Source organism: Malus sylvestris, chromosome 8 (assembly GCF_916048215.2).
Source record: "Malus sylvestris chromosome 8, drMalSylv7.2, whole genome shotgun sequence".
NCBI lineage: Eukaryota > Viridiplantae > Streptophyta > Magnoliopsida > Rosales > Rosaceae > Malus > Malus sylvestris.
The window spans coordinates 20277563-20349651 of record NC_062267.1 but is presented as its reverse complement, the minus strand read 5'-3'; the positions used below and the strand labels follow the sequence as shown (position 1 = coordinate 20349651).

At 37.1% G+C, this 72089-nt stretch overlaps 4 protein-coding genes, 1 long non-coding RNA gene and 3 pseudogenes across 7 annotated transcripts in view; 5 read left to right on the top strand and 3 right to left on the bottom strand.

Moving 5' to 3' along the window:
* The window catches only part of LOC126632478 (mitogen-activated protein kinase kinase kinase 1-like), a 6073-nt gene extending 4030 nt beyond the window's left edge, over positions 1–2043 (top strand). Inside the window, exons 5-9 of the mRNA XM_050302902.1 lie at positions 91–163; positions 277–339; positions 935–1045; positions 1173–1421; positions 1571–2043. Of these exons, the coding sequence (XP_050158859.1) occupies positions 91–163; positions 277–339; positions 935–1045; positions 1173–1385 (460 nt within the window). The 3' untranslated portion in view covers positions 1386–1421; positions 1571–2043. The remainder of the gene's footprint in view (positions 1–90; positions 164–276; positions 340–934; positions 1046–1172; positions 1422–1570) is intronic.
* A 10210-nt stretch (positions 2044–12253) lies between these two features.
* LOC126633394 (uncharacterized) lies at positions 12254–15620 on the top strand. Of its 2 annotated transcripts, none has more exons than XM_050303979.1 (2): positions 12254–12547; positions 14253–15620. In XM_050303979.1, exon 2 carries the CDS (start codon positions 14266–14268, stop codon positions 15223–15225), a length of 960 nt encoding a protein of 319 aa, XP_050159936.1. In that variant the 5' UTR covers positions 12254–12547; positions 14253–14265; the 3' UTR covers positions 15226–15620. The 2 variants fall into 2 exon arrangements, with proteins under 2 accessions (XP_050159936.1, XP_050159937.1); XM_050303980.1 differs by lacking the exon at positions 12254–12547 and adding an exon at positions 12569–14090.
* A 426-nt stretch (positions 15621–16046) lies between these two features.
* LOC126632954 (uncharacterized) lies at positions 16047–17362 on the bottom strand. Of its 2 annotated transcripts, none has more exons than XM_050303488.1 (3): positions 17021–17362; positions 16515–16679; positions 16047–16362 (listed from the first exon to the last, which is right to left on the bottom strand). In XM_050303488.1, exons 1-3 carry the CDS (start codon positions 17360–17362, stop codon positions 16273–16275), a joined length of 597 nt encoding a protein of 198 aa, XP_050159445.1. In that variant the 3' UTR covers positions 16047–16272. The 2 variants fall into 2 exon arrangements, with proteins under 2 accessions (XP_050159445.1, XP_050159446.1); XM_050303489.1 differs by having other exon boundaries at positions 16515–16676; positions 17021–17352.
* Positions 17363–18383: 1021 nt separating this feature from the next.
* On the top strand, positions 18384–34464 carry LOC126631427 (uncharacterized; annotated as a pseudogene).
* A 778-nt stretch (positions 34465–35242) lies between these two features.
* LOC126631426 (uncharacterized) lies at positions 35243–36023 on the top strand (annotated as a pseudogene).
* Positions 36024–38643: 2620 nt separating this feature from the next.
* Positions 38644–39563, bottom strand: LOC126631425 (uncharacterized; annotated as a pseudogene).
* A 15718-nt stretch (positions 39564–55281) lies between these two features.
* Positions 55282–60342, top strand: LOC126632297 (nitrate reductase [NADH]-like). The gene is made up of 4 exons (XM_050302653.1): positions 55282–56371; positions 56625–56765; positions 57304–57536; positions 58847–60342. Exons 1-4 carry the CDS (start codon positions 55396–55398, stop codon positions 60203–60205), a joined length of 2709 nt encoding a protein of 902 aa, XP_050158610.1. The 5' UTR covers positions 55282–55395; the 3' UTR covers positions 60206–60342.
* Positions 60343–62281: 1939 nt separating this feature from the next.
* On the bottom strand, positions 62282–63126 carry LOC126630995 (uncharacterized). The gene is made up of 3 exons (XR_007626197.1): positions 63070–63126; positions 62893–62953; positions 62282–62771 (listed from the first exon to the last, which is right to left on the bottom strand). It is a non-coding gene; the product is annotated as an uncharacterized LOC126630995 (long non-coding RNA).
* Between the last annotated feature and the right edge of the window lie 8963 nt (positions 63127–72089).

The window sequence follows — 72089 nt, the reverse complement described above, 5'->3', positions numbered from 1 at the left end:
TCATCTATATGTTTCTTGTATTAAGGGACATCAAATGTGCAAACATTCTTTGTCTGCATCCATTCTCATCTATATGTTTCTTGTATTAAGGGACATCAAATGTGCAAACATTCTGGTGCATGCAAATGGATCTGTGAAGCTTGCAGATTTTGGATTGGCAAAGGTTTGTCTTTCATTCCTTGAAATCTTTTCTGTTTTAGTGTTTACAATATTTACAACTTACAAGTGATTGTGAACTACTTTTCTCCTAATATTTTTTTTGCGTCCTTTTTCCAGACTATCCAAAATATGAATGACATTAAATCTTGCCAGGGGACTGCATTCTGGATGGCCCCAGAGGTTTGCCTTTACACTTCCATTTTAATTTCAGTTATCAAAAATAAAATTAGACTATTTTGAATGCTTATGAGCTCTCTTTTTCTTTCAATCGAGGACATAAAGTACTTCAGTTTGATACTGATGAAGACTTGTTTTACAATCATGGATTGCTAAATTTAGTGGTTATTGCAGGATGATTTTCCCAAATTGTACTTGCTTCCTGAACTCTGATCAAATGTTAATGTGTTTTAGACAGGTTGCAGCATTAACTAGTATAACATTTATGTGAAACATTGCTAAATAAATAAAGCAACAGGAACCATTTAAGTGAATATTTTGAAACAAGAAGATGGAATTTTCACATGTGCAACTTGAACGTTTGCCAGCTTCTGTTTTTTCTATATATCACATCACTTGGAGTATCTTTCTCGAGTATGTAGGCGGAATGGATGTAGTTCTGTTTTTACAATGTCTAGCCTCTGAAAATATTATAAAGTCGCTGCATGTCCTATATTTTGCCAATTTTGCTTGGGAGGCAAATATGTTGATACATGCATGTTATAGGCTGTGTCCAAATTTTATTTGAGTATTTCTTAGTCAACTTATTCTTGTGCAGGTTGTTAACCGAAAGAGCCAAGGTTATGGGCTTCCAGCTGATATATGGAGCCTTGGATGCACTGTGTTGGAGATGTTAACTGGGCGGGTTCCATACTCTAATCTTGAATGGGTTTGTGCCAATTTCATTATGAGTTTTACTCTTTATGGTCTATACTCTAGTGATGACGACAATGTGTTGGATGATGCATCTCTTTTGACCTTTGTTTGTGACATAATCTCTTCTTGTGTCTCAACAGATGCAGGCATTATTTAAGATTGGAAAGGGAGAGCCCCCTCAGGTTCCCGATTCTCTTTCAAAAGATGCACAAGATTTCATTGATCGGTGCCTACAAGTTGATCCAAACAAACGCCCCTCTGCTGCTCAGCTCTTAACTCATCCATTTCTTAAGAGACCCCTTCCCACGTCTTCTGGATCAGCATCTCCATATCATCACCGGGGGCCCAGCTGAAAACATTTGTTCACCTATAAGCTGTTGAGATATAAGGTAAAAAATTGGCTTTGTTTTCCACTGTTTCATATTCGTTGCTTGCTCTTCCCATGAATTTAAACTCAAAAGACTTAACCCTGGGTAAAGCGGGAGCCTTGTGCACTGGGTACGACCTTTTTTAGTAACATCTCTGTCCAACACTACAGATGCAAGACTTTTTATCCACGTTCTGTAACTTGCTCCGGTATCCAGTGTTCAGCCAACAATTATTGGCTTACACTAGTAGAGTGCGTGTGAGTTCATCCATTTTCAAGGTCTTGGAAGGATCTGCTAACGGGGTCCATGACTTTAGAAGAACAATCAACCCCCCTCGGTCCACACCTCCTTACTCAGAAAATCTTGCACCGTGGAGCATTCTGGTATGAAGTTATTCGAGTGTATTCATCTGTTGTAGAATATGATTAGCTTGAAGTCTCACTTGTTTTCCCCTTCTAGTTCCACAGTAAGTTATTTAGTGGGTGAAGATTTGTAAGCATTGGAAAGGAATCACGATTTGTATATAATTTGTTATCGTCGTCGTCGTCGTGGTGGCAGTCCGCAGGCATACGTAAAACAACCTGTAATCTCTTTGTATGATATTTTACTTGGCAAATAATTTAGTAGGGCAATTTCCGAGCAACCGAGCTTGTGCAAAGCCTTTATATTCGTGGAAAAGGAATAGCCAACCATTTGGGAATTAGCCATGAATTTTGACTTTTTATTTTAATTTTGTGTAACTTGGAAAACCATTTATAAAAGAGTAAATTTACAAAGCTTTCCCTGGTTTTATTCTTTTTAAAGCATTTTCAACCTAAACCATCAGTCAAATGTCGACATCAACAAGAAACGTCTGTAGCTGTCAATTTGGTGGCGGATTTTTAATTTTTTTAATTTTTTGTTTTGTCAATAGAACTTTCATTACATTAAAAAACTTGTACAAAGCTAAAAAAACACCCGATAAACAAACAACATATAAGGTAAAAGGTCCAAGTAAAATGAGAGTTGCAACCCAAGATACAACGGGAGACCCTCACAAACTTATGCTTGAAGGTTGCAATAACATTCAACAAAAAAACCCTAATCTCAAGCTACATAAATCAAACCACTGCTGTCGTCACATCCTCGAAGGAAGTCAAACTCTGAACTGAGAAAGTAGACACCAGATCCAAGTCTCCTTCACGAACCCGTGCAAATATATACAAACAAAAGTATCATATGGGTAAAGAGTGAGGCTAAGGAGTACGTAAAATACCTAACACTTGGCTTGATGGGGATTCGACATGCTGGTTGGGGGGAAGTAAAGGAGGGTAGTAGATTTGGTAATCCAATTTCTGATTGGAGCCTGCCTATTCAAGTACATGATGGGGATGGAGTATCATAGCTAAGGAGGAGGGAGAAAGGAAAATTAAAAGATAGAAATCAATAAAAGTAGGCAAAAGACGCTGAATAATGGGCATGAAGCCCATATATGAGACAAACTCAAGGAAAACTAAGATAAACTCATGGAGAACCAAGAATAAAACGAAAAGAGGAGACTGGAAAGGGGAGATGAAGAAGCGGTGGATGCAGGGAAGGGGGTGAGGTAGAGGAAGTGAGACAGGAGGAAAAAGATGGAAAAAAGGCAAAAAAGGGAAGGAAGGAAGGATGAGGGAAGAAGAAGGGAAGAAAGAGTAGCGGGTTGCCACCTACCTCGAGCAAGAGCAAGGGGTGGCGAATGTTTGAATTGTGGATTGTGAAAAGCCAGTGCAAAGCATAGCAGAGGTGTATGCGCAATCCAACTAGCCTTTCACAATCTACATATGGACAATGTCTGCACTTGATCGTCTTGCACTTTCTTCACAAGATTGTTTTTTTTTTTTACTCAAGTGACCAAAAAACAAGAAGGGAATTGTGCTAATGACAATTTCTTTTCATCTGTGTAATTTGATTTGATAAATATATATATATATATATATATATATATATTTTTTTTTTTTTTTTAACAAACGATGGTTTTACACTAAAAGCATTTCCACCCTTAAAAAGCCCCATGTGCAAAAGACAATTCAATCCCCCATGTGAACGGTAACTCCTTTTAGTGAATAGTAACTGCTTAAATGCATTTCTACCCCTAGACTGAATGGCCTTGACAATTCATATTAAATTATTATTATTATTTTTTATTTTGAATGATAATAAAATATTGATTGAAAGTATTGAAATGTGGAATGTGGTGTAAGGTGGAAGAACATTTTCACATCTCGACCTGGGCCCTACCATATCCCGGGCTCGACTCCGCCGTAGCAGGATATTGTACGCTTAGGGCCCTGACCACGCCTTCACGGTTTTGTTTATGGGAACTCACACGAGAACTTCCCAGTGGGTCACCCATCATAGGATTGCTTTCGCGCGGACTCGCTTAACTTCGGAGTTCCAATGGAACCCAAAGCCAGTAAGCTCTCAAAATGCCTCGTGCTAGGTAAAGATGAGAATATACATATAAGGCTTACATAATCCACTCCTTTGGGCGATGTGGGATGTAACAATCCACCCCCCTTAGGGGCCCGACGTTCTTATCGACACACATTTGGCCAGGGATAGGCTATGATACCAAATTGTCATATCCCGGCCTGGGCCCCCACCACATCCCGAACTCGACTCCGCCGTAGCACGATATTGTCCGCTTTGGGCCCGACCACGCCTTCACAGTTTTGTTTCTGGGAACTCACACGAGAACTTCCCAGTAGGTCACCCATCATAGGATTGCTCTTGCACGAACTCGCTTAACTTCGAAGTTCCGATGGAACTCGAAGCCAGTGAGCTTCCAAAAGGCCTCGTGCTAGGTAGAGATGGAATATACATATAAGGCTTACAGGATTTACTCCCCTGGGCTATGTAGGATGTAACAATCCACCCCTCTTAGGGGCCTGACGTCCTCATCGGCACACATCCGGCCAGGGATAGGCTCTGATACCAAATTGTCACATCCCGACCCAGGCTCCCACCACATCCCCGACTCGACTCCGCTGTAGCACGATATGGGCCCCGACCATGCCCTCACGGTTTTATTTCTGAGAACTCACAAGAGAACTTCCCAATGGGTCACCCATCATAGGATTGCTCTCGCGTGAACTCGCTTAACTTTGGAGTTCCAATGGAACCCGAAGCTAATGAGCTCCCAAAAGGCCTCGTGCTAGGTAGAGATGAGAATATACATATAAGGCTTACATGATCCACTCCCTTGGGCGATGTGGGATGTAACAAACATAGTTAGGTATTTATAAAAAAAAAATTATTATTTTTATATTTTTTGTATTTTAATTAATTTTTTGATTTTTTGAAATTCTTAATTAAATTTTTAGGGTAAATTATATTTTACCTCTTCAAGTTTGAATGCAATTGCAACTTCATACACCATTTATAAAAGATTTTAATCTTATACATTTACTATTATTGATGCACAAAACCGAAGGGGTCTTGGAACAACGTAAATCTGACCTTGAATCTGGAAGAAAGTAATGAACATAAGATGTATCGTGGTTCACCCCAATGTTTGGGCTACGTCCACACTGATATTGTATTTCACTGTTTGTGAGAGGGTTGTGAGGGAGAGAGAGCTTGTGACCCTTATATGTGAGGATGAGGGCCTTTTCCTTTGTGAGGGTTAGGAGGCCCTTTTATAGATTAAGGGCTCCTCACTTATTACATATTTGCCCCTCCATTTATTACATAATTACATTTGAGTCCCCTGAATATTTATACGAGGTCTAAATACGGAGGCCCTAAGTATGGTACAAATAGTAGTCCCCTAAGTCTTCAGTTAAGAAAGTCTTTTGGTTGGAGACTTGATATTCAGTCCATGTGTGGGCCGAAGTAACTAGATGTCGTCTAGAACTGAATACTCGATATGAGGCGATGCTCAATGTGAAATGAGGCTCAACTAGATGTAGCACATGTTGCGAGGCTACTCAGTTTGTGACTTATGTTGCCTTGGTTGGCTCGGATTGTGGCGTTGAAGGTGAGGGAGTCCTTTTTATAGAATAAGGGCTCGCTCCTCAATACATAAGTGATGGGTTAGGAGTGATGCTCGCGGCGATGTGGTTGCTCAGCTGGCGGCGATACTCTCTAATGAAGGTGAAAGAGTCTATTTTAGAAGATAAAGGCTCGCTCCTCAGTACATGAATAATGGGTGCTCTCTAATGAAAGTGAGGGAGTCCCTTTTATAAGATAAGGGCTCGCTCCTCAGTACATGAATAATGGGTGCTTGATGCGAAAATTATCTTAACACACAAATTTAACCTTTTTTTGACAATTGTAGTACAAGTATAAGTAGGGATCGTTCTGAACCGGGGATTATGAGGGTTTGCTAATAACCTTTAAACTAACTCAAAAACATAAAACTAAACTTAAAAACACTTAACAAGACTCACAAGACTCAAAGCAAACTTAAAATACTCAAAACAGCTTAAAACAACTAAATAAACTTAAACTAGACACTAGGAATGACTTTGGATGAAAATTGACTTTTACTTGAATCAAAACATTTAAAAACACAAATTAAAACAGATTCTAACTAATTAGACACACTAAAGTAAAAGGGGATTGAGTTTTGGATGAAGTTGAAACAAACAAACAAGTATGAAAAACTAGACAGATTGTAAAACAAATTTGAGAAATAAGATGATGGACGGGATAGCTAGAGGCTTTTTCTCCACACATGATATGTATCCAAACAACTTGATTTCCAGTTACTACTTCATTGAATTATGAACGACAATGCTCCAAATTGACCATGACATCACTACTTAACTCTCATATTTTCCTTGTTTTATTGGATTGGATGACATCATTCGACAACCCAAAACATTCTTCTAAAGTTCCCTACATGACATCATAATAGAGATATAATCAAAGATCATTACGTTTAATGAAAATCATAAGCATTGACAAAGCACTTGCAACTATGACATCATGTCACTCATGCTAGGAATTGAACTTAACGCGATCGTTTATAAGCGACCTTCACTACATGTGAATATAAGTTTGTAACGATTATGTGAAAGTTCCTTATATTCTAGCAACGGATTTATGCATGCCAATTAAGTGTCGACCCTTAATTAACAAATACAAATAAGTTATCAATCAAATAGTTAAGCCAATTGCATTCACAATTCAAGAGTTCATAATTGGAATTTATCAAATTATATTGCACACATAATCATGGCTTTGAAATCACCCCTAGCCAAGAGGGGTTTAGCCACTCATATTTACAACAAAACGAAAGGAAATGAATTTAAACATTAGAAACAAAAGAAAGAAAACACCTAATCGCTCAAACACCTAATATACTTTGTTAGCTCTTGCTGCCTGCCGGAGCAACCCCGCCAGCTTTTCAGTCTTGGATTTGAGCTCCAAGCATTTCTGCTTCGACGAACTGGCCTCGTCGGCGGCCTTCGTGACCTGGTCAGCGAGCTGGATCGGTTTCACCAAGATTTGCTTCACTATGTCCGCCATGGTTCTTCCTTTCAGAATTATGGTTAGACCCAAAAGTGATCTGACGGCTATGGTGTGTATGGTTTGCATGGTTTTTGCGGTCCACTCTCCCACACCAAATCACCACTGTATGTGTGGATGGCTCTGAAGAGAGAGAGCTGGGAGTTTTCTGGAAAAGCCCAATGAGGGATGTTCTGGGTTCTTCAGATTCACGGTGGAGGTGAAAAAATGAAAAAGAACCGACACACCTTTTCGTATCTTTTTCCACAGACGGCACCAACTGTTGATGCACAAAACCGGAGGGGTCTTGGAACAACGTAAATCCGACCATGAACCTGCAAGAAAGTAAAGAACACAAGATGTATCATGGTTCACCCCAATGTTTAGGCTACGTCCACACTGATATTGTATTTCTCTATTTGTGAGAGGGTTATGAGGGAGAGAGAGCTTGTGACCCTTGTATGTGAGGATGAAGGCCTTTTCCTTTGTGAGGGTGAGAAGGCCCTTTTATAGAATAATGGCTCCTTACTTATTACATATTTGCCCCTCCATTTATTACATAATTACATTTGAGTCCCCTGAGTATTTATACGAGGTCTAAATACGGAGGCCCTAAGTATTGTACAAACAACTATCATTTTATTTCATTACAATACATCCGTTAAAAAGTGTTGAAATCTAAAGATCTTCACCTAAGTTGATCAAAGACAGAATATATGGAGTGCAAGTTTAGTGTAAATGAAGGCCAAATGAGTTAGGGGTGAGGATCGGAGATCAGGAAGTACCAAAGAACAACCGCTTTCGCTACCTAGGATCTATCTTGCAAAAGAACGGAGAATTATAGGGCGTAGTCAATTTGGATTTCAAAGGATTTTAATGTACTTTTTTAGGTGATAGATTTCAAAGGATTTTAATAGGCTCTACAATTGCATACGGATTTTGATAGATTTCTATGGATTTGTATTATAGATTTATATGGATTTGTATGGATTCTTTATTTGATTTCCTAGGATTTTTTAGATGTTTGTTTTTAACTTTTATTAAACTTTTTACATGTTTATAGTAAGTATGGATCCATAGCTTTCCATCCATCAGACCTAGGGTCCCAAATCCTCTGCCAGGTTGTGCGCACTCCATCTTCAGGTTAAATACAAGAATCCGTGATCTGCATTTGGCTTGGGAAGTATTGTCCACTTCCTTGTAATAGGATTACAAATATAGTAAAAGCCTTATAGCCATCACGACCCTGGCAGCAAAAGAATCTATTCGAAGAAGCTCGTATGTCAACTGGCTCGGGCAAGAACTTCAGATATGGGTTTGGAACACCATATGCATTCAGATTGAGAGAGATGAATGAATGAGGGCTGCATTGGATTGAGAAAAGAAGCCCAAGATGCCATGAAAAATATTTCACTGCTTGTGGGCAAAGAAATGAGAGTTTTGATATCGAGCTTTCAATTCCTACAAACTCCAGTGAACTTGAGAAGCATGGTTCTTAATGATGGCTTTGAGGTTCATGTACAAATACTGTTTTTGTCACAACAGCTCCATGGAGGTTTTGAATGCCTCTTCAATTCGACTCTAGCCTTCGCGATTAGATTTTGAAATCATAGGGTGGAGGGTTCGATTCTTGATGGCATGTGGTATTTATACCATCCGCCCTTAAATCCATTAAAATCCCTCACTTACTAAAATACTAGCAAATCCTTAGTATTCTCACTACACGTAACATGTGTGAACATTTTTAAAATCCTTTAAAATCCTATTTTGACTACCCAAGGATTTGGAAGTATTTTTAAAATCCTATTTTGACTACACCATGATTTCAAAGTCTTATAAAATCCTCCTTTAAAATCGTAATTGACTACATCTTGATTTTAAAGTCTATTAAAATCCTATAGAATCATAGTTTGACTACACCCCCCTTAGATGGAGACCTCAACCATAGAATACAAGCTGGATGGATGAAGTGGAAGAGTGCATCCAGCGTATTGTGTGACCGTCATATGCCACTGAAGCTCAAGGGAAAATTTTATAGGACGACAATAAGGCCGGTGATATTGTATGGCCCGGAATGTTGGGCGGTGAAACATCAACACGTATATATAATGGGTGTAGCGGAGATGAGGATGATTCGTTGGATGTGTGGGCGCACAAGAAAGGATAAGATTAGGAATGAGGATATTCGAGGTAAAGTAGGAGTAGCCGAAATTGAAGAAAAGATGAGAGAAAATCGATTATGGTGGTTTGGACATGTGCAAAGAAGACCTACTGACGCTCCGGTTAGAAGATACGACTACGGGACAGAGGTCCAAGGCCGAAGGGGTAGAGGAAGACCTAAGAAAACTTTGGAAAAGACTCAAGAAAATACTTAGAGTACTTGGATCTAACGGAGGACATGACACATAATCGAGCACAATGACATTCTAGGATTCATATAGCCGATCCCACTTAGTGGGAAAAGGCTTCGTTGTTGTTGTACCATACATCCGTTAAAAAATCTGTTAACTTAACGTTAAGTGATGACGTGACATATCTAATCAACATTTATGCTGATGTAGTTGCCAACTTTGCACCAGGTGGATAAAAACAAATAAAAAAGGATTAATAATAACAAAACATAGTGGGCCCCACCAATCTACCATCCTTACCCTGCTTCGCCCTTATGTCCATCCCCCCTCCCTTCACCACAAAACATAACCCACTCCCCCATCGCCACCCCAATGAAGTGGACACTCACCGATTTTGCGATCTCGCTTGGTCTCTCCTTTGAGTTATAGTCACAGGACGGTAAAATTAGGAGCATAACCGAGTTGAGCCAACTTGAAATTTGATCGAGCGAGGCCACTGTGGTCCACTGGATTGTACGACGTCATTAGCAGCAATGGCGGCGCTGGGATGCTCGGCTCGTTAAGACCGAAGCTGATCACGATCGCCGAGCAGAAACCCCCAAATTTATTCATTTGTTAATTGAAATCCCAAAAAAAAAGATGCAAAATTAAAGCAATGCACAGAAAACCCAGATCCCATAACATAAAAAAAAACACGAATGACATTTAAATAAGGCAAAATTTGAGATTTTAACAATTTGGGTTTTAAGAAAAATGAAGGACACATAAAGGGAAGGGAGGGAAACACCTGCAGTTGCAGAGGGTTGGTGATTATAGGCTCCTAGGTTTGCTCTTTTGCCAATCATTTTGGGGGTGTTGGGCTTTTTTTTAGAAAATGAAAAAATGGGGAAGGGTAACATTCTTTGTCTGTCCTTGAAGTCAGTTGGAGAGACAGAAAAGCCAGATGGGTTCTTGTAGGTTGTTGTAGAAGCTGGGTTCTTGCGGAGGAAGACTGGAGGAGATGTGCGAATTTCAGAGCAAGAGAGTCGATATTAGATTGCTTGTGGTGGCTGAAGAAAGGGATGAATGTGGTGATGGTGGTACGGGGGAGAGGAAGAACTACAGGCATCGGACGGGGAGAGGAAAGAGATGAACTCCAACTTTTGTTTATTTTATTTTAAGTTTTTAATTATAGAAAAAAATTATTTTTTTATTAATTCATTTTTATTATTATCATTTTTTAAAGTTGGCAAACACGCTAACACAAATCTAGACTTAATTTTGCCACGTCATCACTTAACGATTAATTTAACAGATTTTCTAATGGAATGTATGATATTGAAAAGAAATGATAAGTAATGTATATGATTGAAATGTTTTAAAGATGTTGTATGAGATTGAAATTGGAAGTAAACCTGAGGGGGTAAACTGTAATTTACCTAATTTTTTAAGGGTAAATCTCCAAAATGGTCCCTAAGATTTGCAAAACTCATCACTTTGGTCCCTGAGATTCCAAATCGATAAAAGTGGTCCCTGAGATTGTTCACCATCCATCATTTTGGTCATTCCGTTAAAAACTCCATTAAGTGTCCCGGAGCTCTTGGTCGGAAGTTTAAGCAATTTTCAAATCTTCGTAACTCAATCGTTTCTTAACCAAATTCGACCTATAATATATCAAAATGAAGATAGGAAAGTGTAGAATAAGATTATACCTATTTCGAATCCCAATGGTTGCCGGAGATTTCCGAAAAATAGCCTCAAAGTTGACTGGTCCGAGTGAAAACTTGAAAACTCGCCGGAAACTGAGTAAACTTTAAACGTTCATAACTTCTTCAATACTCAACGAAATCAAGTGATTCAAAAATAAAAATCATACTTCTCGATGAGACAAAGAGAATGGTACCTTTTTTTAGGCTAACTCGTCGTGGTTTGGTCGGAAAACTGCTCGAAAATGGCTATCTTGGTCTCGAGTTAGCCACTTTCGAGCCATTTTCCGACCAAACTATGGCGAGTTAGTCATAAAAAAAGGTAGCATTCTCTTTTTCTCGTCGAGAAGTATGATTTTTGTTTTTGAATCACTTGATTTTGTTGTGTATTGAAGAAGTTATGAGAGTTTAAAATTTACCCAGTTTTCGGCGAGTTTTCAAGTTTTCACTCGGACCAGTCAACTTTGAAGCTATTTTCCAGCCATCTTTGGTAACCATTGGGCTTTGCAATAGGTAAAATCTTATTCTACACTTTCCTATCTTCATTTTGAGAAATGATTGAGTTACGAAGCTTTGAAAATTGCCTAAACTTCCGGCCAAGAGCTCTGAGACACTTAATGGAGTTTTTAACGGAATGACCAAGATGATGGATGGTGGACAACCTCCGGGACCACTTTTATCAATTTGTAATCTCAGGGACCAAAGTGATGAGTTATGCAAATCTCAGGGACCATTTTGGCGATTTATCCATTTTTTTAATAATTTTTAGTTGTAGCTGATGTCAACCAATTTTTTATAATTTTTTAGTTGTAGTTGATGTCAGCCTTGAGTCACAAGGCCTAGGGGCTAGGCTAGTCGGTTTTAGCCTAGGTGAGCAACTAGGCTCCCCCATAGCCTAGTGGATTCAAATGGAGGAGTTTTGGGGGGAGGGAAGAGATTTAATCCACTATCTCCTAGGGGATTTGAGACGGGTGGAAGTGTTTTAAAGGGGTGGGTGGAGGAGTAGGCTAAGCCTAACAATTGGTTAGACCATTATAAGTCGCAGATGTGTGATATCCACACACCATTTTTACTTCTCACACACGCTTTTAATTTTTGACTATCGGATCTGATGTATTGAAGAAAATAAAATGACAAAAATTAACAAAAAGTGTGAGAAGTAAAAAAAGTTGTGTGAATATCACACCCTTGATAAGTATCACCCATAAAACAAACACGTGTTTGGGTCTAAACTGGGCCCAGTACAGACTGAAAATGTACTCACTCAAAACTGCAAGCGTTGTAAGCCCAAATTATTTTCATTTGAGCCCAACAAAAAGCCTCCATCTTCATCGTCGTCGGCAACATCATCTGTGATGCAGATGACAACATTATGGTGCACCACCAACGCCATCGATCGGATAATATTAAAAGCCGCGAGCCATAAAAGCTGCACTTTTTACAGTTTCCGCACGCCACCCAACTCTCTCTCTCCTCCCGCGTGACCCTCCAAGATCGGACCTTTCTCTCACACCACCTCATTCTCTCCGCTTCCCCATTCCCACCAATCCAAAACTCTCCCCCCTCTCTACCCCCCACCTCCCCCCCTCTCTCGCCGTAATCTCCGCCGCGTGTTTTCCTCTCCGCCGCTTCCCAGGTACTGACTGAACTGAACCCCATTTCTCCGCCGATCTCAAATTTGGCGCCTATCTTCGATTTCATTTTCTAGGGGTTTACTCTTCCCGTTTGCTTTGTCTCGATCGTTGCGACGAACCCATTTTCTTATATGTGAACGCGTACGTAGTGTTACATGTAGATTTGCATTTTCAAATTTTCACTGTTCGTTCATGGTTTCGTCCGTACAATCTGTTTCTGAAGGACCCGTACAGTCGATCTCAGATTGCATAAACTGTAGAGATGAGGCCTTTGGCCGGCCAAATTAGGGTTTTTTTTTGCTTTCGTTCAGTAAGTAATTAAACTGTTGATTTATCTATGTGACATTTTGATCCTGAAAGGAGATGAATGCTTGAATTCGCCCTTTTCCCACATTTTTGGAAGTGTTTATTATTCGAATTAGTGCTTAGTTTAGAACAATTTAGTAAAAAAAAGATGTAATCTTTTCAGGTTGGGTACTGCAAAAATGTAGTTCTCTGTGATGTACTCCTGGGCAGTCATTTTAGTTTTGATGCCGGTATATAATCAATTTTAACCCAGAAAAGGCTATAAATTGCAGAAGTGAAAACATAGGAGATGTTTTTAATTTTTGTAGTGCCTAATCTCTGAAAGGGTTTCTTAATGGTCAAATTATTGTCACTTGCAACTTTATACTAATCCATGTATTTAGATTATTTCTAATCCTGAATCCTAATTTTTTTTACTATTACTTCAGTATTTTGTCGGCCCTGGTACGTATGCTTCAGATGATCATTTTAACTTGTACCGATAAAAAGAAGTGAGATTGTGCTCGTATTATTGACTATTCCCTACGTTATTATATTCTAGTAAGATAAGCACAAGCTGTTGGTATGCACTTATATTTCCTATGCAGAGACTGACAGAGTGAGTTCTCTTTAACAATATGATAGCTACTAAATTTGATCATGGCAGTCATTGGACATTTTGTCGGATCTCCATGAATTTGTTGACATTTTTTTGTTTTCCTAAGTTCATGAAGCTAGGCCAGCCAGGTCTTTTCAAAGATCTACATGGAAATTTTTATAATTTTATCTTAGATACACTGCAAAACTTGATTTCTTTTAAATAACCCCCTCCCTTTTATTCATGGGGGTTTTGCTGCTGCACGGAAAAAATTGTGCTCGTTTGATCTCACAATCCCATGTTGTTGTTCATTTTACTTTCACTTCTTCTGTAATCTGGTTATTGCTGAATGTCTCAATATTACCTGCTAACTAAAATGATGAACTGTGGTTTGTAAATGGTAACGTAAATAAATTGTATATCAAAATTGCAAGTTGTCAACGGTTGAATTGTGCTCACTTGTCAATTATACAGAAAATTCATTTTGTTTTTAAATCAAAAAATTTGATTTGCTACGTTAAATGGACTCGTGTTTCAAGAATGACACCACACAAATAGCATTTTGGACTTGGACTTCCAATCTTGAATATTCAGAGAACCTAATTAGACTTTCATCATTCCTTTTTAGGGACATAATTGTTGGATGTGTTTGATACCTAAAGGTCAGTAGGCAAATCTTAGCGTCAATTTGCACATGCGTTTTGTTTTGCATGAGATGTATGCCAAGCAACCTAGTTTGTTTACTCATCTGTTATTCTTAGAATGTCGAAGATTTGTAAGAATAATGTTCTTTCCCTCTCTCTCTTTCTCTTGATGAATTTCAGGTTGTGTTTGTAAATGGCGAAAGTTAACAAGTTGCAATGTAAACATGACTCCCGAGCTGTAAAGAAGATCCAGCATCCATTAAAGGTTCTTAAAGATGTACATTCAAAAAAGAAACCTCACAAAGCAGTGGAGAAGAAAGATTGGGAAGATGTGACTTGTTCAGTCTGCATGGAGTTCCCTCACAATGCTGTTCTCCTCCTTTGTTCCTCTTATAATAAGGGATGTCGCCCATATATGTGTGCCACTGGCCATCGCTTTTCAAACTGTCTTGAACAATACAAGAAAGCGTACACAAAAGTGTGTTCAATTGAAAATTCTCGACCATGGAATGGACCAATGGATAATTTAGGTTTCAGTTCAACTGAAGGGGAGCCCGAGGAGAAGACAGATGTACCAGAGCTTTTATGCCCGCTATGTCGGGGGCAAGTGAAGGGTTGGACAGTGGTGGAACCAGCACGACAATATTTTGATGCCAAGAAGAGAACATGCTTGCAGGAAAATTGCTCATTTGCTGGAACTTATAAACAGCTCAGAAAACATGTTAAGGCAAAGCACCCATTGGCACGACCCCGAGAAGTGGATCCCTTACTTCAAGAAAAATGGAGGAAGCTTGAGTCTGAGAGAGAGCGAAGTGATGTTATCAGCACAATAGTGTCATCTACTCCGGGGGCAGTGATCATGGGGGATTATGTGCTGGAGCCAAACCCTGATGGCATTTACAGTGATTCTGATTCGGAGCTAGATGATGACAGCGACTCAGATGATTTTGGATTTGGTTCATTTGATATTGGTGGTCTCTTCTCACGACGCACGATTCGAAGGAACAATGATTTTTCGCGTGCTCCGCCTTCTAATTCTGCCTTTGCACCTCGACGTGGTTCTGTTCGAGGCAGGGGAGTGGTACGAAGGCTTGGCGGGCTTAGAGGTGGGGGTGTGCAGCGTAGAATTAGAGAACCTGGACGATTCTTATGATCAAAATTGGCCTAAAGTTGGGGAAGACTGCATTCTACTTTTGCGATTGTTTGTTTGAATGCATTCGCCTCATTGATGCACCTTGTTATGGTACGCGTTAGAACTATTGACATTTTCATTGGAATCTTAGGCAGTTGAACCCCGCCTCTGTGGTTTCGTATCATTGCTTCTGCGTGATCGAATTGCACACTGTGATTAGTGACGGGTTATTGTGATTAACAGGTCGTAGGAAAAGCAGATGGCAGGGCATAAACCCTGGATATTTTAGTGCAGTTTCGTGCTCAATTTTCCTCGTAGGTTGTATTGATTGGTCATTCTTTGTCATTCAACAGGGGTAAAAATTGTGCTTGTGTACTATCTTCTGTTAAATTCTGAATTCAGTGACTTGCTGTGTTGATTCTTTTGCCAATTTTAATTATAGCTGGTGTACAGCTTCTGGAGGAATAATGTATTTCCTGATGTGAATCACCATGTGGTTTTTTAAGGACCCCTCCTTTATTTTGGACCCTCTACCCCCCCCCAATGCAATTTGATTTCCCAATTACCCGCAAATCACAGTGCAAAAGTAGCTTGTTAAAATTAAAGAAAAAAGTTTATTCAAAATTGTCAAATTGTGATTTATTATTCTGCGGGGCTATGAATAAATGGAATTGATATGATACTTTCAATGTGTCTCTAAGGATAAATTTTTCAGTATGTTGAGAACACGGTGATGAGTCGAAATCCTATCACACGGCTCATTACACAATATGTTATAATACATTGGTTAGAAAAAATAAATATTTTCAGCTAATTGTATTATTACACTTAGTATACCCGACTCATATTATTTAAGGAGCTAAACATTGTTCTGTTTACACGCTTACTACAAATTTTTGTGCAGTAACTACCCTTGTTTTGAGTATTTTTTACTTGGCAAGATGTTTAAAAAGTCTACACATGGAGTAAAAGATGGATCTTAAATGTACTTCTGTAACAAACAGAACTGGATAAGTGGGTAAAAAGACATAAGACCCATTCAAGCAAACTAACATTAAAAATTCTAAATCAAATAGCATGATAATTTCTCTCTGCAACTTTGGACCCTTTGTTGCAGAGCAAACCAGAAATTCCTCTCAGCACACACCTTAGCTTCCTCTGCTCAAACACACCAAATAAAAACATATATATACAATGATAATTCTTTTACCAAAAAGAAATATAAATGATAGTGTCGAAACGATCATTTTTCAAATCTCAATTGCTGAAAGGAAAGCAGAAACAATTTGATTAAAATGTACGCGATTTACCAGAAAGTTAGAACTTGTTTCTGATCCGATGGCCTTTTTGTTCCTGCCTATGATGGATTTGGGATTGCAATATACGTCCACTTCTGGTACTAAGCGTTGATATCTCCCTCTGCTCTTTGTTCTTCTGTGTCTTATTGGAGTTATGAGCCTTTTGTTTCCCACCTGCTAAGGACACATGTATTTTCAGTTTGATAATTTATATACTCGTGTGTATTTCTACTACAGAGAGTGATTGGCGGACACTACAGTATCTGCTACATTGTCGATACCAAATATCAACTAAATGATCAATATAGCATTGCAAAAGAAACATATTTAGGTTTGGTAATTTCTAAGTTCATCATATGAATTCTAATATGAGAAGTGTATGGTACCTGTTATATTGTCGATATCAAATTTCAACGAACTATCGATAGAGATCAACAATGTACCAGAAATCGACTATTGGCGAGAAATCAACAGTGTATCAACATTACCAAATAATCTATATATGCATGAAACCTTACCCTAGGCTTAGGCTTTGAACCGTTGTTAGTCCACTGCACTTTCTGAGCATCACCAGTTGTTCTTAGCTCTTGAGAATAAGCAAGGAGTTGAGCCCGGCGATCATAGATTCGTGTTTTCGCAGTCTGATGAGGCTTTTCGGAGCTCGGCTTGGGGTTAATCTTCTTGACAGCACCAGGTTTCTGATGAGAATCAGACGATGCCGGAGATTCCACATAGACAGTGATGATCACTTCCTTCTTGTTAGGTCTCTCTCTTGTGCCATTGTTCTTCTCCTCTTTCTCCAACTCTTGTTTTGCCATGGCTTCTGGATGTGATTTTGCTTGTGATTGAATTGAATCCATTCCCTTTGGTCATGTTAATTAACTTTTGTTTTTGTTTATTAATTGCTTTTGTAAATATTAATTTCTAATCATAAAAATAAAAGGGACAAGTGTTACACTGAAAGCAATAAAAACAAATATAAAACTAATAATTAACAGTAATATTTTTTTATTCCTCCCTCATAATTTACCTACCTTTTTTTCTTATTCCCATTAAAAATATACTCAAAAGAATTACGTTACTTTTTTTCTTTTTGGAAGCCAAAGAATTACGTTACTTAATCACCAAACGATATTCTAAATCTGTAATGAACTCTAATCCTAATTCTACTTATTTAAAGAAAAAAGGATAACTAATGAATTCGTTTCACAACAAACTGACAAAGATGCAAAGATGCTATTGATAAAAATAAAGGGTGCGTTTTTGCTACCCATTCTCAAGTGGTGATAATGCTTATCACTCTATTTATTACCGTTGAATGAGTTTAAATTTTAAGATTTGTGTCTATCTACTATACAGATCTCGAAATTTAAACTCATCTACCGGTGATGTCAAAAGAAAACACAATAATTTTCTCCCAAATGTAAAAGTGTAATGTGGATTGGCCTTCCTATTTTTAGGGAATTTATGTGTTCAAAGTACAAGTCGACTTACCAAATTTAACAATACAAAAATGGCTACTACATATTTTCTATTTACTGCGCAGTTATTGTTGGGAAATAATAGTCACACGTCTTTTTTCTTCTTCAACACACATCTTTTATTCTCTTTATTTATGTTCATTGAATTGAATTAAATAAATCGAAAACAATGTATAAGATTAAAAATGAAAATGCATGGGAGGAAATAAAAAACAGAGTATTAACGGAAAGGGCTTGGGCTAACTTTTATTTAATGAAAAACTATCCTAAACTATTATTTAATAAAAAGGGTTTACGTTTTAATCATAAGGACATAACTCAAGCTCTTAAAAAACAAAAAACAAATGCGGGCTCAACTAAAAGCCCAACCCGCATAACATTTATTATCCCAAAAATGACCATGACGGAAATAACCCAAGCTTATTACAAAAATAATGGTTACTACATTCAATCCACCACTCCACCGCCATTAATTGCACCAACCACCCCTACAATTCAGATTCCTTTTCGTAAAACCCAATTCCAACTTCAAATTTCAAACCAAAATCTACAAGAACCTAGCGAGAACAACAAATTCTGACAAGCAACAATGGCAGAAGAACAACAAATTCCGGCCGAACAACAAGTTCCCAATGATTAACAACTTCAGATTGAACAACAAGCTCCCGAGGAGCAACAAGTTGCCTCCAAACAAAAGGTACTAAACTGAAATCCTTGTTTGCATGTTCTTGATTCCATATTATCTATCAATTTTAAATTAGAAATTGCATTTTGATAACTAATCAATTATATTCGAAACTGAAATTCTGTGTTCACTACTATTTTTCAATTTCATGTTTAAGTTTAGGATAGTTCAAGCAATATTGTGTGTTATTTTTGCATCAAATCCACAGTTAGTTTGGGTTATATTGTTTTAGATCAATAAATAGTGTATATTTTGTTAGATCTCATAAAAATTGAGGGTTATTTTTCATCTATTTTACAAAATAGTTAGGTTATTACGCTTAAATTCCATAAATAATTTTCGGTTTTGATCCATTTCCACATAAACAGTGTGGGTATATCCATAAACAGTTCTTAATTGTTATTTCTCATAAATATTGGTGGCTATTTTGGACTAATATTCATTTTGCTCCATTTCATAAATAATGTCGATTGATTTGGTTTTGTTTTGATCCCTTTCATAAACAATGTAGGTTGATTTTGTTTTGTTTTTCTCCCTTTCCTTATAAATAGTGTGGCATAATTCATAAACAGTGTGGGTTATATTGTTCTATATCCATAAATAGTGTGGGATATTTCATAAATAGTTTGACATATTTCATAATACTGTGAGTTCTATCATTTTTTTGGTTACTTTTTGCCATTTGTGTGTAGTTTTTTCCAATGAGGTTTGCTATATTACATAAAATAGAGTGAGTCTATTTACTATAGTTTCATAAATAACATGCATTTTTTTTTTGTTATAGTTCAATAAATAGTATCCTAACAATTTTCATTGTTGAAGTTGAAAACAACAAAAAAACCTGCAAAGAAGGGTAAAACGAAGAAAAAAGAAGCTAAACAGAAGAAGGAATACCTCTAGTACAGATACAATATGACCGGGTTTGCAGAAGCAATGAAAATCTACAACCCTATATTACAATGGCGTTAAGATGTCTGTAATGAACTAGCAAAGACGCCATTTTGGAGTCTATTGAAAACGTACATGGATGAGGCTTTGATTACGTCAGAAAGGAAGAGGAAGTCCGACATGGACTTGATCAAAATCATTAACTGCTACAACCCAACAACCCAAAAGTTCAAATTTGGGCGTCATAAAGCACATGGGATTTCCAGCAATGATGTTGTCCAAATCTTCGGATTGAACAACGAAGGAATCGATATGCCGAATACAGACAAATCAACCAAATTTGGTGATGATGATCACCTCATCAAAAAGTACTTCGCAGATGTCAAGGTAGTCAAGAAGAAGCATCTTGCAGAGGCATATGAGAAAGCACTTCTAGACAAAACACCTAAGGGCATACAAGATATTGCTTCACTCATATGTGCACACCTTGTTCAATCATTGCTGTTTACAAACTTTGGAACCTACATCACCTAGAGTTTCCTGAAAATCTGTACGAACTTGTAGCAGATAAACAAGTACAATTGGGCCAAAGGAGTAAGAGACTATCTGTTCAAAATGCTTGGAAAAGCAAATAAAAAAAAAAGGAAGGAGAAGAACCAACCACTAGTGGATGCACCATCCTTGTTTTGGTAAGTAACCAACATAGTTAATAAAAATAACATGAATTTTTTCTTACAAAGTTTTGCACAAACTAACATCAGTTACTTAATTTATATAGTACTGGATATGTCTTCACACAAATCTAGTGGAGACAATAGAAGGACGAGAAAACATGATTTCGGCGATCACAAAATGGGACACAAACATGATCCATAAAGCAATCAAGGATATCTCAGTAAAAAAAAAAAAAATCAAGGTAATCACCAATAATCAATATATTTCACTTTGAAAATAGTATTTTTCAACACAAAAATAATTACTTATCATATAAAATGACACCTATCTAATGTGACTGTTTGCATATTAAGGATGCCATTTCTTCTCAATAGCCACGTGAAGAATCTATAGAGAAACGACGACAAAAAAAGGAAAATGAATAAAAGAAAGCAACTTGATAATCAAGAAGATGAATCAAACAACGAAGATGAATCAAACAGAGATGACATACCACAACGGGAATGTAGACATCGAAATTTCAGTGAAATAAATGTTAGCCATTGCATTAAAATTACATTTATAGACATTGAAATTTCGGTAAAATAAATGTTGACCATTGTATCAAAATTACAACATCCACTCATTTCACCTATACCATACACTTAATTCACCTACAACAATCCACCCAATCCACCTACAACATCCACCAAAGCAAAAGGATTGTGGTAATTCATTCTCAAAGCCTATAAATAGGCCTCTCCATCAAAGGATCAAGGGACGAAATGGACATACATTTTCTCTACTCTCAAGCAAATCCCAAAGGATCAAGAAAGCTCTATTTATTCTTCATGAAATCCTCTTTCAACATCAAGCCCCAACGGCCCTTGAAAAACTTCCACCAATTCAAGATCAAGCCCCGACGGCCCTTGAAGAAAGTGTTCATCATTCATCAATCGTTCATCCAGGATCAAGCCCTGACGGCATTTGGATCAACAACACAATCTGCAAATCTACGTTTTATGAAGATAGAATCAGAGGACTAAATTGTAAAAGAGATTGTAACCCAGAAATCAATATAAAAAATATTATTTTGTACACTTGTTCTTGTCTCATTCATCGCAAGAATTTCAGTGTTTACAAATTTGGCACGCTCGGTGGGACTATCTCTACCTCTCATCTCTATCTTCAAATCCGTAAAAAGCACAAATGGCATCAAAGAAGGTTCAAGATGTTCTCACAACCAATGCAAAGAACAAGAGCGTCATCACCGCAAGTGGTGTCACTTCGAGCGTCACAACTCGAAGCAAGGCAATAGCTCTTTTTGCCGCCTCTTTCACCCTTGCATCAACTCCGTCGAAGGAATAAGAGCACCAGAGGCACGAGCCCGTGATCACCTTGGCCTCGCTAAGGGCTGGTTTGGTATTGCTGTGCTTTGAAAAAAAGCTGCTGTGAGAATAAGCGGACGTGCTGTGAGAATAAACGGCTGTGAAATAAATCAGCAGAGTGTTTGGTAAACTTTTTTGTAAAAGTACTTTTGGAAAAAAAAAAAAAAGCAGTCTGATAGTGGGTCTTTTCATTAAAGGAGCACTGTAGCTCCGTGTGCTTTGAAAAAAAACCAATTTTCCAAAGCTGCAAATAGTAGCAGCTTCAGCTTTTTCCTTTGATTTCAGCTTATTCTCACAGCAGCTTCCAAAATAAGCCTTTTTTTTTCAGTTTACCAAACACCTAAAACCCTCACAGCTTTTTTTCATGGGTGTTTTTTTTTTAAGCACTTCACTCCCAAACCACCCCTAAGGGCACCGAGAGAGGAAAGCCTGAGGAAGTAGTCAAAGCCCTTACTTTTCGATGCCAACTCAAGCAGCAGCAACATAGCCATGCAAGTCATGACTACCGGAGCAACTTTAATCGAGGAACAACTGGCTCAAATGAATGAAACGATCGTAAAACTCACACGGACTGTGGAGGAGAAAGACTTGCAAATCGCCGTACTCGTCAACCAACTAGATGCGAAGCCCGATGTGAAAGTCAAGCTAGGGGATAATCCAATAAAGAAGGAAAACGGTGAAGAAGATAAGCCTCCGGTGGAGAAAGTCGATGTGAAGCCGGAGCCAGACCAAGCAGCCACACTCATGGGATCTCTTTCTATCCAGCAGCTGCAAGAGATGATTGCCAGCACCATCAAGGCACAGTACAAATGAAGCTCTCATGACTCTGTACTATACTCAAAGCCTTACTCCAAGAAGATTGACGTTTTGAAGATGCTGAGGGGTTATCAACCACCAAAATTCATACAGTTCGATGGAAAGGGAAACCCAAAACAACATGTTGCCCATTTCATTAAAACCTGCAACAATGCCAGACAGAGGGAGACTACCTTGTCAAGCAGTTCGTGCGCTCGCTGAAGGTAATGCATTTGACTGGTACACTGACCTCGAGCCTTAGTCTATCAACAATTGGGATCAGCTAGAAAGGGAATTCCTTAACCGCTTCTACAGCATGCGTCGCACCGTAAGCATGCTGGAGTTGACCAATATGAAACAGTTGAAGGATGAACCTGTTGTCGACTACATCAATAAATGGCGTTCGTTAAGTCTGGATTGCAAAAATCGATTTTCCGAAACCTCCGCCATTGAGATGTGAGTTCAAGGCATGCACTGGGGGTTACATTACATCATTCAAGGCATAAAACTGAAAACATTTGAAGAGCTAGCAACTCGTTCCCACGACATGGAGTTGAGTATCACCAACCACGAGAAGAGGGAGCCGATCACCGACTTCAAGAAGGATAAGGTGTTTTCCCCAAATGTAAACAAGACTGGGAAGAAGCTTCCCAAGGAAGCGTTCACTGTCAACACTACGCCCATTAAGACCTTTTCTGCGCTCATCAAGACCTCCTTCGTGCTTATCAAGACCTCCTCTAAGGCCAAAGCAAAGGAGATAAAGAGAGGTGAGCCTCCTCGCACCCACGACAGGTACAAAAACACCTTGAGGGAATTAGAGCAGAAGGTGTACCATCCTAACTCAAACATGGATGCAATGTTAGACGACTTGCTGAAAAAGAAGGTGATCGAGTTACCAGAATGCAAGCGCCCTGAAGAGATGAATCGCGTAAACGATCCTAGGTACTGCAAGTACCATCGTATCATGAGTCATCCTGTTGGCAAGTGCTTCATCCTCAAAGAACTCATCATGAAGTTAGTGCAACAAGGGCAAATCGAGCTCGACCTTGAAGACACGGCCGCAACACATACTACTATAATTGGATTTGGATCTTTCGATCCCATGCCTCTCCAAGTGACACTTGACCATTTTCGTTAATGCTCAAGCTGCATGGCACCTTCTGCATAACCATCACCGGGGGTAAGCGACCAAGATGCACATACCGATGATAAAGAAGGATGGACATTGGTGACCTACAAAAAAACAAGTAAACCAAAGCCACAAGCCATAAAGCCAAAGGTGGAACAAAGGAGAAAGCACCGTCGCCGCAATAGTAGGAAACCCAAAAGAAACGTAAAAGCTGCTAAGCCAACGTATGCTGGGGAACCTATGGAGAAAGAGCCACGCATTTCTGTCTCATTGTACGAAGACTTCCCTAAGGACTTCTTCCAATAGTGCAATATCGCTGCATGTCACATGGTCGAAGTAGAAATGGAAGAACTTTCAAAAGGCAAAGCCATCGCCATCGAGGGAGAAATTGCCCTCACACCCAAAGAAGGCCTGCCAATACATTTTAGCATCGAGGAAGCGCTACGATTGCCAAAGAAGATGAGAAGAGCATTAGCAGCGGTCTTGGTGAGTCCCAATGACCACGAAGCGCAAGAAAGCAAGGACGAAGGCTTGAAATTTCGACCACATGAGTATGCCACTTGTTGTGCTGCCCAAGACACAATCCACTTCACCGACGAAGACTTGCTGCTAGGATCCAAGCCTTACAATCGTCATCTCTTCATCTTTGGGTACTTAAGGGAGCACAAAGTTAACCGCTTGCTTGTGGATGATGGATCAGCCATAAATATCATGCCAAAGTCAACAATGACTATAATCAGCATCAAGGCTGATGAACTGTCCCTAAGTCGTCTACTAATCCAAGGTTTTAATCAAATAGGACAAAGAGCGATGGGCATGATCAGAGTGGAGATGACTATTGGTGAACTCAAGTCAAGCACGATATTCCATGTGATTGATGCAAGAACTTCTTACGGCTTGCTCTTAGGAAGGCCTTGGATCCATAAGAATGGAGTAGTACCGTCCTCCCTTTACCAATGCTTAAAATTCTATCGAGAAGGAGTGAAGGTGATCTATAATGACACCAAACCATTCACCGAAGCCGAATCACATTTCGCAGATGCCAAGTTCTACATCGATGAAGACATGGTTCCCGAAGCTCTTCCAAAAAAGATCAAATCCACGGGCAAAGCAACACCTAAAAAGCAGGAGTGGTAAGCCATGCCCAAAAAGTAAGAAGGAGAAGCTATGCTGTTTTCAAGCAAGAACGATGATGAGCTTGCTAAACCTGCAACAACCAAAGGGAGTAGGACGCCCTCAAATGGATGAAACACACATGTCTTCCGATACATCCCGATGTCGAGAAGAAAGAATGGTCAATCTCCGTTCCAAATTGGAGCAAGCAAAGCCGATGCACAACAACATAGGGATAATGTAAAGTTGCTCAAGACGAATGTAGTTTTGCCTCTAACACAGCTAGGTGATGCTAAGGTTGCAAGACTACCACAAGGCTTCATAAAGGCTCTACCAAAGGGGGTGGAACCAAGCTTTCTCCCAACCAAGAGGACCGAAGAAGGTTTTGATCCAAACGCTTACAAACTCATGTTGAAAGCTGGGTACGACTTCGCTTCTTCTTCGAATCCTGGAAAGAAGGTTTCAAACACCGTCAACAATAAGAACGTGACCTCATTGAGACTCAAAAGAAGTTGAAGAAGCATGGTTACAGAGTTGACAACAACAAAGCTGGACTTAGCTTCACACCAAATGCACCCATGAAGATTTCAAGAAAAGCAAAAAATGCTAGCACTCAACACATAAGCATGAGCATTGAATAAGATCAAGAGGAGCCTAAATCTGCCCCTTGGACGTTAGTTTTCGATAGGATGAATTGTTCAAGACCTAGAACATCAACATTTAATCGCATTGGTGGTCAGAACCGTACCTCCATCTTCAATAGGCTTAACATGCCAACATCCCGAAGCTCTATTTTTAAAACGTTGTCAAAACCTAAGAAGCAAAACAACATGACTAGCTCTCCTCCTTGTCAGTCAGCTTTGGAAAGACTTGAAGACAACAAGAAACTTTCTAGAAATAGGGAGACAACGTCAAAGGAAGAAAAGGTCGACGGGCTAGCAGAAAAAGGCGATATTCGAAGCTCAATTCCTTCAAGGATGAAGCGCCAAGCAATCTTAGAGGTTAACACAAATGGACCACTGAAAGTGAGAAGGCTCACCATCATCCACACTGGACAATCTTCATGCCAACAAGCCCAAGAGGACGGCACTGAAGGGGAAGTCCAAGACATCTTCCCTGTCATGATCCAAGAAGACGAAAAATATGAAATCCTTAAGGAATACGTCACTTCTGGCTCTTTCGACTCAAAGTCTTCACCTCGACCGCCGGGGGCATGCTCCAAGTCAAGCGAAGTTGAAGGATGGACTCATGTCGCTCTAAAGAAATTACACACGAAGCCTACGTTGCAGCCACAAATTCATCGGTCGGAAAGGGGACAAGAAACCATTGTTAATACACTTTCAAGCCTAGATGAAGCTGAGATTGTCAACATGATCAAAGCTGATTTAATTCAAGAGGTCATGGACTCAGGATGGAACTTAAATGTTGCCCTAAAAAAATAAAGGGAGCTCCACTCTTGCATAGAGTTTCGTAACTCAAAACAATACAACGCCTGAGGAGGCGGCATGATGCTCCTTGTTCGCACAAGCCTAAATTGCACAAACCAAAGCTCCTGGCCCACAAGAGCATACACTGTGTACGGTAAAATCATCATCAAAATCACCATAAAAAAAAAAAAATTGATCGCTCATTTGAACTACATTATGATTTGATCCTTCCTCAACTGAGGGTACGTAGGCAACTTGAAACATCAAAACTTCAGGTACAGTTACACCATACCAAAAAAAAAAAAATATGTATTTGAACTACGTTATGACTTGATCTCTTCTTTGGAAGGGTACGTAGGCAGCTCGAACATTCAACTTTGAGTTCAGTCACATCAAAAAAAAAAAAAGGTTTTATTAAAGGCTCGACTAATGAAAGTCAATTTCATTACAAAAAAAATACCAGTTTTCTTTATACAGAAATTAAATTACATCTTTAAAAAATAATAATAATAATAAATAAAAAAAATACAAGTTATATATATATAAATCTGCAATTGCTTCGGCCCAGCACGGTTCAAACCATCAACGAGTTCACCAACAATGAGCCCATCTCCCGTGGCCCATCCTTACTCGGCTCCTCCAAGCTGGTCCAAATCATCTCCCAAAGCTTCCTCGTCTCCAGCTGTCTCTCTCTTTGTTCTCAACTCACCTCTTCACCTCAAACCCATCTCTGTCACCAAGGGCTCCAAAATAGAGACGCCATGTCCACCACATGAAGCCCATCCGTACACAAGCCTCAGCTAAGGAACAGAGCCCAATAGCCAGGCACACCTGTTGCACACCAAGTCCTAAATCCCTCATCCTTCCACTTCATTCTGTGACCTGCATCTCAACGTCGACTCTCCCTCGCTCCCCAGCTCGCTGATCCTTTACTCTAACAACTTCATCCCCTTCGTCTTTGCCGCTGACGTTGACAAGCTTTTCCAGCGCGGAGATTCATCGAACATTAGCAGCTACAGATTCACCAGCAGCATTCGCAAGCTCAATCTCATCTCCTCCAATACGGTATTCGACCCTTGGCGACCTCTCCCTGCCTTTGCTCAGAAGCAAGGCATTTCCAAATCAAAGAGCTATGTCGTAGAGGAGAGCGACGACGACATGACGGACAATGAAGCCGCTCAGGTTCATGTAAAAAAAATAAGATAATTGAATCTGATGTCGAGCTCTCAGATCTCCAATGGCAGCCGAGGACACGCTGAAATCAAGGGAGGTATCCGCCATGATCAAACTGGGCTTCATCTTCAATCAAACCCTTTCTTTCTCACCATCAAGATCTCTCTCCAAGCTCTTATTCCCGCATCCGTTTATGTTGCAGCTCGGTAATCTTTCAACAGTTCCAACAGCGGCAAGACCCCGCATTCGTTAACGATGATCTCCTCGTTCCGGTTGTTGTCCTGCGCCAACAAGATAAGCTCGTTAGTGGCCTCGATACAAAACGACAGTTGACCCATTTGGACGCTGATGATGAATGATCATACCCATGATAGTCTTCAAGGCGTACTGGAATCAACTCCAATAGGGCTTCTACTTGGATGGCTTAGCATCTGCTTGCAGCAATGGATCATTATGGCTTAGACAAACTCAGGTCGATGTGTAAGGTAAGTCTTTGCCAGGATATCGTTATAAACAAGATGGCAACGACATTAGCTTTGGCAGAACAACATCACTACTCCCAGCTGAAACCCATACGTGTGTCTCAGATTCATTGTAACTTTTGGAAGTTTATTAGGTGTTATGCAAACAGATGGTTACAAACATTTGAAGGCAAGGGAATGAAGCTATTCCCGATGGCAGTGGCATCCATGAACGTGATGCTTGACAAATGCTCGGCTCTGAAGAGGGTTGTGGGAAGCGGCCGCTGAGACGATTGAAGCTCAAGTCAACGACCTTAAGACTTGGGAAGACAGTAAGCAAATCGTCTTCCTTTTCCTCAATGTCATAATTGGCACTATCGCAATTGTTTCAAACTGAACCTCCACCCAGAAACACTAGGATTTGCAGCAACAGCCTCATAGCTAAATGATGAGCTGGTCTCGGACTGTTGCCTGTATCTTCCAGCCTTATCTCTCTCTAAGACATGGTGGCCTCATCCTCATCGTTGGCTAAGTACTTCTCGGATTCATCATTGTCGTCTTCACCTGCATCTCGTCGCAGACATCATCTTTGCCATTGAGCACAGTCACAGTACCCGCTCCCTGGCGAAGAACTTTAGTAATCGCCGTCAAACGACTAGCCTGTTGTGAAGCTTGACGCCTTACACTTCGCCTCAAGCTTTAACTGCCTCTATACCTCCGTCATGGCCGCTGCCTTGGAATATGATTAACAAAACCAAAGTTTGTCAACTCACATTTGCTTGCCTCTGTTGCCTGTATGTGAATGTGATTAACAAAACCAAAGTGTGTCAACTTACATCTACTTGCCTTTGTTGCTCTGCACTGCCTCAAGCTATCATGGCACTCCTCCTTGCCCAAGTTGCCATGCCCTCTACCACTACAGGTGGTTGCCTTTCATCCCACGCAACACACACATATATAAAAAAAGAAAAAAAAACTATGGGTGCGGTGACTGTGCAAATAATGGTCCCCAAATAAGCAAATGAAAAAAATGGTCCACATGTGGAGAAGAGTGTGGTGCAGTGAGGTGTCCCATCGAGGAACCCAGCAATGCCAGTTTACCATACTCATCATTGAAACATACACAGACACACACAAAAAGAAAATGCATGGTACTGTTAGCAAGCCAAGAAGGGAAAATGAAATGGGTGGTGGCGACAGAATGATGCTTCCAGTCACCATCTAAAAGGAAATGGGTGCACTAGTCACCATCTAAAAGGAAATGGGTGCATCAGGCACCATTTAAAAGGATAATAAGAAAAAAAGAAAAAAAAAGTAACACATCTTAGTCAGATATACGTTTTATTTGTATTTAGCACAACTTACTAAATAAAATAAAGCATGTCTATTGATATCTCCGAGAAATTACAAGTAGAAAAAAAAGGGGAGACTTCACAAAGGTTGCTTACATGAAGCCTCAACACTCGACAGAACCCTAGAAGAAGAAGGCACTAAAGATTGATCATTTGGCGCCTCAATACTTGGTCGAACGCTAGAAAGCGAAGGCAAAAGGTGCCTATGGAAGAAAGCCACAAACTTCTGATGGTCTCATTGAATTTGACATTCAGATTCCTGCAAGTGATCAAGCTTTCTCTTCATGCTCGTCGAATAATCATTTGCAAGCATGTGCAACTCTCGATTCTCACGCTTGAGACGTTTGATCTCTCGTCCAAGGCTTTCCACTTCAGCTGTCAATGATTCAACTTGGCGAGTTCGAGCAAGTAGGCGCTGGCCCATGTTGGACACAGAGCCCGCACACTGAACACTATGAGCTAAAGAGTCTTGGACAGCCAACTTATCGGACCGCCTTGAAAGCAACCTATTATCTCTAGGAGTAAAGAGGTTCCTAGCTACAACCATAGCCGTTTTCGCATCCCTCATCACAGAGTCTTCAACTGTAAGAGGGCCATCAAAAGATAAGAAGGATGGACGCCATATATTACCCTGACGCAGCACATCTATGTTACTGTTGAGACTCAAATCTAAGCAAATGTTAGACGGGTAAGCCATTTTCAAAAATGTTAAAAGAAAAGGGTTAGATAGAGTAAAAGCTCAAAAATACACCGGAGACGATTTTCACGAGTGGGCAATCTTCAAAGTGTGCATGTTGAATATGATTGACACCTCTTTAAAAGGAGAGGCAACACAACCACTTGTTCAAAAAATCGAAGAGACACCACTCTTCGAATTTCAAAAGCCAGATTTTCCTGCGTAAAGTCCGTCAACACTTTTCAGACGCAATCTCAGCTTTTCGGCTATCACGTGCAACTTTGTCAAAGATATCTGACAAAGTTGAAAACGCGTGAAGGTCATTATTCCAACTACCACACTTTTGGCCGACAAGCGTGGGTGATAAGGCTACATCTGCACTACCACTTGCTATTGGGAAATCACTATATAGTTCGACCTCCATCCTCTATGGCAAGGCACACATCCAAAACGCCTGACTCTTCTTCTTTGCTAAATGCATCTGCAACCAAACCTTTCAACATACTTAGTTTTCTTCCTCCCTGAAAACACATCTTCAACTAGGTCACAACAGAGCAGAAGTATCTCATATCATTAGGGTCGAAAGCAAGAGTATCTCATAACATGCTTTCTCCTTATCTTTTTCTTTGTCCTCCTTCTTCCCTGCAGGACAATGAGAAAGAGAGTAATCAGCCAGCACTTGGAATCAACATTTCGAGTTGGAACCGATTGCCTGGAAACCCCTTCCTTGATTGCTTACCTAGCGTTACTCTCAAGTACTTATCTCCAACTATTGATGTACTTCCAAGGAAGAAACCACATCTGCCTGAAGAATAGATGAGGCAAGTGAAAATGATGAATCGAAGCATGTGAAGACAAGCGCAACAAATACATGCGCTGATCATCCGCTACTTTTTCAAAAGCAAAAGTATCTCATATCATCACGGTCGAAAGCAAAGGTATCTCATATCATGCTTTTCCCCTATCCTTTCCTTTGCCCTTGCTCTTGCCTGCAGAACAAGGAGAAAGAAAGCAATTAGTCAAAACCTAAAATTAAACTTCTGATCGGGAATCGATTGCTCGAAACCTTTATCTAGTTGGTTTCTTAGCATTGCTCTCGAGTGCTCATCTCCGACTGTTGACGAGTCTCAAACTTCCTCAGCAAATACTTCAGGACAGTTGATATGATGTTGGCTCTCTACACTGAAGCTGCCAAGCATGGATAAGTCGCGGAGAAGTGATGCTCTAAAAGACCATTTAAAGGCAAAAGGTTGTGCACCGCTTTTGCTATGCAAAAGAAACAAGCAGAGAATAATGCAGCACGATGAGCTGGAGCAAATCATTGTAGCACGACGTCCTTCCCTGCAGAACCGCATAATCCCAGTGGAGGAGTTTAAGTCAAATCTGAGCCCGGTGCCGTTGCTCTAAATAAAGAGCTCGAGAAGCTTCAACAGCTTTTCGCTGGCACCATCACCGAAGAGTAAAGCATCGCCGTACGATGCCTTCAAATCGCTAGGACTTCTTCAAAAGAAAAGTATCTCATATCATCAAGGTCGAAAGCAAGAGTATCTCATATCATGCTTTCTTCGTGTCCTTTTCTTTGTCCTTGTTCTTACTCGCAGGACAATAAGAATGAGAGCAATCAGTTGGCACTTGGAGTCAGCCTTCCGATCTGGAACCAACTGCTTGGAACCTCTTCCCTGATTGCTTACCTAGCATTGATCTCGAGTAGTCGTCTTTAATGGTCAATACACTTTCAGAGAAGATGTCGCATCTGCCTGGAGAATAGATAAGACGAGTGACAATGAAACGTCAATCTTATGGATTATCAGCAAACACGACAACTACAAGTGCTGATTCATCCCCTAACCCTCTTCAATATGAATTGGAAAGATTGAACAAAGAAACAGGTCATCACCTCTGCCTCGCGCCTGCCAGCCATGTGTCCGAACCCTGAAACCACTCGTAGTTTTATTTAAATTCAAGATCAAGCCCAACGGCCCTTGAAGAAATCACAAGTCCGATTCAAAATCAAGTGTCCACCACCACTGAATCAAAATCAACTCCAGATAAAAGAAGTAAGTTCGAACCTCTGGAGGAACCTAGAACACCCTCCATCCCAGTTCAAGATTAAGCTTATGAAAAATCAACGATTGAAGGAAACCAGAAAACCCTCCAACCTTGTTCAAGATCAATGCTGTGGAAAGTCAACAAGCGTAACAAAATACGTGTCGATTCATCCATTACCAAAGCCAAAGATCATCTACCACATGAAGCTCCTTGTGGTCCAAATTTCATCCGTGATCAAGCCTCAACGGCCCTTGAAGAAATTTCAAACAAAATTCAAGAACAAGCCTCAACAACACTTGAAGAAACTCCCAGCCCAATTCAGGATTAAACCTCAACAGCCCTTGGATCGACATCTACATTAAGGGACTTCAAAACGCATCTTTTACACGTGACAAGCACATGTATACAACGCGCCTTGAAGTTGGGGCATTTGTAGACATTAAAATTACATTTGTAGACATTGAAATTTCGATAAAATTACAACATCCACTCATTTCACCTACATCATACACTTAATTCACCTACAACAATCCACCCAATCCAGCTACAACATCCACCAAAGCAAAAGGATAGTGGTAATTCATTTTGAAAGCCTATAAATAAACATCTCCATCAAAGGATCAAGGGAGGAAATGGACATACATTTTCTCTACTCTCAAGCAAATCCCAAAGGATCAAGAAAACCCTCTTCGTTCTTCGTGAAATCCTCATTCAAGATCAAGCCCCAACAACCCTTGAAGAACTTCCAATAATTCAAGATCAATCCCTAACGGTCCTTGAAGAAAGTGTTCATCATTCATCAATCGTTCATCTAGGAACAAGCCCTGACGGCGCTTGGATCAACAACACAATCTGCAAACTTACGTCTTACGAAGATAGAATCAGAAGACTAAATTGTAAAAGAGATTGTAACCCCGAAATCAATACAAAAAATATTATTTTGTACACTTGTTCTTGTCTCATTCATCGCAGGAATTTCAGTGTTTACAAGGAACAAAACAATCTCCAAACAAAAAACTATCATATATGACCAAATAACATCTATAAACAATTAACTGATTCTACAAAAAAATGGTTCATTCAATGTGTCTTTTATACTATTCCATAAATAAATGTGGCTTATTATGTTTGTTCATAAATAGTTTGAGTAATTATGTTGTAGTACCATAAATAGAGTGTCTACTTCATAAACGGTATTAGTTAATTTCATAAATAGTGTGCATATTTCATAAACAATGATGGTTAATTTCATAAATAGTGTCTATATTTCATAAATAGTATGTACATTTCATAAATAATGCGTATTTCATAAACAATGTGCTCAATTTCCAGAAAAAAAATGTTGGACATTTTGTGAAAATTAACAAAATATATAATGTTATTGTGTGCAAGCTGGTTTTGAAATTTATTCTGCTCAACCACAAGGACAATCTTCAAAGGCAAAAAGACATAAAATGAGAGCAAAGAAATGCAAGACAACTAATGCTAAAATTGATGAGGTTCATTTTGAAAATGAAGAAGGACAAAACATGGAGAACATAATTGAGCTTGATTAGAATGTCATCAACAACGATGAAGGAAATGATTAGAATGTGAACAAGCATAAGGAGCAAACTGATGAACTAGAGAATATCAGCATCAATGAAGCCCAAACAGAATTTGACAAACTCTTTAGTGAGGAAATGATCAAGCTCAACACTATTGTCCAAAAATACATCATTAGAATAGATACAATTATAAGTGAAGAGTTGTTCGATGAGTTCAAGAAAGCTAGAAGCATTGATGAGAAAAGGTACATAACATTCAGGGAAATGACGGCGCATGCAATGGATGCATCAAAAAGAGAATTCTTGATACTCGACCAAACGATCAACATGTTGAACAGTGAAGTTGAAAAGCTTCTTAAAAAAGTAGAGATTAATCAGAAGAATAGCAATGCACTTGACGCCGAAATGTTAAGGATGCAGACAAAGACCATTGCAAATACTCTGAAGATCAATGACCATCTAAAACAGATTAGGAGCTTGGAAAGGAAGTTACAAGAAGCTCAATCAAAGGCGGCTGAAATGGAACCTTCACAAATTCCATATTTGAGTGCTTCTCCACAAGGACTTCTAGACACCTTGAAAGATAAGAAAAAACCATCACCAGTACCACATGCGGCTGAAATACAAGTTCATACGAAGACACCAACAGTGGAACCAATGTCAAATGTGGTTGAAATGGAAGTTGAAAAAACACTGATAGCAGGACTAATTTTACCAATAGTGGAGCATGTTCAGATTGATGTCAATGAAGGAAAACAATCTGTCACTGAGAGAAAGGAAAAGACGAGAACATTGGTCTGGAATGTATGTGCCAAGAATGATCGCAAACAGAATCTTGATCCAAGATTTGAATATGGTCGCCCTAAAAAAAAAAAGATAAAATATAAGTTTACAATGAGTGACAGTGAGAGTCCATCGGTCTTGCAATCACAAGAACAAATTTTACCCCATCAATGAAAAAGAGGAGGAGGAGAACCCTAAAGGTGAATCACCTTTGAAGACAAAAGTTGAAGCAACACAAGTTCAAGCATCAAAAGTTGAAGAAACAAAAGGTGAATTGCCTATCAAGGCTTGTGTGAAATCCGATTTGAAGGCTATCATTAACGAACCAGAGAAGAAATCTAAAAAGAAGGCAACTAAGTAGATAACAAAAGGAGAGACAAAAAGTAAACGCCCTTCAAATACAAGGGCATACAAGCTTCTTGACCAAGAGATAAAAGAAAAAAAATCAACGAGTACTACTGACAATGTCAACTGTAAGTTTACATTATTGACAAAAAAAATTTGTATATAACATTTAAAATTATGTACTGCATAAATATGTATATGTATAATGTTTTTTGGTTTTATTTCTTACACATGGACTACTTTTGGTTGATGTCGAAGACAGGGAGCATGGTCACTGAGCTTGTTATGCTGACAAGGGATTTGATGTCATTGTTGATGGACCAATTGACGTGAAATTAATTGATGTTTTTTTGTCTACATCATGTTAGAAAATGAAATGAAAGAGGGCAAGGAACAAAATCTCTATCTTTCTTCCTACATCTTTGTAAGTACCAAAAATACTTTTTCTACAAATATGTGGTTCTATGATTTCATATATGTAGTATAACAATTAGTTCATTTTCATAAATAATGTATTTTTCTTGTTTTTAAGTTTCTAATTAGTGACTAGTTCTTAGTGCATTTTAATAAATAATGCCTAGTTGTTTGTCCAGTTTCATAAACAATTCAAGTTCTTAGTCAACTTTCATAAATAGTGCCCTAGTTTTTAGTCCAATTTCATAAACAGTGCCCCAGTTACTTGACCACTTTTATAAATAGTGTACATATTTTGGTTTTTGTTTTCATAAATAGTGTCTAGACAACTATTGTCCATTTGTTTAATATAATATTTCTTTGTATTCAAACAGAATGACATGGAGATACAAAGACCAAAGAGTGATGACGAATACCTTGACCAACGTTTGAAGACAACATTGGAAGAAAATGTGGACAAGGTTGCCAAAGTATTCATCCTGATGAAGCACTACTTCCTCTTCACCTTAATAGTTTGGGACATTCAAAAAACGAACAATGACTCATTACAATTCAAAACTACCAAGGATTGAATGAAGCAGAGACCAATATTTTGACCATGCTTTGCAAGTGGTAAGAACAAAACCTTAAATAATCCATTTTATGTACTAAATTTCAAATGACAACAAATTGTTTCATACAAAACATTCTATTTCTTTCTTTTTTGGAACGAGATAAGATCCAAACAATATACAAGGACTTCAAGAGTGACAACACCTTAACAATAGATATTGAAAGCTACAAGACTTGTGCACAACAACGAGAAGACTCGTAAGTACAAACTTTATAATATCTAGAGTTACTCTAACTTCAAATATAAATGACATCATTATCTGTCATCTAATACTATCAAGTGATGTATTCATCTATCATACTTATAGTTAAACTAAAAACTGTAGGTTGGATTGTGGGATATTTGTAATTCACTATGCATAACAAGTACAAGAGGGCAAATTGATAGAACCCATGTTTGACAAGGAAGAAGTATTTGAGAAAAAGGCAGAAATTATAACTACATTGGTGAATCATGCAAACAGCTATTCAAATGGACTGCAAGGGATGCTTGAAGAAAGAAGAAAATCAAGGACAAAAGCTACAATACTAGATGGTCATAATGAATAAGACATTATTAGACTATGAATTAATTAATGAATGTACTTTCATATTGGATTATATGATTGGATATAAAACAATGGTGCAATTTTTAACAGTTCTAACTTTGAAGCAAGTGGTCTATGCTAGCTCATTTTCGAGAGGAAGAGTTTGCTTTTTGGTTCATGCTATGGTATTGGAATGTCCCCATTAGGAGAGTTATATTATGAATTTCAAATTATATAAGTTTGTATTATTTCTTAAACTAATATAGGCATGTGAGATTATGATGGTAGAAATCAAGGAAGGTGATTTAAGCTGCCATATTTTTACATTGTTATATCCTATTGATATAAAAATCGTACTAAATATTATTAATCAACACCAAAAATAAATTTTTTCCACCTATTGGTTAATTAGAAAAGCAAAAGTAAAACAAACAAATACTCATTAAAATAAAAAATATTATTAAGTTTACACTATTTATGATTAAGTTTACACTATTTGTGAAACTAAAACCAAAATATATTTATTATTTGTATTTTAAAAATTCAAAATATATAATAAAAAAAAAAAAAAAAAAAGCCCAAACAATATAGTATAAAAATAAAGCCCAATATAGGTCCCCAACAATACTACCTATCCACACCATCCTCGTGTAAAAACAAACTTCCATTAATGCTTGCAGCCAATTTTCCATTTCCAGAAAACACAGAACAAAAAACCTACCAAAAAGTCCTCAATTATCCATATCATCGAGTCTCCATCATCCAAAGCTTTTCACAGATAAAACTGAGCAAAAGTTGTTGAACTCCATCAACAACTTCTTTGCACAAATCTACGCAAATAAAAAAATTAAAATTAAAAAAAAAAACCCAAGGTAACAATTATTATATTCTTCCACAAATTTAACAATTTTATACTTCTTAGTTCACTACTTGCATAAATTAGATCAACTCGAATCAATCACGAACACTAACATGTAAAGAACTTAAACATCATTTCCATAAAAATCAACTATTTCTCTTCACTCAACATCATTTCATCACAGATCCACAAGAATTACCACTTTTTACGAACTTAGATAGTAATGTATAAACTTATATCGTCCTAAATTTCACTTACTACTGTGATTTCATCTTCGTACTTTACTCACTTCAACAAAAATAAAAAGATTTCTGTTGATGTACAAAAAAAAAATTTACGTTTTTTCACTTTCATATAAAAGTCCCTTATGTTGGACATTTTCATAAACAGTTTCCAAAATATCTTCGTACTTTACTCGCATCACAAATTGATATGTTTTCCGATAAAAACTTGCCTTCCAGTAATCATTAACATACTCAAATACATCACGACTATCATGTTGCAACACTTGCAATGCATGAGAACATGGAAAACAATTATGTTGCCATTGCACACAAGAACATGTCTTATCGTCCAAACAAACAACAAACCGATTACATTCCATCCTAACTTAAAAAACATCTGCATCAGAATGACTAATCCTCATGCCTTCATTCAACAACAACAACTTCATCTCATTTTCTTTCTTTGGACACAAAATTGTATGAATAGTCTGACCAAATATCCTCTTCTCAGCCATTCTAATCATCAGCTGAACTCTAATATCTTCAAGATCCATAAGTGGCATACAATGATTATTCGACACCATGGCGTTAAAAGATTATGAAAGTGCATTGCTCATTGATCCCCATCTTTTACCAAGAAATGGGCAATAGCATAGTTCTATTTTGGCAAATTAGACAAAAAATTCTTCTCATGCCCTTGCCTATTATCCTTGAATTCTGCCATGCAATCATCAAAATCAGATGGAGTACATGCATATACACAATTTGCTAAAAGATTCATCATTTTCTTCTTTAGTCCCTCACTAGCCACATTTGGAAGTAAAGTACTGACATTTTGTTTCAAATGAACAATACAAAATCAATGTGGAGACTCCATAAAGAATTCTGCAACGCTTTTCAAAATACCTTTATGTCTATCTGACATAAACATGATCTTTAGGCCTCAATAAATCAGATAATATTGACAAGAACCATCTCCAATTTGCTATCATTTTTTAATCAACAATAGCATAAGCAACCTCAAAAATCTCTACACAACAAAAAGGAAAATGTACTGTCAAAATATAAACTACTTCTGAAACTCCAATTAAATTATTTCTTAAACTTTGTTTGAAGTATATCTGCAACTTTTTTTCCATTATTTAATAATAAAATCAAATATATATGCACAATAAAAAGAACTAAATAAAGTCAATTGTCAACCACCAATCAAATTGTGATACAACTACTAGTTTAAATATCATGGATTTCGTAAAACTGTGCTTCGACTATTTATGAAAAGTTTTTGCATAGCAAAAAAAAAAAAGGATAATATTGAATGTAAAGTTAGAAAGTATTAACTCACCGTCGTTCTCATTTTTTGCACAGCAAGATAGAAGTGTGCTTTTTTATTTGCTCTTGATAAAAATACCATCAATGAATACCATTGAGCTACAAAACATGAAACCTTTTATCCATGCATCATAAGCAATAAACAAACGAAGAAATTTATTGGTCTCTGGTACAACTTCAAGCTTAAACATAGAACCAAGATTGCTTGAACGAACATATTCAACCTACTAAGGCAAGAACTTATAAGCATCGACATCATCACCATTTAGTTCAAAAACTGCCATCTCTTTGCCAAAGTATGTAGTGGCATAATCAATATCTAATCCATAAAAATGTTTTAAGTTTGAAATGCCATCCAACAACTTTGTTTTTCTTTTTTCGAATTATACCCTTGCATGTATGTACATTATGCAACTTCCGAATAACGAAAAAGTCATTAATATCACACTTGGATGCATACACACGCCAAATACAATCATAAGATTCATTCCTAGAACACTTAGCACTAATGCTATTCTTATCATTCTTCAAATACTTCATTTCAAAATCACATTCAACCGAAAAATTCTTCAACTTATCTCAAAAATCAACACAACCTCCCTTAAAAACTTGCCCCTCAGATTCTATATAACTATCCCATTCACATGACATATAATTATGGATATGATGAGAACCATACTTCCCTAAATAATCATTTTCACTAACAACAATCTTTATCAATAACCAATATTTCTATGATGGATTTTCCAACATCAAGAACCTTCAACATATTCTTAACATCGGCATTACAATCTAGGAGACAAGTAGGATCTTCATTCAGAGCATATTGCAACTCAAACCAATCAAGTCTCAAACCCTTAAACCTAGAACAAATATCAATACAAATCTGATCGAATGTAGAAGTTGATGAAATAGAACTAACAACGGATAAACCACCATATGTAAACTGAGCTAGTTTACAATTCTTCATAACTAATGAACAAAAAAAAAAATAATTACAAGTCAGTACACAAAATATTATAAGTAGATAACAAAAAAACAACGACAAAATATAAAACACAACAAAAACTATTTAATAATCTATTGCAAAACTAAACCCAATACTTGTTAAACAAAACAATAATTGTTTCAGAAAATCATATTCATATAAAATGAACAAAAAACTAACAATATTTCTAAACATCACAAACAAAATAACAAATGTTTCATAAACTATTATAGAACTACATGCACTATTTATGAAAAATTAAACACATACAACGTGATGAACAAATCAAGACTTACCTGCAAATTCTTCAAAACAGTAAGATCAAAACTAATAAAAAAAAACCAAAAAAAAAACAAGGGAATCAACTACCTGATATATTGTAATTTGAACACAAATTAAGACAAAATATATCAATCAATGCAAAAACTTGAAAAACTACGAAACTAGATTCTCAGAACATGTAATGTAGTGCCAATTACCTCCAAACAACGAAACTATGAAGAACGGTGATCAATTACAGAACTCCAGTGAAACAATGATCAACAACAAAGACCACGAATCCAAAAAAAATAATCTCAGAACCTTCAATTTCGGGAAAAAAATCTAAGAACCTTCAACGAACCTTCAATTGAAGAATAATTCTTACTTCGAAAGACCTAAACGAACAACACAAAAATCAGGATTTCAAAAAAGTCAACTCTCAAAACCTTTGCCCAGTTCACAAAAATCGACTCTCAAAATCTACAGATTGAAGAACTCTGCAACGCAAAAGCAAAGTCGTTCCAGTTGGTTGTGCTAATTTCAAAATAAATAAACTAACAGATTAGTTAACGTAAGTTAAACTAAAACTGTTAGGGGCAAAATTGACGAATCAACTTGTTATTTAGGTTGGGCTCATTTAAAAGTGGGCTTTGGACCAACCATTAAATAAATTTACAACATGGTTTTTGGTTAAAACTCAAAAATTTTGAAGTCATTTTGGTTAGTTTTCCTAATAAAAAAAATCTATGATTACCATTTTCTTTGTTTTGTACTATTTACTTGGGCTTTAAGCTTTCAGCTGCCCTTGTGACTTTGGAGTGGAAACAGAATTAAGCTAGAATCAAATATTTTGGCCCAAGTGGATGAGGATAGCTCAAGCCCATTTGTAGCAAGAAGTTTAGGTCCATCTCATAGAAATCGGGCATTAACATCCCGGCCCTCCTGATGTGAAAATTATGTTGACACACAAATTAAACCCTATTGATGACAATTGTAGTAATGATGCAAGTAGGGATCGTTCTAGACCGGGGATTAACTAGGGATGCTAATCAACACAAATAAGACTCAAAAACACTAAACTAGACTCTATAGACTCAAAACTAACTCAAAACACTCAAAACAGCAAATAACAACCAAAAAGACTCAATTCTAGACCTAACAAGTGACTTGGACGAAAATAGAACTTCAAAGACTCAAAAGACTTAAAAGAAACAAGTTTTGACTCTAAAAACAAGACTTAAAAGTAAGGGGTTTGGTTTTGACGAAAATTGAAATTTAAAACATAAACTTTGAAAACAGACTTTAACAAAAACGATTTTGATGAAATAGAATGGTGGAAGGCTAGTTAGAGGGTTTCTTCTCCACACATGAAACATATGCATACGACTCGATTTCCAGTTACTCTTTCAACAAACCATGAATGACAATGTCCCAAATTAACTAGATTGCACCAATTAATTCTCATATTTCCCTAGATTCATTGAATTGAATGGAATACGCATTACAACCAAATTATTCTTATCAAGGACCCTAACTATGGAATACGCATGATAGAGACACATATCAAAGATCATTAAGTTCAATGGAAATCATAAACATTGACGAGGCATTCATAACTATGGAATACGCATGTTACTCTTGCCAAGGATTTACTTAACACAATCGTGACTAGCGACTTTTACTACTTATGAATATAAGTTAATAACGATTAGGTGAAATTCCCTTATACTCTAGCGTCAAATTCATGCATGCGAACTAAGTATGCATCCTTAATTAACATACATAAACATGTTATCAATCAAATAGATAAGTAAACCACATTCACGATTCATGAAATCATAACTGGAGGAAGTCAAGTCATATAAAACATATGATCATGGCTTTGAATTCCCCTCTAACTATAAAGAAATTAGTTCCTCATGTTCGCAAATAAACAAAGATAAATAAATCTAAACATTGACATAAAGATAGAAAACACCTAGAAACGCTCCAACAATCCAAGCTCCTTGAATGGCATGCACGGCTCCAGATTTCTTCCTTCTTATCCTTGCAAAACTCACGGCACAAGAGGGGTTTTTGGGTGAATGGTGTAGTGAAAATATGGTAGAGAGTGGTGAATGAATGGTGCGGCATAAAGTGGTATTTATAGGCTGAAAATCCCAACTCCTAGGTAGCAAAGGACAAGGTTTTAAAGGTCTAATCTGCATAGGACAATAACATACAATCCTATAAGGAAAACAAGTCAGAAATCCAAAAAGGAATGGGAGATAAGGTGCGGCACAAAGCTAGGAGATGATAAGGCTTCTAGAAATCTGAAATCCAAAGGGAAATAGGACATAGGGTGCGGCACAAAGGGTTGTTTCTAGAAAGAAATACAAGGCAGATTTTTAGGCTTCTAGAAAGGTTCTAGGCGCCATCTTTGTAGGACAAGATTAGGTCTTCTAGAAATCTGATTTTAAGCCTCCTAATCTAGTTAGAAACCCTCCCTTGCAGCTGAAATATAGGTAGTTTAGGATTAGGATAAGATAGGATAGGATAAAGTTTGTTTGGATAAGATAAGCTAAGATAAGGTTATGGATGAGGTTTTGGATAAGATTCCGGATAAGGTTCCTTCACTTGAGCTGATTCTTTGGCTTTAACTCTTCTTCTTCACGTAGGAATACTTGCTTGAGTAGGAAACTTCATACGTCTAGGAATCCATCTTCAATTAGGACTCCTACATTGATTAGGAATCCTTCTTCATTTAGGAATCCTACATTTAAGCCCTTTCCTACTTCAACTAGGAAACTTTGTATCTTCAATTCTTCAACTTCAAAAAGACATTCCTAGCTTCTTCAATCCCTCAAATTCGTCCATCTTTTGTGCTTCACATGCATGAACTTCATTCTAGCCCAGTTTTGCTTCAAAATGCTCCAATTTGCATCCTTTTGCTTACTTTGTCCTTAAAACCTGAAAACACATGAAAATAGCTTAAAAGACTAACTTAACTAAGAAAACACAACATAAATGCATAAGAACTAACTAACTAAGGCGCATAAATATGCTCCTATCACCTCCAAACGAGACAACATATTTTAAAATCTCTCATCAAATTTCAACCTAATACAATATATAGAAAGCCCAAAGGCAATCTAAATGTAAGTATAGTTCAAAAGTAAATACAATAGAAAAGCCCATAAAAACAAAAAACCCTAGATCTGGAAGAATGCAGACTCCACCACATCAGCTATGCTACTATTGTCGATCTACCACCACCACCAAGAGGAAGAACCCATGAACAAACTAGATGAACGGAAAATGAGGGTGAGAGAGCCACTTGCCCAAAAATTGCTCCCATAATCCTACTAAGGAGTGCTAAAAGCACTTTAACAACAATCCAACACCAAAGTGTGCCGCCAAGGATAGACACGTGATGGCTTGGGTAGCAGAGGTCTCGGTGGAGGACTAACGACGAGGAGTAACATTAGAGAAAAAAATAGACATAAAAGCCCAAATTTGAGACAAGCTTAGGGAGGTTGACACAAATATTAAGAAAACTAGAGATTAAAGGCCAAAAGAAAAGGATATGCAAAAGCCAAATAACATAGGGAAAAGGGAGGAAGGAGTGGGAGGGAAATAGGGAATGCAAAGAAACAAATGAAGGGAGGGGTTGGAAGGAAAAGGGGGAAGCAATCACAGGGAAAGATGGGGGGAGAGAGAGAGGAGGGCTAGGAGTCTCGAGAGGGTGGAGGGTGAGCTAACAGATTCACGGGGAGCCCATCCTCCACCCTCTTGAGACTTCTAGAGAGAAAAAGAGTTGCTTTCTACTTACTAAATCTATTCGCCAATTTAGTTCACTAGATGGCAATACGCCATTAAGTGTGTCAATATCTTGTTATGAATCTTTGGAGTCAGTTTACTACAACATTATTTTGTGAACAAATTTGATAACTGCAGCATTACTAAATCATTCCCGTGAAGAATTTGTCTTACTATATATGGAAAACATAATCAATTAGGCTTTTAAGCTGAGATTAAGCTATTGGGGGTTAGCATGGTGGTGATGAAAGGCAACGTAATAGTTTTCTTATTTTTGTCAGTAACAGCATAACTGGTGATGGAAGGTAGCGTAATGCTTTAAGATCACTATAAAAGAATGCATTTAATTAAGATATTTCCCCAACTCACATCCATGAATCTGTTACTAGTTGCCAACGTAAATTCATCACTGCCTACTCATCATCTTGATGCTATTCAAGCTCTTTGGTTCTATCTTCTTTGGATATTTGTTGTATCTCATAAATCTTTGAATGATCTGCAATATATCTTTAGTACTACTCCAATTCTAATATATTGGTTTACGATTTTCTACATGAAAGTAGCTTTATGAACATCCATGGTTAATTAAAGAGATTTATGTTGTCAAATAAAGAAAAGAATAAAAATTTGTTTCTCTTTACCAACTATACATCCATTCTTTCAGGCCAATGGGTTATAGACAGCTTCTAGACAGCTCTCCCGCTGATCAACGAGGATGATTAACTTTTCTTATCAATTAAAGGTTGATTAAGGTACTCACAAAAAATCTCATGCCACATGAGCAAAATGTGATACTGTGGCATTATCTGTTTGAAATTCAAAGCATATATGCACCCAAAAGCCAAAAAATTAGAGTCCCATAACAACTAGCAAGATTTGTCTTATGTTATGTTGATGTGTATTTTGCGACCGTCAATTGTACTGAAATGTATGGATCAATCATTCACTCGCACAAGAATAATCTTTTTCGATGAACTTTTAACCAAAAAGAAAGGGTTTAAAATGACCCACCTAAGTACCAGCCTATGGACGGTATTCAATTTTAACAATGATTTTGTCTGATAGTGGTGGAAGAGGGAGAGAGAATTTAAGAGAGATTATGAGCCACCAAATACCAAGGTGGCTCCATGCTTCACCAAAGGGCAGAGATCAATTTCATGCTTAACCCCCTCAGTTATCTATGAGCCGCCCCCAGTTGTGATGCTGTGGGTCGTGACCCTTTCCGTTTTAGTTACTGCACCCTTTGAGCCTTGACCCATCCAGTTGTGATGCTGTGGGTCGTGACCACTTGCGTTTTAGTTACTACACCTTTTAGCCTTGACCCATCTCTCTCTCTCTCTCTCATGTGCGTGGTTTCTGCATGAAAAGAAAGCCATATACTCATGCCCCATTTTTTTGTCAATTGGCTATTGGGAACTCCATGCGCCACTTCACATCTTACCTTTATTACTTGCTTGGCTTTGAGTCGACTTGTTCTTCCCTTTAACTTTTACCATTATATCAGTCTGTCAATTTGTACTTATTTTAATGGTACAGGATCGGATCAATCATATTCTAAATGGAGCTACTAATTAGTATCTTGTGTATACTTTTATATGCGATCTAAACCTGTATTAAAAAAGTTAATTAAGGTACCTGTTTCATACAACTTTTCACCACAAACAGTGTTTGAATAGTTTGTTGCCCTTTCCATAAATAGGAATCGAATGCAACACGATTTCCCTAACTGATTAATTAATCGTATACTTCATATAGGTTTAGTATACAATATGTTTTAATTTGAACGATGGATTTACAATGCAATTATGTCCACTCATAACAACTTATCTTGATAGTGTAATATGACATTCACAACGTAAAACCAACTTTGTTATAGTAATAATAATGTCATTATGTATTATCAACTATAAATTTATCATTATTATATAACCTTGGACTATAAACTTTAACGATTATAATGTAATCTTACCTTTTTCGTAATTTGAACGTTGAACGTAAACGTTAGTAACTAGCCCAAAAATAGATAATGATTATAGGTATAATTCCATATTCACTAATAGTTTTATTAAAACAAAGGTACATTGCCCATTTTAATACGTACTGTAGAATTCCATTAATTTTAACAATAATTCCATGTACTTGATGATTTCCCACATTACAGCACACATATTTATCCAAAAAAGGCACGTCTCTTTCCATGTAGAGTAATAAAAAAACGGAATATTAGCAAAGAAATATTCTCAGTTATCTAATTTTAACTCAAGTGGTGTGAGATGAATGAAATAATTTTTTATTTTATTTTAAACTCAAGTCTTCAATTCAAAAGTTTCTCCCAAGCAAAAGAATTAACTCTATCAAACTTAAATTGTATCCTTGCACAGTGTAATTTACAAAACCCTACGTACGCCAATCAATGAAATAGTTCAAAAAATTCCAAGAAAAAAATAATTCAAGGCTATTAGGGTTGGATCGAAATTTTACGCTCCATTAATTTGTTAACTGAACCGAAATATATATGTTGCACCTACATATTCCTATCTAATTAACAACACACAAAATTAGATGGACTTATCCATCATGATTTTAATTAACTTGTGTACTTGGTAACAGAAAAGTACTGAAAAACTATACATTGAACTCGAAATATAATTTATATATCATCTTTAGCTGCTCGTATGGGTAAGAGGATTGCCTCTCACTCTGCATATAGAGACCTCCAGGGACAAAAAGTGGTTGAGATTCAAAACTGATAAATGGAATACTGCTAAGTGATAACTGGGTTAGGCCATCTCTAACTAAAAGGGCTAAATATAGTCCCGTTCGGAATTATAGTCTTGCAAATATTATTTTTAAATAAATAATGTCAGGCCATACTATTAAGAAAAGTTTATACTTTAAACTATTGTTGGATGTTTTCAAATCTAGCCTGCTGTTAATTAATTTAAATCAATTATTGCATATGATAAGCTGGACCTCAAAAAATAGCTAAATAATGGTATGGTGCCCATTTGGCCAAATAACAATTTGGTGGATTCCATAAAATTATAGCGCAGTCGTGAGTTGGAAATGAGTTTTTGAACAAGTCATGCTATTTTTTGGCTTTTGAACCTTTAGCCATCTCCATTAGAGATGACCTTATATATACCTCCCCCTTGTATATACTGCCCATCCATATATCTAGTTCTGCTTCTGCATGCATATACAGGTTTGAACATACTTCTTAATTAAAATCTTCTATCTTATACTCTTGTAAAATCTTCTAAATGAATACATAAGTATTTTTTCTTTTGTGATAACCAATAAAATATACGGATGTTGACTACACATTATACTCGAGTCTAGGACCTCGATAGATTCCTCATCTTGAAGGACGGTCGTGTACGTCTAGGACCGCGATCTATATTGGCAGCTTTCATATCATATGCATCTGACCAAAGCAGAAAAAGGTATATATGGAAAAACAGGATAAAAGAAGTAATTAAATGTTAAATATGTGTAATATATATTAATGCATTGGAAATTCTTCTCCACCGTATTTATATATGAAACAGGAAGGCTGGAAAAAAAATTATGAAAGAAAAGCAAAAGCATTTTGCAGAAAAATAAAGCTATGGTTCATACTGTTATACTGAGATTATGGGATTTTAATACAAATAATATCAATACAAAAACTTCCACCATGAGTTAAAGGTTCTTGTGGGAAAATCTTAAAACCATTCCCATTTTGTTATGACAATTTACCAACAAGAAGACTGAGATACAACTACAATGTCTACCATATGTCTATTTTGAAAGTGTATTTACAATGAATGAAAGTGTTTTTGATAGTGCTTCTTATAATAAGTACTTAATTGGTGATTCTTGTAAAAAGCTTTTTAAGTGTTTTTTTTTCTTCAGAATTTACTTATATTTTAACTAAGGATTAGTTTCAAAAATACTTTTATTAAAACCGCTTTCAATCATTTCAAAAGTACTTCCAAATGAACTAATTCCTTATAATTGGGAGAAAATTGGGGAATTGGTATATGAAAATTGTCCTTGGCGCCAAACGTGGGAGAAATTTTGTTAAATAAGCATGCATGTGAGCCTTTTTAACGAGTAAACTGTGATATTGTACATATATCTTTGTCGGAAGCCTTTAAGGGAAGGGATCCTATTTGTTTTTTAAAATGGAGATTAATTGTTGGACCCACATCATATCAAACTTTAATGATCCGAACCGTCTATTTTTCAAGTTGCACCTCATAAATCATCCTTGCAAAATATTAGCCAAATCGGAAATATTTAAGCCATCTAAGAAACACTAAAATTTCAAAGAAATGATGAACACTTTGTTCACTAAAAAACATTGAAATTTCATCGTGATAATTAAATAGGCAAATGACTTTGGATTGAATTGAATTTTTGTAAGGATGATCCATGAATCGAGACTTACAAAATAGATGGTTCGGATTGGTGAAGTTCGATGTGGAGTGGGTCCCATAACTAATCCCCATTTTTTGAAAAAATTAAATGGAGATCCCTTACCTTAATTAAAGGCCTCTATCTTTATATGTTTGGGCAAGGCTATGAACTTTTAAATTTCAAGGGCCCACAAAGTAATGAAGAAATGGAGAAAAGTTAGATAGAAGGGATTAAAAATGTATCTACATGAGCATAACAAATGCATATGAGAAAGATTTGAAAATGACTACTTGGAATGTATCAATACAATTCTTTTTTTTTTACATGACTTTGTAATGCTTATCTAGATTCATTTCTAAATCCCTTAAAATTTTTAAAAATTCCTCACCACAAATGTACCTTTAAAGTACATGTGTGTCATGTACTTAATTTTGACGAAAATTATTACATATTTAGCTCAAGAACTAATACTCCACATTTTGTCACATTAAGATATCAATTCAATCTACACTAAGGAGAGGGAGGTAGGCTTAGCCTCACAATAGGCTAGGAATAATGTGGTTCAAATTCACATTTTGTGAGAATCAAACTTAAGACATCTTACTTACAAGTGAAGAGGAATATCACTTAACCGTAGTACTAAGTGACAATTTAATGAATTTTTAATTTACATAATTTTCAATATCAACGCTCCAATTTACTTTATAATTTATGAAAATGTAAACTGACTCTCATTTCCAAAAGTTGTATGGATACAACACAGGCGTACAAACATATCCCTGGCTAGCTATATCAGTTTGTTGTCTCTATTTTTTTTTTTTTTGAACAAACGATATTATTTACACTAAGTGCAAGTGGCCCTTTACCACAGTTTTGGAAAGGTGTTGAGCCCTTACATAACGGCGTGGGTTTGAATCCTATCGGTGGCTAATCTAACAAAATCTATCGTTTGACAAAAAAAAATAAAAATTATTTACACTAAATTGGTGGGAGAGTGGGCTAAGCCTCACAATAAGCTAGCAATAACGTGTTTCAAAGTCGTCTTTGGCAAAAATTGAACCTAAGGCCTCTCACTTACAAGTGAAGAAGAATACCACTAGACCGTAGTATTAAGTGGCGCTTGTTGTCTCTTTTACATACTATATAGTTTTTTTTTCCAGCTTTGCCTAATAAACTCTAATGACATGTTTACTTACCTAGTATAGGGGTATAAAGGAACGAGGGATTAATGCTACACTTCACCATTTATTTGTACTATCTTTTTAATAGAAGTAGGGCCCACCAACACATGTGGGTCCTATCTCCATTAGAGGGATGATACAAATGATGATATAAATTGATGGTAAGAGTATCATTTTTGTTAGAAGGAATACATAATTAGAAGGAACAAGGATGTGAATGATTGAGTAGCATTTTTGTATGTTACTTAGTACTACGATCTAGTTGCATTCCTCTTCACTTGTAAGTGAGAAATTTGAAGTTCGATTCTTGCCAAAGGCGAATTTGAACCACATTATTGCTAACCCATTGTGAGGCTAAGCCCATCCCTTCCCCCTTAGCATAAATAATATCGTTTGTTCAAAAAATAAAATATATATAGGATACATTCATTTTCAGGTACCACTGGTGGCAGATGTTCACAAACATTTCTTAGATATAATAACCTTAAAACTTAAACCACAGTTCCATTATTCACAATTTACAAAATAAATAAAAATACAAATCATAATTGTCCACTATGCGTTGTCATATTTTGAAAACGCTACATTATATCTTCATTATCAATGGAAGAAAAAACATTGCTCTCAATATAAACCACCATGCTATCACTCAACCATGATTTCCCATTTGGTTACGCAATAGACTCGTCACAATATTCATAAGCGAAACAGGCTATTTCCGCTGAAGCAGTAGCAACATATAGAATCGATGCCAATATAATTAGTAAATACACATGATTGTATACTCTATTCCTCCCCGTCTCCACCATTTTTTTTTTTTTTTTGCAAGACTACAAATTCTTTCCAATTGAGAAAATTCACTACTTCAACACATATCAAGAATATAATGCCCAAGTTGATATTTTTTTAATAAAAAAAGGGTAAAAGACTGTTTACTACCCTCATGTTTCGTGGTTTTCAACATTTAGTACATCAAGTTTTTTTTTCGTCTCAGAGTCATACCTAAAGTGTAAATTTTGGGACAGTCTCATACATCCGTTAATCAAACTGTTAAATATGCCGTTAATTGTGACGTGGCGCCCATATGGACAATGACTGGGCGCCACGTGTCATCCAAACGTTTTCTTTTTCTTTTTTCTTCTTTCTTCTTCTTCCTCCTCCTTCTTCCTTTTTCTTCTTCTTCTTCCTCCGAATCTGGGGAAGATGGAGGTTTTTTTTTTCTTCTTCTTCCTCCTTCCTTCCTGTTCTTCTTCTTCTTCTTCTTCTTCTTCTTCTTTTTCTTCTTTCGGTTCTTTTTTTTTTCTTTTTTCTTTTTTCCTTTTTCTTCTTTTTCCTCCTTTTTCTTCTTCTTATTCCTCCGACTGCAACTTTTTTTTTTCTTCCTCCTTCTTCCCCTTCTTCCTTCCCCCTTCTTCCTTTCCTTTCTTCTCCTTCTTCTTCTTCTTCTTCTTCCTCCGACTGCAACTTTTTTTTTCTTCCTCCTTCTTCTCCTTCTTCCTTCCTCCTTCTTCCTTCCCCTTCTTCTCCTTCTTCTTCTTCTTCTTCTTCTTCTTCTTCCGAATCTGGGGAAGATGAAGTTTTTTTTTTTCTTCCTCCATCCTCCTTCCTTCCTCTTCCTCTTCTTCTTCTTCTTCTTCTTCTTCTTCTTCTTTCGGTTTTTTTTCTTCTTCTTCTTCCTCCTTCTTCCTTCTTCTTCCTCCGACTGGAAATTTTTTTCTCTTCTTCCTCCTTCTTCTCATTCTTCTCCTTTTTCCTTCCTCCTTCTTCCTTCCCCTTCTTCTTCTTCTTCCTCCGACTGCAACTTTTTTTTTTCTTCTACTTCCTCCTCCTCCTTCTTCCTTCTTCTTCCTTCTCCTTCTTCTTCTTCTTCTTCTTCTTCCTCCGAATCTGGGGAAGATGAAGGTTTTTTAATTTTTAATTTTTTAATTTTTAATATATATTATTTATTTTTTAATTTATAAATAATTTATTTTTAATTTCCATATGGATGACACGTGGCACCCAGTCATTGTCCACATGGGCGCCACGTCACAATTAACAGGAGACTTAACAGTTTGACTAACAGTTGTATGAGACTGTCCCAAAATTTACACTTTAGGTATGACTCTGAGACAAAAAACTTGATGTACTAAATGTTGAAAACCACGAAAAATGAGGGTAGTAAACAGTCTTTTACCAAAAAAAAAAAAGAACAACTCCTCTTTGAGGCATTTTATCAAGGTTGGAGGGCATGTATGAAGGACAACTCTAACCTTCAGTGGGAAAGCACCAAAGTTATCTATGAAGATTCATCGAAATTCAAAAAGTTAGTTGACCCTCCTTGCCCTTTAATGGATCCGCCAGTGGGTAACACACCCAAAATTGTTTGGAACCACAAAATTAATGAATATCCTAAACGTTAGTATACGCAAAATTTGACATGAATAAAAGTAGACATGGCATTTGCGTAGTGTTTTCCGTATTTGTGTCGTTTTTGTGTCATATCTGATATCTTAAGGGGTCGTGTCATGTAACACCCGTCAAAATAAACGGATAAAATGACCTGACCCGAAATCGACATGATAATATTAACAAGTAATATGACCCAATCCGTTACCCGTTAAGGAAAATATATTTTAAACCAATAAATAATCAAATGAAAAACATAATACTAAATAGGACTAGCTAGGATTCTCTTCCCTCCTCTTTACATCCCCTTCCATCCCCTCCTCTCACATTTTCTTATTTTGTCTTTCTCTTGTTATAAAAAATTAATATAAGATGTTGACGTGGCTTAACCGTGACTGTTTAAATACGAGGGGAGGGAAGGGGAAATAATCCTACTCCTACTAAATAAGTATATACATACCATATTGTCATATCCAAAACATAAAAACGCATTTTTCTTTCAAGTATATTTTCGCTTACCTAAATTGATTGCTCTAGCCTTTTTCTTTGCAAGACTCGTGTTTGTATTGTCTATACTTTCGCTTCCGATATCTCGTTATGTTCCCATTATAATCTCCACAGACTCCTCATCACTAAGGTTTATTGAATCTAAATCTCTAGCATTCATTGCTTAAAAAAAAAGGTATAAATTAATTAATACCTTAATTAATTAAGTTAAGTCTTTAATAGTTTTTTAATTAATGTAGAAGTGAAAAAAATATAGAAAAATATATAAACGCTCGTAATGACAACCTTTACAACGTTCATGAAGAACTTAACTTTGAAATTCGCCACTATAATCATATAAATCATAGATCAAAATTTAATTGTTAATTGTTGTTTACATTTACACTTCATTGTGCTCATCAAATTTTGTTTTTTCAGATTTTGTTTTTTGAAAACATGATCTATTAAAGCATGCAGGAAGATGAATGGTTTGGATCGTTGATATTATATTCAGAGTTTTACAGTTGGTGAAAATATTACTTGATGTTTATAAAGTTTCTACAAACTATACGACATCGACTCATATTTCAATTAACCGTAAATATCAAAACGTGATATCAAAGATATGATCCGTTCATCTTCTTACATTCGCCAGATGATCATGTTTTCAAAAAAGAAAATTTTAAAAATGAAATTCAGTAAGAAGAATAAAGCGTAAATGACAATCGACAGTTAAATATAAATTTAAGGTTTATGGATTATAATGTTGGATTTCGAAGCTGACCCCTTCATGAAAGTTGTAAAGTTTGTCACTATGAGTGATTGTGTGTGTATATATATATATATATATATATATTTTTTTTTTTACATTTTTTACACTTCTACAATAATTATTATTAATTTTATTAATTTTGCCCTCAAATAAAAAACATTATTCATGAGGGTTTGGAGGATTTTAAAAATCTAAATGATAGTATAAGTGTAACCATTATCTATTGGTGGAGGAATAATTATAATCACGAGTGTTTATATATTCTTTCACATTGTTCATACTTGTATGTATGTCTTCTTAGTTCTTGCCTATACAAATACTATACTAGTTTATTTTAATTTTGGACAACAACATGTTAAGTAAAATTTATCCTAGTAATGATAATAAGGAATTCTCATAATAAAAATAAATAATGACTAAAACTTTTTTTTTATAACTTATAAAGAATAATAATACAAAACTATATATTTAATATAGAATATATTGTATATATTAATATGCATATTGTATTTTATAATAAATCTTTTGGTAATTAAACTTTAAAATTATCTAAATAATTTTTTTTCTTAACGGGTCGAAATGGGTTACCCACGTGTTACTCGTGTGTATACCTATTAAGAACCCATTATTAACAGGTTCTTAACGGGTCACTCGATAATGACCCAATTAGTAATCGTGTTGACCCGAAACCCGTTATTTTCGTAACGTGTCAGAAACTGCCGGGTCTATATAAAAGTTATTACCATTGATTTTGGTTTTCATACATAATTAGTAAAACAAAACAGATGAGCCGGTTCCACACCAAGGAGAGATTTTTCAGTGTAACTGGTACACCACGTGTCACTATACAAATGGTGTGATATATGTGTTTAAAAAGTTAATTACTTAAAAAATAAAATTTTCCACCACTTATATAAAAATACGTGGTGTACAATCCGTGTTCCGATCACAATGAAATATTTCTCCACACCAAGGAACCACACTTGTCCCGATCTAATTACGAACCAATCCCAAACAAAAGACTTCATTCCATTTAGGGATGAAACCGTGTCGACAAGGGAAGTTAATATCTGGGCAGTGTTTACCCTCCATTGTGTATAATTTAAAATCTTAACAGAGGGGACCCTATCTCGGCCGAGTCGGTCACCAAATGAAGCTTCCATGCAACGATGAACGTACAAAACTACAAATCCATGCATCCTCATTAAGTTACATCTCACAATGATAATACCAGTCGTAGAATATTGGTGCCATTCCCATTTTCCTAATTTAGCTAAGTTGGATAATATCATTTAAAAAATGATCTAGAAAATTTCCACCCATTTCTCACCATTCGAAAATACATTATATTTGTACACCAAGCAATTTAAATAAATAAAAATATTTATTTTTGACAAACGATAAGGTGAATTAATTGTTCTAGGGAAGACTAGAGGTAAATCATAATAAAAAGAAAAAATTAGGTTCCCATCCCTATTTTTCCTTCTTCATTGAGTAAAATCTTATTCCTTTTCAATTTTTGATTAAGGTTATTAGTTTTAATAAACGTCATTAATTATTTTAATAATAAAATATTTTTATTTCTAAGTATATTCAGTTAATGTTAGAAACGTTACATTTGTTATATTTATATTCATGGCTAAATTTTTTATCATATATTTTTACTTTTAGTTTGTACCCTTTTTTAATTTGCAACCTTTATTTTTTTAATTTGTACTAATTTTCTTTTCAGTTTTAATTTGTACCCATATATTAATTTCTTTTTGTGCCCATCTTTTTTAAACTCTTATTTGTATTTGTACCCGTTTTTAATTTTGCTAAATGTACCAATGCTAATTATATGTATTTAATTTATGTTTTAAAATATATCAATAGTTATTTTTTAAAATATGTTAATAATTATGTGGGTACATTTTTTTTTTAGTAAAACTAATGAAAAAGGGCTTGAAAACTTTTAGTTTTAATGATAAGGACAAAATAAATGATAAAGTGATACCAAAATTGACTTTTTAGTGTAAAAATGTAGTTTTTCGTTAAAGTGAACAGTACCAGGAGTTTTTCGTTAAAGTTCCCTTTTTTTTTTGCTATAATTTGTGTGAAGAACAATATTACTCTAAAATTAATTTTTAAGTATTTATTATATATAAAAATATTATTTGAATTTTTTAAAATTTCATAATTTGTGGGACATTAAATGCATAAATACATGAGTTAAATCTCTTAAATAAGGCTAAGGATCTCGATCAAAATATTTAAACAAATAAGATTTCAGTTTAACAATTAGGTTGATTAGGAACCAGAACCAAAATGACTACCCTTTAAAAATACTAATATATTTTAATACTCTCTTTTTTTTTTAAAGACCGACAGATATTTAGAAAGAAAAAAATATGAATTAATTTGATTGGCGGCAGACATAAGTTGTTTTTGTGTGGCTCTCGACATGGCTGTAGGCCATTAACCCTCCAGCCATATAGCAGCCAAGGCTTCACCACTCGCGTCAACACTTCCTTTCTCCGAACCCCGCTCGTTTCGCATACCACGTGTCAACAATCTATCCGTGGAGCCGCTATATAAACTCTCCACCACCGTCTCTTTTTCCTCGGAAAACAAAATCCCACAAACACAGATATCCCAAAAGAAAAAAGAGCCTTTTTTCGCACTCCACACACACAAAAAGTGCCCGACATACGGCTGAGATATGACGGCCTCCGTTGAGAACCGCCAGTTCCCCCAGCTCAACCCGCCGATAAACAGAGTCGTCCGCTCCTTCAACTTCTCTGATCCCACACCCCCGAAAAACACTCCCTTCGTCGACAGCAACGACTCGTCGTCCGACGACGAAAATGACGATAGCGTTGTCCAGGAATACACGGATTTAATCCGGAGAGGCAACAACGAATTAGAGCCGTCGATCTTGGACCCCAGAGATGAAGCCACGTCAGACAGCTGGGTGCGTCGTAACTCTTCAATGGTCCGCCTCACTGGAAAACATCCCTTCAACTGCGAACCGCCACTCACCCGCCTCATGCACCACGGATTCATCACCCCGGTCCCACTCCACTACGTCCGCAACCACGGCGTCGTCCCCAAGGCTACTTGGCAGGACTGGACGGTGGAGATCACCGGCCTTGTCCGCCGACCGACCCGGTTCACCATGGACCAGCTCGTACGTGAATTCAAGCCACGAGAGCTCCCAGTTACCCTTGTCTGCGCGGGAAACCGGAGGAAGGAACAGAATCTCGTCAAGCAGACAATCGGCTTCAACTGGGGTGCCGCTGGCATCTCCAACTCCGTGTGGCGCGGCGTCCCACTCTGCGACGTGCTCAAGCGGTGCGGGATCCACAGCCGCAAGAACGACGCCCTCAACGTGTGCTTTGAGGGCGCCGAGGACCTGCCCGGTGGCGGTGGAACCAAGTACGGCACGAGCTTGAGAAAGGAGGTGGCGATGGACCCCTCGAGGGATATTATCCTAGCATACATGCAAAACGGGGAGTTTTTGGAGCCGGATCACGGGTTTCCGGTACGGGTCATAATACCCGGGTTTATCGGGGGTCGGATGGTGAAGTGGTTGAAGCGCATCGTCGTAACGACGTCGGAATCCGACAACTACTACCACTTCAAGGATAATCGAGTGCTCCCGTCGCACGTCGATGCGGAGCTAGCTAACGCTGAAGGTATTTATTACGACTTTATCGAACACCTTATCCGCACTTGAAATTTGAGCGTTTCTGTTGGTCCATGGTGTAAAAGTTAGCGCCGAGGTGAGGTGAAAGTGATAGTGATAATTGTCAGTTGTGACGTGACTAAACCTAATATTGATAGTTGTCAGTTGTAAGGTGAAAGTGTTACCTTCGTTTACTGTTTTACTGTTTACATCTGAAGCTAATACGTTACTGCGTTGGGTTGGGTTGTGAACTTATGTTGCAGCGTGGTGGTACAAGCCGGAGTATATCATTAACGAGCTGAATATAAACTCCGTTATAACGACGCCGTGTCACGAGGAGATATTGCCAATCAACTCGTATACAACTCAGAGGCCGTATATGATGAAAGGCTACGCATACTCAGGTGAGTTATACAACTTACACTATACTTATACAACTATTTTTCAAACACAAAACAAGTTGCGTCTAAGTTATAAAAGAGTTTGAGATAAAAGTTGGGAAAAGAGTAGGTACAGGTCTCTCAAGACTTTTTTGTCCGTTATACTCCAAAATTATTATTTTTCATTCGATATTTATAAAAATATAAAAGAAAATTTGTATATTTCGTACACTCTGACTTTTTTAACGAGTTATATTAATAGTCTCATCGATCCTATCTTTTCGGTTGAAAAATAAAGAATGAAGATTAATGAAACACCGATGCATGTTGATAAAATATAGCTTGGTGAATCGGAAAGCACGTTACAAAAATCATCAAAATTTGTCAAGTTTTTTGGATTTTATTACGGGTCACAATTATTGTCCTATGACTATACGTCATAATTCTTATTTAGAAAATGAAGAAAAAATGAAGAAAAAAAGTTGAAAACGAAACAGGTAAAAGCTAGGGTTTTACTTTTACATACGTTGTAGTTAGTGATTCAGCTCTTCCGTTTTTACAGGCGGCGGGAAGAAAGTCACACGAGTGGAGATAACAATGGATGGTGGTGAAACGTGGCATGTGTGCACGTTAGACCACCAGGAGAAGCCAAACAAGTACGGGAAATACTGGTGCTGGTGTTTCTGGTCACTAGAAGTGGAGGTGCTCGACCTACTCGCTGCCAAAGAGATTGCAGTGCGAGCTTGGGACGAGACACTCAATACTCAACCCGAGAAACTCATTTGGAACGTCATGGTAAAGATATAAGTACCACACTTTTTTTTTCTTCTACATTTTAAATACTGTCGATATTAAGGGACAATTAAACCCTAAACATATATGGATAAGTACTCGATACTGAACACTTTCAGCCTTCTTATGAATTAATTTAATTTATAAATAAACTGTTTATAATCGTGTTAAACTGTGATTAACAAATGAATAAAAATACTAGAATTTAGGATTAGGGTTACAAGTACAAACCATTTGCTGGAACCAACTATTTATTCTTCTTTTTTATTTGTGGGCCTCGAGGCCAGTATAATCGTCGAGTCTTTTTCCAAGGTTAATAATTTGGTAGGGCAAACTTGGCAATACGTGGCTGGCTTTTAGTGGGGTCAAAAATCAGACTGTCACCTATCTCTTTCCCCAAATTGAAACCGTGGACCTGGCAATTGAAAATGTGTTGCATTTCATTGGTGACTTCATACCATGCATCCTTGGGTCTGGGAAAAAAAAATGAAGAAATACTTGTTTAATAGGGCTGCTCCAACCTACACAAGAATCTACTCCACGAAGTGTGGTGGGTCAGTGGGTTTTTTTTTGGTATAATGCTAGGATTATTTATTTAAATTATTTTGTAGGTAATATGACGTGATTATTAATAATTAAATTATAAATTAATGTGTTTATTTTTTATTAATGACATCAAATGTTTTATAAATTTGATTTAAAAATTTGCCTACATGACATTATTCTTTTTAAATCTAGATGCACCTATTTGTATATTTTATTTCTACACGCACACATCTCTACATATTTGATATCTTTTTCTATCACTGTCTCATTGGGAGAAAGTATTTTCAGTGTACTCAGAATACATAGTGGTATACCACGTATCATTATATAAGTGGTGAGATACTTGTGTTAAAAAATTAACTACTTAAATAATAAAACTTCATTCCACTTATATTATGACACATGAGTTACCACCCGTATTTCAATGAAAAATTTCTCGAGAGAGGCTAATTTAGAAACTGAATATAGTATATCAAAATATAAAAATTGGAGCTCGAACTTTTCTACCATTGGGCAGATAAATTAAAATTCTGAGCATTGATATTTCTTTATTAATGAAGAAAAGTAACAAATATGACATGTTGATAGATGAAGATTGCATTTTAAATAAGTAAAGTTACATGTACATCACCTGATCAGAATACCACTTACAAAGATGTAACTTAAACACATTTAACAAAAAAATATATCACAAGTAGTTATGTGACATTTTAATCTTTAATTCTTTTTCACTAATTGATTTCTGATTTGTGGGTGTTATTTTTCAGGGAATGATGAACAACTGCTGGTTTCGGGTGAAAACCAATGTGTGCAAACCACACAGGGGAGAGATAGGACTAGTGTTTGAGCATCCAACTCAACCTGGAAACCAATCAGGCGGATGGATGGCCAAAGAAAAACGCTTGGACTCTGAATCCAACACAACCTTAAAGAAGAGTGTTTCAACACCCTTCATGAACACTAGTGCATCCAAGATGTACTCAATGTCAGATGTTAAGAAGCACAACTCTTCTCAATCTGCCTGGATCGTTGTCCATGGCCATGTCTACGACTGCACTAGCTTCCTCAACGACCACCCTGGTGGCGTTGATAGCATTCTCATCAACGCTGGCACTGACTGCACTGAAGAGTTTGACGCCATCCACTCGGAAAAGGCCAAGAAAATGATTGAGGATTATAGAATTGGAGAGTTGGTGTCCACGAATTATGCTTCGGACTCCTCATCTAGTTCTCCTAATAACTCCGTGCACGGGCCACCAAGAACAACATCAGTGTTGGACCTTATTTCCTCTAACATGGCACAATTAGCCCCAATCAAAGAAGTAACACATTCATTAAGTGTCGCGCTTATTCCGCGTGAGAAAATCTCATGTAAGCTCATAGCCAAGATCTCGATCTCTCACGACGTGAGGCTCTTCAGGTTCAGATTGCCTTCAGAAGACCAAATTTTGGGATCGCCAGTGGGAAAGCACATTTTCGTGTGTGCTACAATTGAGGACAAGCTTTGCATGAGGGCTTACACTCCAAGCAGCTCAGTTGATGAAGTTGGGTACTTTGATTTGGTGGTCAAGGTTTACTTCAAAAATGTGCACCCTAAGTTCCCAAATGGGGGAATCATGTCACAGTATTTGGACTCACTGCCAATAGGTGCCGCACTAGACATAAAGGGTCCCTTAGGGCACATAGAGTACACTGGTCGTGGTAATTTTTTGGTCAATGGCAAGCCAAAGTTTGCAAAGAAGCTTGCCATGCTGGCTGGTGGGACCGGGATCACCCCAATTTACCAAGTGGCTCAGGCCATTTTGAAGGACCCAGAAGATGAGACTGAAATGTATGTGGTGTATGCAAATCGGACGGAAGATGATATTTTGCTGAGGGAAGAGCTTGATGGTTGGGCTAAACAACATGAGAGGTTCAAGGTTTGGTATGTGGTGGAGAATGGCAAGGAAGGGTGGGAATACAGTGTGGGATTCATCACGGAGAGTGTGCTGAGAGAGCACATTCCCGATGGATCGGACGGTGCTCTTGCACTAGCATGCGGGCCCCCTCCGATGATTAAGTTTGCCGTGCAACCGAATTTGGAGAAGATGAACTATGATACCACAAATTCATTGCTGTTGTTTTGAAGGGAATATGTGCAGAGGAGGTCGTAATATGTACATATTAAAATAAAGTCAATTGTACTCTATTTGCTATCACGTTGAGAACACTACCATATTTAACAACTTTCAAGATGAATAAAAGTCCATCGCGTAAAGTAAAATTTCGTAGCGTGAAAAATGGCATGACGAAACCTTCATCACCCTGCACTTGTCGCTCAACGTTCGAGAAGAGAACATTTGCTCGATGAAAAAAAAAAATTTCATCGGGCAAGCACATTCCAGTGACGAAAGAAGTCTTTATCGCTAGAAATGTAAGGAAACGACGGTTGTAGGTGCTTAAAGTTTTAAACCACTAGAGCTTGTCATCGCGTCAACGTACTGGCGACGACTAAATTTCGTTAGGTAGGACTTTGTGTGACTAAGGATTTTGTCGTGTAAACCTTGATGCAAGGAAATTTGTTCTATCATATTTGATTTTCGAGTAATATTTTTGAATTATGATATTTTCATCGTTCAAGATGTTATGAGACAAAAGACTTCCTTATGTTTAATCTTATGAGACGAAGGTCATTCATTGCTCAAATGTGTTTTTCAATTTTTTTTCTTTACTTTTTTAATGTTTTAATTAAATTTAAAACAATAATTATTGAACAAAAGAATTAATTGTTTATAATATATATATATATGTACAAGCCGAAATTTTTTGTGAATATATATAAAAAAAAAAAAAAAATAGAGAAGAAGATCGTTAAGGTTGCTAGGTGGAGCAGTTGGGAGCTCAAAGGTAGCTGAGGAGCAACTGTTGGCATCAGGAGTTGAAAGTCGGACAATTGGAGGGTGTGTAAGATCTGACTCATCTTATCGTCCTAGGCCGCAAGTTGGGCATCCTGGGCCGCAAGCTGCTGCTTCAGGTCTGTAACTTCATGCGTTGACATGGCAACCTGTCTCATGCTCTGTTTGGAAGAGAAGGCATCAATGTCATGATATAGTGCATTCCCCATCCTCTGGTAAGAGAAGGCTGAAAATGTTCATCAAGGAAGGAACAGGAGATGTAGATGGAGATGGAGATGGAATGGAGATGAAGTGGAGATGGAGAGAGAGGTGGAATAGAGAAGAAGATGGAGAGATATGGATGGAGTGGAATTTGAAGGGATGGAGGAAGGGAAAGGCAGCTGCTGCAATGATCTTGCAGTTCTACCTCTCTTATGACTGAGTATTCTTATAAATGAGCAATCTTTGCGCGACAAAGCTTTTGTTGCACAAGGTAAATATCGTTGATTATTACAACTTATTCCTAATTGAATTTAGGTGACAGATAGGCTGCGCGCAAAGAACCTTTGGGCAACAAAGGTCATATTCGTCGCGCCAAGAACTTTTGCGTGACCAACATGGCTTTCGCCGCTCAAATACTCTATGCGCGATAAAGAACCTTCGTCGCACGAGTTATATATATATATTCTTAATTTAATTATATTGACTACTATTTTTTATTAAATTAAATAAAATATTTAAATCGTCTAGGTAAATCAAATTAAGCAAATAAATACTTAAAGTAAATATTTAATCCAAATACAAATGAAGAAAATATTTAAAGCACCGTCCACAAATTTTAATATAAACCGATTACATGCTAAAATTTATTCCTCCAAAACATCTAAATAAAACATCTATTGCGTTGGTGGTGCTTATGCCTCTCACTCGGCGTTATGCTTCAACTCCCGATAACGCCTCTTAGGTATGTCATCCAGGTAATTCATCAGCTCAGGGTCATTTTCATAAGTAATAAAATCAATTTGTTATGCACAAAACATTGGATTATTAATAAATATATTATAATTTAAATCATGAATATTAAATTACTAATTGACACTTACCGATATCTCATTCAGCAAAGGCTTCTTTATTTCGTTCGGCACTTTATTTTAGAACGACCACTTCGTAGGGTAGTGGTTCCGCAATAATGCCCCTATGTTGTGGTCAAGGTTCTAAAAGTCGCTAAGCGCTAGTCGGACGGCGGGTTGGGGCCTAGCGCCTAGGCTGCTAGGCGGGGCCTAGGTGAACTAGGCGGATTTAAGTAAATCTATCATATTTTAGGTAAATAAGTGTCTGCTTCTACTTGAAATATATATAATTTCATCATAAACTACAAAATAGAATGCATATATATCATGAAGTATTGGAACATAATGAAAACATGTGAAATAAGGATATAATGTTTGTTCATTCAAGTATGCAACAAGTCTCTTACAATTTATTGGACAAAAACAAAATGCAAAATGAAAGTTATGTATTTTCTGTCTAAATGAGTTGCAACCTAGGCAGGTCTAGGCGGGTGCCTAGGCGGGCTAGACGGGTTAGGCGGGTGCCTAGGTGGTCTAGGCGGTGGGCTGGGGCCTAGGCATTAATTGGGGCGGTGGGCTAGGGCCTAGGCGGCGCTAGGCGAGGATTTTTAGAACAGTGGTTGTGGCAAGCATATTGCGTGTCTCCGTCTCGACTTCCTTAAGCCTGCTTTTCAAACTTGATGCGTTGCCTACCTCCATCAATTATTTGTTTTCTGGTCTGGCGAGACATTCTTTTTTTTTGTATTTTTCTGAGGCAAAAACAAAATTTTCAAATCAAACTAAGTAATTCATCAAGTTTTATTATAATAATCCAATAAAAAATTTCAACAACAAAACACACCATAAAATTCATAGAAAATTTGGTATTACCTATCCGAGATCCTTCTCCTTCATATCCCTATTTAGTTTGAGCAGCAGCTGAATTGGACACCTACAACATTATAATTTTCATATATTAAAAAACCCACAACTTATGAGTCACAATTTATAAATTAAAAATAATTATTGAAACAAAATTGTTCTTTATTTGGATATATAAAGACTTACCTTGGAATTAGGATATGAGAGGTTTGGGGAAGAAGAAAAAGTGGGGGTGAGTGGTTTGGTGAAAAGGATGAGGAAAAGGGAGAGCTGATATGAGATTTATAGAACCCTTGAACCCTTTGAGCAACGAAGCACTTGTAGCACAAAGTTTGTAGTAATTTGTCCACCTTAAATGTCTCACCTACCATCTCAAAGCACTTTATGCAACGAAAGACCTTGTCACGCAAGTTTGAACCGACAAAGTGCTCCCTTGCGCAAGAAAATGTTCGTTGCACGATATATTGGCGTTAAATCTTATTTTTTCCGCTTTTTTTTTGCCAAAGACTGAACGATGAATTCTTCCCTTCATTGTGCGAAGTCTTCTTTCGTCGTCCAAAGTTTTTTTTTTTTTTTTTTTGTAGCCACGACGATTTCCTGTGACGACAAGGGTACTTTGTTGCACAAAGGCCGCTTAAGCGACGAAGTGTTTCGTCGCCTAAAGTTTTGTCGAGCAAGTAGTTTTTTTCTACTAGTGGAAAATATGTCAATGCCATTATATATAAATCAAAACTTTTGGTATGTTATATATCTACCTCTATTGTTTTGACATTTTTTAACTTCCTTAGGGTTTACAACAATTGGATTCGAACTTGGATTTAGTGCAAATGAGCAGATAACCATTGATGGATTGTATTGCGACCGACATGCCTTTTTTGACGCAATTCATTAAAAAAGTCCACTTTTGGATGAGTAATGCTATTCAGACCATGTTTTTATACCATATTTGCATACCACTTTAGGTGACATCTGATATGGATAACCATATTATTTAAATTAATCAGATCTTTAGTTTAATTAAACATTCTTAATAAACCAATAATTAGAAAAAACTGATTAATTAGATAATGATTGTGGCATATAAGAAGTCTTTCTCCATTCCTCCCTTTCAATTCTAATTCTTCCTTCCACTTTTTCTTTCATGCAATTTTTTGACACCATTCATATCCACTACACTCCAAATCAATTTTCTTACTAGATTTTCCTAGGCGTTGAAGAAGAACCTAGATGCTGACAATTTGCTTCCTTTCCCTGCTCCTTCAAATTCATGAAAGTCTGTGAGAGGCTGGCGGCTTTTGGTGGCGGTGAAAGCCGCCAATGGAGCAAATTTCTTGGTCGAAAGGGTGGATACTTGATTGGGAGAGCGAAGAAGCACTTGGTTTTTGTGGTTTCTTTAGTTGGGAAAACCCAGCTGCAGATTTAAAAGAAGCAGCCATTCAGTATACCCAGCAGTGAGAGGGGAAGAAAGGAGAAAGACTCCTCCTAAACCGTAATCATCATTTAATTAACCATATTTTCTTAATTATGGGTTTATTAAATAATGTCTAACTAAATTTAAAAATGTGATTAATTTAAATGATGTGACTGTCCATAGCAGATGCCACTTAAGATGGTATGCAAATATGGTACAAAAACATAGTATGAATAGCATTACTGCTTTTGGATTGGGAAAAAAAAAAAAAAAAAAAAAAAAACCTTAGTATAGTCGTGTATCACAAATCTAAGAGTCGTGCGTCCTCACGTTTTAGGGTGATCCAAAGCCAAGAAATATTGAAGCATCTTTGGTTAACCTGTGTCCCTCTTTGCTATGGTGAAAGGTCGTGTAAACCTAGTTTCCGCATCCACCCGACATGGCCCCTCCTTGAACTATTGCATGCCTTTGACCAAAGCCAAAAGAAAAGAAATTGTTGATGATGGAATCAAGTAGAGAATACTCTTTTATACCTCTTCTCGGCATGTTTCCCACCTGATAATTATCATCACTAAACAATCCCTAGTTCTTGCAGACACGATAACAATTCTTCTAATTATTAAGATTCAAGTTTAACTGTATTACATTATAAAAGCATAGATTGATCTCTCAAACAGACTTTTGTAGGGCCTGAAAAAAATATAGAAATAAACTCATGTACTTCTTAATAACTAGAAACAATAACAATAATAATAATAATAATAATAATAATAATAATTAAACGGTGGTTCTACTTATACACTCATTTTACTTCTCACATATCTTTTTAATTTTCAATTTATTTCGTTGGAACAAATAAATTGAAAATGATGGCTATTTAGCTAAAATGGTCCCTAAGATTTGCATAACACATCACTTTGGTCCCTGAGATTGAAAATCAATAGAAATGATCAATGAGATTGTCCACCATCCATTATTTTGATCATTCCGTTAAAAACTCCGTTAAGTGTCCCAGAGCTCTTGGTCGAAAGTTTGGGCAATTTTCAAAGCTTTGTAACTCAATTGTTTCTTAACCAAATTCCACCCATACTACATCAAAATGAAGATAGGAAAGTGTAGAACAAGATTATACCTATTTGGAAGCCCAATAGTTGCTGGAGAAGGCCGGAAAATAGCCTGAAAGGTGACTGATGCTTGGGAAAACTGAAAAACTTGCCGGAAACTGGGTAAACTTTAAATGTTCATAACTTCTTCAATACTCAACGAAATCGAATGATTCAAAAATAAAAATCATACTTCTCAATGAGACAAAGAGAATGGTACCTTTCTAGATGGCTAAATCACCGTGGTTTGGCCGGAAAACGGCTCAAAAGTGGCAAAAGTGGCTGTCTTAGTCTCGAGTTGGCCAATTTCGAGCCGTTTTCTGGCCAAACCACTGCAAATTAGCCATAAAAAAAAGGGGTACCATTCTATTTGTCTCATTGAGAAGTATGGTTTTCGTTTTTGAATCACTCAATTTCGTTGAGTATTGAAGAAGTTATGAATGTTTAAAGTTTACCCAATTTCCGGCGAGTTTTCCAGTTTTCCCGCGTACCAGTCACTTTTCAAGCTATTTTCCAGCCATCTTCAACAACCATTGGGCTTCCAAATAGGTATAATCTTATTCTACACTTTCCTATCTTTATTTGGATATATTATGGGTCGAATTTGGTTAAGAAAGGATTGAGTTATGAAGTTTTGAAAATTGCCCAAACTTTCGGCCAAGAGCTCTGGGACACTTAAATGAGTTTTTAATGGAATAACCAAAATAATGGATGGTGGACAATCTCAGGGACCATTTCTATTGATTTTCAATTTCAGAGACCAAAGTGATGTGTTATGCAAATTCTCAAGGACCATTTTGGCTAAAAAACCGAAAATGATCAATGAAAAACAAATTAACAAGAGTGTGGAAAGTTAAAATGGATGTGTGAATAGGACTACCACATATATATATATATATATATATATATAATTATAAAAATTAAATGTACACAACACAACTTTCAAACTGCTCCAAAGACATTGGATGGAAAGGGTCAACTCGACTTATGGCAATCAAATTGCATGAGGTGATGAAATCCTCTAATACGAACATTTAGATACAACCAATAATTATAAATCTGGAAGTAGTTTGGTCTTATTAATTACAAAAGAAGATTACTTAAGCATAAGTTTTAGCAGCCTTTATTTGTTGACAAAAGCATAAGGTACTACTTTGCAATTGTTCGCAATCCTCTAATAGAATGCCAATCACTATCATAAAACTATATCGTAAGCTGTTTTTGTATGGAATTGCATGATTGTCCCCCCCCCCCCCTTATTAGACGTGTAATATTCAATTGTTCAGTGATAAAGCAAATTAAATTTTATAATGCAACTTAATTAACCAAACACTACAAGATAAAGAGAGCAATAGCCGAAAGTTGAAAGAAAAGAGAACACCACGTTTTGGCACTCAGTTGCTTCCTAAGCCACACCCAAATATTCGGGGTGTCTGCTCCTATTAGGCTATATTTTAGTACTTGCTTGGCTCAAAGCCAACCAAAGCTAATATGACCAGAACGTCATTATTTTTGCTTTCATCTCGTATGGTCTCAATCTATTGAATTAATTTAAGTGATCAGCAATCCATTAATTCGACAAAAATCCAAAATTATTGGTCTGAAGTCCACTTTTTGGAAATTAACAATTCAATTGTTTGTTTCTCTTCTTTGAACTGTTGACATCGTTTTGTAGTCCCGAAGCTACTGACACTTGAGTTCTTGAAGCAACCCAAGTCCACTATGCTTGAGTGGTATGTTATATTATATGTTCTTACAGGTACCTCCTTTTATGAACCAGAAGTTCATACTAAACTCGAACTTGTAATTTCGAATTTAGTACCTTTGTAACCCAAAGTTTTCGTAAAACACTACATCCATAGAATACCCGAAGTTTTTCATGTAAACCATGTCTTGGAATCGAAATGTTCTAACTTTGATGCTTATGGAGGTTTTATTTCCCATAGCACAAATCACAATCTTGTTTCCCCCATTCAGTGGATTGCCAAACCATCAGGAGTTTGATTTCACTAATTTGGACATTTCAAGTAGAAACTACTTTATGTGGTACATGACATGAAGTGCCATTTGACTGTCAAGAAGTTGAGAAACCATTGAAGACAACAATGGCATGGAAAAGCTGAATAAGGCTTCACCATGATCTTCATTCGAAGACTTATACCTGAAGAATTACAAATGGAAGTACCTCACTGAAGAGGATTTCATGGATCTTTGGCTCGCTCTACATACCGTTTAATCATGAAAGATGATCTTGCCTAAAGCAATTGAAACCTTTACGTCCATGAATAAGTACGATTCTGAAGTTTATAAAATCCGATCAAATTTTGAATTAAGAATATTTCCTCATCCTTCAATATCTTTTAACTTGCTCCTAAAGCAGTAGAAAACAGAAGTTTACTAAATTCTTGAATCTAAATATTACCACAAATATGAGAGAAAGGTACTACAGTGATTCGACTGGGAGGTACCGAATGGTATAGACCTAGTTCGGCTTGAGTTTACCAAATGGCCTAATCCAGTTTCAGTCAGAGCCTACCAAATGCCATATGCTCTTCTTCGGCAGGAACTTACTGAACAAACTCACATGGTTTGGTAGAAACCTTTCGAACCCAAGTCCGTCTCTCTCTCACCACTATAGGGTTTGTTTTTACAAAATATAGTAGAATTAGGGTTGTCAAGGGGTGACATCATGGCCAAAAGCGTGATCCTTGGCACCTAAGACCTAAAACTTTAATAATAACAGACACTATTCATGAACATCAACTCTGTATAATCTACTTCCGTTTTGATCGAAGAGATCAATGGTGATGGACATTTTTTTTTTGTGCCCTTACCAATGTTGTTGATGAGTATCATTCCTGTAGTCAATCTGTGAGACTTATTTTACTCTACTTGACACATTTAAAAGATATTCGATATGAAAATGATCATGAATAAACCACTCAAGGAAATAAGGTGGAATATCTTTGCACCACCTCCAAAATACGAAGCCTAAAGCTATATTTTAAGGCCAATGGGCTTGCCTCTCAACTGGGACGTTCCATATATGGCCGGCAAGGAGCCAAGTGATTCGAGTAGTGTACTTGATTTGGGACGACCATTTGGGACACTTTGGTCGAACAATGTTGCCATGTATTAAATGACGCATCTCCTTACCTGGAATAAGAATCTTGTGCTTACAAGCACACTTTACCAAGCCTGCTCGTTAGGGAACTTGAATTTTTATATCAATATTTGTAAAGATACAAAATGACCTTCTTTTCACAGTGTGTTCAAGAGAATAATTATGGAATAATCCAACCAAAATACAGACCTTGTAAATATTTATGGTTTTGATTAATGAATCGACAAACTGGTCATATGTTGTCCACGCACATTGTTGATAACCTCATGGCCGATTTTAACCTAAGGTTCACCACTTTAATTATCCCACAAAGTCTGGAAGAATAGATGATGCCTAAGAGTTTATATCAAACATGCTTCGATAAGTATTGTATGTCTTTTAAGTTTGTAATTGAACATCAAATTTTCTAAGTTCACCCCAAAACAGCATCGCAGAGTGATCATAAAGCCCAATTATATTGATCGCCCTAACTTTGGTAAACACACCAAGTTTTCCGTTTCTGCCTAAGGCTATGCAATCTTGTATGCAGCTATGATTGGTTCGCCTTAAGGCCCATTGCCACCCATTTTTGTTACTGGTGCAAACCTGGCACTTCTTACCTACACGCTCTAGGCGTCCATTTTGTGTGCCAAGTTGCACCGCCACAAAGCACCAATATGGGTCCTGAAAGAAAGCATTGAATCTTTGTCTATTATGATTCTCCTCTCACGATCTTTTTAGAGCCCTTGCATACGATTTCTTTATCGCTCATTTTGCAGATTGTCACTTCAATCAGACAGTTTTCCCATCGTTAGGGGGATATAAGAATGTCAACATTTCTGAAGAAGGGTGCGAATTTGCATGGATGTTGCCAACTATGTCTCATCTCAATCCCCATACTGCAAAAGGGATATAAACAAGTGCGATGAATTCTAACTTTTAGAATGTTGCTCCAGACACATTCCTCTAATCTAGCTAAAGTGATGAGATCATGTACCAGCTGCAAACATGCCTGCACAAATATATGTACTTAATGGACGTCGAGTTAACATTACCCAAGGGTATGCCGCCCTTAAAGGACGGGTTGGCCGCCTCTATTGGATGGTCTGATACATCGGCTACTAGCCAATCAATCTGTCTTTGGCCTAAAGAGCGACATATCACTTAGTTCATAGGATTCACTTTCCTAGAAGTAGAAGGATAAGGCACAAAACGAATCTATATTTGATGGATGTCTAAATCATTTTCATTTCACGACGAGACTTGAAGTTCTTGGTCCAGTATACTAGTTTGGATGAGATAAGGAATTAGAATGAGATTATCATCAATGATGTTTCCATTTATATAGTAGCTATCGAAATAAATGAAAAGCTACGATATCGAACCTTCCGTTGATTAGTAACAACATGAATTGATTGGACAATTGAAATTACAATCGAGGTTTAATTCCCTACCAAAGTGTGTTTGGATATGTCATCCTTACACCACCCAAGGTAACTATGTTGTGTTACTAGAAGGAAAAGAAGCATAATAAGATGAATGAATTAATGTGATGTAATGCACGCCTTAAGGTGCAAGGTTTCTCTCAAACGCCCTATGATTAATTGTAGCACTATGAATGTGGTTAGTGCTTGTCCATAGGGATACTGATACTGAGATTTATATGTAAGTTCTTGAAGAATTACATAGACAGGTCCAAATAGTTCTAGACCACAGAGCACATTCTTAACTCGTTTTAGGCGTTCACTTTACAGATTGAAGCAATCAGAGCGGATGTGTTATACATATCTAAGTGATTATTAGATCAGTCAAAGATATGAAATTATGCCTTTGCTTATAAAAGTAAGAAGTCATATGCAAAATTGCTAGAGTTGCAATTTATATTTGTGACATGAACCTCACTAAGACTCTGAAAAGCTTGAGAAAACTACATCGCACCTAAATATGAAATTTGGGATAAATGATCTTAGGAAACCTTATTTATGCCTTGACTTGAGTTCAAGCATTGTTCTAAAGGCATTTTGGTCGAGTAGTCGAACTAAACCCTAAAGGTGTTACCTTTTAGTATACCTATGATCTTCCATATATTATATGCAAATGAGACCTTGAAGAGGTTATGGAATCCGAAGTTTCATATTTGAGTTCGACATTGAGCTTTATTGTACTTAACTCATTATGTTAGACATGACATCTCATTCGTTGTTAATCTATTCGTAAAGATGCAGCGCTATGTCTATATGCGGCCACTGAATTGGTGTTAAAAACGTTTTTCTGTTACACTAAAGGTAATACGAATTTAGGCTTATCCCTATGTATCCCGAGCGGATTTGACCCCCCTGATCTTCGAAATGAAGGTTGGCTTATTTGTTATGTTGATGTATGTTACTTATCCAACCTGCACAAGGCACGTTTCCAAATGGTTATGTCTTTACCGTTAGTGATATCGCATTACCTTGAAGGTCCACGATATGACCTTAGTTGCGAAATCTTCGAATTGTTCCAAGACTCACCCTCACTACAACACATGTGAGACATGATTGAGAGCACTTGTTGAGTATATTCAAAGTACCTGCTGATAGGAGCATATTTATGCGACTTAGTTAGCTTGTTTCTTGGCATTTATGTTGTTAGTTTGTAGTTATTTTAGTATTTTAAGCTCTTTTTGTGTGTTTGTAGGTCCAAGGGGTTAATGTGGCAAAGAAGTGCATTTTGGAGCATTTTGGAGCATTTTTGGGCATGGAATGGACGAAATTTGAAGTATGTGCATCATCCTCTCCCTATAAATAACCATTTTAGCACACTCATTTCACCCAACACATCCATTCACCTACCACTACATCCACTCATTTCACCCAACACATTCACCTACCACTACATCCATTACATCCACTCATTACCAAACACTCATCCACTACACCCATTACATCCACCCACTACACCCATTACATCCACTCATTACCAAACACTCATCCACTACACCCATTACATCCACTCATTACCACAATTCACTACACCCATTACATCTACTCATTACCAAACATTCATCCACTACACCCATTACATCCACTCATTACCAAACATCCACCCACTACACCCATTACATCCACTCATTACCACAACACTCACCCACTACACCCATTACATCCACTCATTACAACTCCATACACTCCTCTCCCTAGCCTATAAATACATCAACCCTTCACCATAATTTGGAGGCGATCATCCAAAGACACCACATCATCTACACAACTCTCCACCCTTCACCATAACTCACCTATATCCATCCACCACCACAAGAGACCATCCATTCACCACTCACACCTTGGTGCCGCATATTTGCAAGGAATGAGGATTGCTTGGAGTTGTGCTAGTCATTCAATTTGGATTGCTGGAGCATTCTAGGTGTATTCTACTTTGGTTTTCAATGTTTAATTTCAATTGTTTCTGTTTAATTGCAAGTATGAGAAACTAAACCTCTTTTGGCTAGAGGAGAATTCGAAACCATGAATATATTTGCAATATGAATTGATTTCTTCCAATTGTGATTTGATAAGTTGTGATTGCAATTCAATTATCTATTTTATTCATA

What these genes read in the sequence shown, in the direction of transcription:
- LOC126633394 (XM_050303979.1), top strand. Translation starts at nt 14,266, where the DNA reads ATGGCGAAAGTTAACAAGTTGCAATGTAAACATGACTCCCGAGCTGTA.
- LOC126632954 (XM_050303488.1), bottom strand. Translation starts at nt 17,362, where the DNA reads ATGGATTCAATTCAATCACAAGCAAAATCACATCCAGAAGCCATGGCA. An exon ending in GTTCAAAGCCTAAGCCTAGG is followed by an intron (nt 16,680 to 17,020) that starts GTAAGGTTTCAT and finishes ATGTGTCCTTAG; the next exon opens with CAGGTGGGAAACAAAAGGCT. An exon ending in AAACAAGTTCTAACTTTCTG is followed by an intron (nt 16,363 to 16,514) that starts GTAAATCGCGTA and finishes GTGTTTGAGCAG; the next exon opens with AGGAAGCTAAGGTGTGTGCT.
- LOC126632297 (XM_050302653.1), top strand. Translation starts at nt 55,396, where the DNA reads ATGACGGCCTCCGTTGAGAACCGCCAGTTCCCCCAGCTCAACCCGCCG. An exon ending in GGAGCTAGCTAACGCTGAAG is followed by an intron (nt 56,372 to 56,624) that starts GTATTTATTACG and finishes CTTATGTTGCAG; the next exon opens with CGTGGTGGTACAAGCCGGAG. An exon ending in GAAAGGCTACGCATACTCAG is followed by an intron (nt 56,766 to 57,303) that starts GTGAGTTATACA and finishes CCGTTTTTACAG; the next exon opens with GCGGCGGGAAGAAAGTCACA.